The sequence below is a fragment of the Buteo buteo genome, chromosome 12 (assembly GCF_964188355.1).
Source record: "Buteo buteo chromosome 12, bButBut1.hap1.1, whole genome shotgun sequence".
NCBI lineage: Eukaryota > Metazoa > Chordata > Aves > Accipitriformes > Accipitridae > Buteo > Buteo buteo.
The window spans coordinates 16,936,301-17,008,389 of record NC_134182.1 but is presented as its reverse complement, the minus strand read 5'-3'; the positions used below and the strand labels follow the sequence as shown (position 1 = coordinate 17,008,389).

Here is a 72,089-nt window from a genome sequence, read left to right as displayed (position 1 = left end):
AGACATCTTAAGTAATCTTTATACTGGGTTGGTGTCTCTCCCATGGATATATAATGTACTATAATTATCAATGAATCTTGGATTGACTTCCCAGATTTATGACATCATCTTCTAACACAAAATAGAAGTCCATAACGTGAAAAACATGTTCGCATTGATTGCAAGAAGTTTTACACTTTGGAGATTTTTACACAGGGTCTGAAGGATCTGTGGTTATGAACAGTCATGTTTCGCTTACTTTTACTCTGCATGTAATAATATTGTATTTTCATAATTAGGCTCCTGAAAATCCCTATATGTACAAGCAGTGTGTCCTCCAACCTTTGTATTTGTATAATAACTTTTGAAGATAACTGTTCCTTTTAGAAATTCATTCTTTGGTAACTCTTGATCCCTTCTGGTTGAAGGAAATAGTTCTTCCTGCTGCAGAGAGAGACTGCATTTTTTTTACTTTCCTCTATTCACACAACCTGGTGAGTCAGACTGATGTACTGATGTTAATCCAACAATAAAGCCAATTAAAGGGTTAAGCTGTAGGTTTGTGTCACATCCAGGAGAGTCCTGTGAGATGCAATGTTGTATGAGTCACCATGCTTTCTCTGTTTAAGTTACCAGAAGTAGACTAGATTTACACTTTTTTTAAAAAGTAGATACCAGCTAGTTTTTTCAGCCTACCAACAAGTCATTGTTTCATAATAATGCAGTATATGCACTGGCAGAATCATAACAGTAGTGTCCCAGATAATGACTTTGTTGATTAGATTTCAGCTCTGTTACAGTACAGTTACATACAGTATCTTTTAAGTTCATTTTCTCCTTTATCACTTTCATAAATCATGGGTTTGGGGGGAGGGTTTATCTCATATATTTTATCACCTGTATGAATTCCCTCATTGACAAAAGGAGGTAGTTTTGCAGAAGCACCTCTGCAGAAACTTATGGATGGGCTCCTCCAAGTTGCAGGGACAGATTGGGAAAAAGCAGAGATGCTTATTCAAAATCTAAAGAACAGAAGATTGAAATTGGCATCATGGGCTGGAGGCACGAATTGACCTCTAGATATTGAATGAAGGAAGTATGGGGGGGGAGATTGTAAACAGCCCTGAAAATTATTACAGCTGGAGAAACCCAGAGAGGAATGCAAAGACAGAAACAATACAGCTAGTGAGACTCTTAAAACAGCTTCATGAAGTAAGCGTGTCTTTGGCAAAATGATAGGAAAAGACTTTACAATGTTCAAAATACAGAACCTGGGGGCGTGGAGGAGTATAGCTCTGTGGGTGCACTATATAAGGCTGTACCCCAGAGAATATCAGACCAATGCAGATATTAAAATATGCAACTATTTGCTGCCATTTTACTAGCATTTTCTCTGCTCATTTTGAGATCAGACAGTGCTGTTGTCAAGTTACTTTCTTTGCAAAATTTCCTGCTCTCTCATGTCATGTGCCATAGTGGGCACATCACTTCCTAAGAGTCCTCAGAGCACTGCTCAGCGACTGGCTACAAATCAGAGAGTGAGGGGGAGCTCTGGGGTACCACGTGGACGGTAGCCACCAAGACCTGAATACGCAATAGCTACAATGTCAATGAGTGTCTCGTTTCCAAACTGTTGCTACCCAAATAATGTGCCTCAATAGGCCAAGCAGCTGTGCTTCCCTTTGGCAGCAGGAAGCTGGCAGCTGAACCTGTTTCTGCCTCCATCTCCCACTCAGGCATATTCTTAATGCAAATTCACTTCATTCGTTTTGGGGTATATCCCACAGAACTGTAATTCCAACCTCCTTAAAATTCAGTTTAGTTCTTGTGTATGGGAACAGTGCAAATGCTATTTTGGGGAGTAGAAAGTGAATTATTTTGCAGGCCTGTCTAAGGATTCCTCCTGTATATGGTTTTCTGTGCAGTTAGATCTGCGTTCAGCAGTAATCACTCATGTAGGCTATGCTATAACTATTTTCTCCACATGTTGAATTTGAATGATGACTTATTATATTTTTATGTATATTCCTCTAGTTCCCAGAGGCCCTAGTCAGGACAAAGTTTAGCAAATGCCATACTAATGCATACAAAGGCAATCCCTTTTTCTGGGTCACAGAAGCGACCGAGAGGGGGAGAAATGAGAGACACCCAGCATAGGTAGTACCATTGCTTACAGATGTTATACACATTCTCATCTTTTCCCTGACCATGATAGATGCATGAATTTAGTGCCAACTATTCTAATCAGTCCCTTAAGACATCATTACAAGCTCCTACAGTGGCACAGTAAAGCTTTAGCTAATAGATTAATTGTCTCTGAATTGGGAAATCTGTTCCTTTCTACTATGGGAGAGGTTTGGGTTGTAGAGAGAATGAATATCTTTAAGATATCACTATGATAAAATTCACTGCTATTCCTAGAAGAAAAAAGGGAGAACTTTTGGGCACTCACTATTGCCTTCTGGTATGCATACAGCATCACAGAGCCAACAGTGCTACTCTGTCTTCTCTCGGGTTTACTTCAGGTGTGGAAAAATGATACAGAGACAAAACTTGCAGAGTGTTTTGGTTCTTTAGAAATGTATAAAAGCCATAGAAACCATCAGCACTGAAGCAGTGGGCTTGTAGTATCTGAGTAGTTGATTTCTTTCCCCCGGTAGCAAACATGCAGCTCACAAACAAGGGAACTCAGGGTGAAAGACTAAAGGAGAATTAAGTATGAGTGTCCTTCTTCGTTACCAATACAGTGCTATAATTAGCACAGAGCAATAGCACCATCAAGCTCCAGCTGAACAATTACAACCCAGGAAATTCAACCAACAAGTATCGTATTATAAACAGTCACATCTGTGTGGTAACACATAAGTATGCACCAGTGCCATCTAGCCAATCCCCAGCATATGTCACTTCTAGTGCTAGGCAAACCATGAAACCGTCATTTATCAAATAATGTGTTTTACACACTTGGACAAATTTGTAGAACCAATTATTTTAAAAATTCTATATTTATCACAAGTTTATTGTAATCAATAAACTGAGAAAAATTAGTAGTGAAATATATAAATTAAATTACATTGGCCATATAAACTGTACAAAGCTAGCTGTTTACCCAAAGGCCCTGTCATCGTCAAAGCTGTCTTGATGTGATGTCCAGAGAAAGTTAGAGAATCCAGCTCTGTGGAATAACATTCAGACACAAAAAACATAGAAACTCAAGGACTTTCCATTGAACTAAGCCAAATATTAAGTACTAAAAAAGCTATTATCCCTAACTAGGGGCACTATGCGTTATAAGAAAGCTGCAGTTTCAAAGTTACAAATATGCAGACCTCCATCCAAGCAAGAGTATTTTGTGTGTCTCAGTTTGACAGTAAAGAGAGTTCAATAAAACCAACAGGCTTCCTAGTTTAAAACTTGTGTCACGTCTAATATAATGGCCAGGGTAAAATGAACTGTAGTTAATGAGCCTTGGAGTCTCCCAAAGCAAAACCTAGGATCTGAGCAACCAGAATTTTAGGAAGATTTGCATCAGGACTTTTTGCTTCAGCCTCATTTCTGCACAGAGGGTCATACTATGGCCAGAAAGACAGCACGTAAGAATCACCGGAATTAGGAGAGTTTTTTCTTCCTTCAGCATTACTGGAAGTGGTTTGGGAGCGCTAATGACATCCTCAGCTCATTGCATATAACGGGAAGTCCCTGGGGCTTCAAAGGCACTGGGATTTCAGTGGTTGTAAATAACGAGAGATAAGGCAGGAGGAAAGGGGTAATATTTTAATTAGATCAGCTGTCCGAAGTGCAGTTCTCATTGTCACTAGATGGTGCAGCAGTGTAGCTTTACTTTGGATCAAACTAGAACTTTGGAAAATATCATGCTAAGGTGGGGTTTTTGAAGGCAAAGTCCTCCATAAAATAAGTCTTTCTCTCAACACTATTTCTGTTTGCAGTTTGAGCACTATGGTCTTCTCTAACACTATTTGAACCTGAAAAAAAAAATGAGTGCTGCCTATGAGGACTAGCCTAATATCACTTAATATGGCTAGCTATGCCATAACCAGAAGCATGTGACATCTTATTTATTTAGAGAAGCCAAGTAGTACAGCTGAGAACAAGAGCCTGAAATGTTACATTCATCAGGGGAAAGGTTGAAGAAAACTTGTGCAGATGATTTGTTGTGTTCCCCAAATGTCTCTCTTGAGCTGTATAGAGGGAAGAAAACCAAGGATGATTTTTTGTGATTCAGAATGAAAAGTTTACATGACAGTAACAAGAGATATCTTTTTCCTCCTGTTCTCTTGTTTCTTCCTTTTCTCTTCATCACCACAGGTGAAATAAAAAGCAAAGGGAGTGATGGAATCCAGTGCTGAGGTGGATCATCTAGCAGTCTTACTCAAACTGCTCCTAATTCATAATATCAAATGACAGATTTCCTTTGAAGTTCTCCCAGCAGCAGTTCAGTCCCTATCAGCAGTCTATTATCTATCTAAAATCCACAACTGACAATTTCTAGACTGTACTTCATGTACTTATTGGTATACCCCCTTCCACACAATAACAGGATATTTCTTCTGCTGCTTTATACCTAGCAATTTTACAGCTTTAGCAATAAAAGTGTCTTTCTGCTTTCAGGAAAAGGCCCATTCTAATATTAAAAGGACATTTGATGTGCTCTTGATAAGGGAGGCTCATCAAAACATTCAATATTGGAGTTCAGGTTTGAATCAAAATTATCAGATTGTCCTTATTGACTTGGACTATTGCTTGGGAACTAAATTGTCTAAGTTGGGAATACAGACAATTTGGTGATTTACAAAATATTTTATAGTTTGAGCCTATTGCAACAATAAAAAAAGCCTATGCTTTGAAAGGTTAATGGCACATGTTCATCTCAACTATGATTCTGAGAAGAATTTCAAAAGATCATTTTATTTTCACTTTCCAAATAATGAGAAATTTGCAATTTGGAGAAGAGTATAACTGTGTGGCTGTGTACTGAATTGTACTAGGCTAAGATTAAAAATGTGTACTTTAGTTTTTTCCTCTAGGAGGTTTCCTGCCAGCTCTAGGACAGGATACAATTTTGGAGAGAGAGAAAAGTCAGATTCTCCTGCAGTCCATGCAGACATTATTTAAAACCCTTGAGACCAAATAGTAAGAAGCAGAAGTAACCAAAATAAGTCTAAGTGCTAGCTCTCAAATTGCTAAGTCTTCATATGGCAGAACTGATTATATACCACATTTTTGTTACCTCAGTATATTCCGTAATTTGTTCTGTGAGTCGAGCACGTCAAAAGAAGGATATGGAAATTCACTGATGATGAGATGACTGGCAGCAAGCATGAAGTGTGACTCTCTCAAAGACTTGACGTATCAGTTGAAGGGGTGAAACTTTTGAACTGTGATGACATCAGGGACAATTTGTGTCTTACTGATTATTGACTGAAAAACAAAATAATGCCAGAAGACAATTACTCTGGAGCTCATACCTGGGTCAAATATTCTTGTGAACTGTGTGTGTGTGATTGTACAAGTGAACATTGATGCGTATTTGGGCATGTAAGAGCATATTCTTTGAGAAAAATTATATCTTGCTTAGAAAATGCAATGCAGTCAGGTATAAATGAAGATGTTAGGGTAGGAAGCAGGGTGACTACATTTTTTCTGTTTGTGTTCTAGAAGAAAAGAATTACATTTTCAGCAACTCTTTTGAGTTCTGTAAAACTACAGAAAGCCAGTTTGTGCTAATAATAAAATGAGAGAAAGATTCTCAAATTACAATTCCAAATCCATGCCACTAAATCCACACTTATGTAAGCAATTAGGTAATTTTCAAGATTTTTCTCTCTGTGTCTCTGTGTGTATATTTACTATACACACACACATATATAAATATATATATTAAAATATGTATTCCACTTTGGGGGAAAAGAGAGGAGGACATGGGCGGGCAACTGTTCCATACAACTGGGCGTACTGAGCTGAGAGCTGAGTAATGGTGTGTATTTAGTTTTTAGAGTGCAAGTGGGGAGTGAATGCATTTGGGATAGGAAATACAGTCCTGGCAAACTGAAGAGAATCTGATATATTTTTTAAGGATTTTGAAAACTTGTTTTATAGACTGTTTTGTCTTTATTTGGATCCAGTTCTGCAGTGGTGAATTGAGAAGAGGCTGAAAAGATCTGAGGATGATTGTATGTGGGTATTTTGCTCCATGTCATCCTTGTGTGTCATCTTGAAATGTGAAGAAGAGCTTTGGGAAGGCAGCATGAGGAGGAAGGGAGATGTGCACCTGGGCTAGGAAGAAGAAATAAGAGTTGTTAGCAAATGCTGTAACTGTGTGAGGATAGATGGCATTGGATGAAGATGGTGTCCTGGACATTTTGGCTGTCTTGCAGGAAGGCTAAACTGTGTGAAAGATTGTGTGCTTGATGTGACCAATTTAAATTTGTGCTTGGGGGACCATTCAGATGTCATTGTGCTCCAGATAATATTATTGAAGGTCTCAGTCATCAGAGAGCAGAGAGACAATGCATATCAAAATGGAAAATTAGTATAGGCATTCACATAATAAAATCCACTAATCCATTCATAACTGCACAACTGCTACATTCTGTTACTGTCTAGAAAACAAGACCTGTATCCCATAAGGCAGTCACAGAGGGCACTATTTTAGAATAAATTCCATCACTTTGTATGTTAGAATGCTTAATTATGAGCAACCTTATATTCTAAACGTCACATTTTCTCTCAGGAAATTGAAGGAGACATGTTTAAAAAAAGCAAAGGAAGGAAAAGTTTTTGAGCAATTAGTTCCATTTTACTTAAGATCTTTTAAAATGCAGAATCTCTGCTAATAAATATTATATGTGATCAGTTTTGAAGTGTTTCATTACATTTGTTTATCATTTAAGACACATTCCTCTGCAGTTTAGCCCCAAAGAAATTTTGTTTAGCATGGTGGAAGCTGCTAGAAATGGTACTAAACTTAATACCACATCCACTACAACATCTTGCCATTTCAGAATTGCTCTGGGTTACATGCTTTCAAATTTAAATTTCCAAAGTGAATATAATGTGCACTATTTCTATTGTGAGGCTTTTCCATAGCCTAATAAGTTATGTTAGCCACAAACAGTTTTGCTCATATTCGTCCCTTTCTTAGTGCTGTCTCACTGCTCCCAGGTCTATCCAACATTAACATCATCCTTCCCTTCTGCTTGGGTGGCTGTCCTGGTTTCAGCAGGGATAGAGTTAATTTTCTTCCTAGTAGCTGGTACAGTGTTATGTTTTGGATTTAGTGTGAGAATAAAGTTGATAACACACTGATGTTTTCAGTTGTTGCTCAGTAGTGTTTAGACTATAGTCAAGGATTTTTCGGCTTCTCCTGCCCAGCCAGCAAGAAGGCTGGAGGGGCACAAGATGTTGGGAGGGGACACAGCCAGGACAGCTGACCCAAACTGGCCAAAGGAATATTCCATACCATGTGATGTCATGCCTAGTATATATAAACTGGAGGGAAGGCTGACCGCGGGCAGCTGCTCAGGAACTGACTGGGCATTGGTCAGCAAGTGGTGAGCAATTGCATTGTGCATCACTTGTTTTGTATATTCTAATTCTATTATTGTTGTTGTTACTGTTTTCTTCTTTTTCTGTCCTATTAAACTGTCTTTATCTCAATCTGCAAGTTTTACTTTTTTCCGAATCTCTCCCCCATCCCACTGGGTGGGGTGGAGTGAGCGAGCGGCTGCATGGTGCTTAGCTGCCGGCTGAGGTTAAACCATGACAACAGCTCTTCAGAAGTGTGTTTGGATAGCCCTGGTCACTGGCCCACTTTCACTGACACCACCAAGGATGAAATCCTGTTAAATCTGTGAGTGTGTGACCTGCATAAGGAGTCGGGGAGGGCTCCTATGGGTTTGGGTGTGTTATAAAGCTTCAGGTCACATGCAGGCTCCATGAAGGGCTGCTTTCTACCCTGGGTCACGCCTATGCTCTGCAGAAGATTGCTTCCCACTTTCCCACCCCTGCCTGTTATCAACCACGACTGATCAGATGAAGGACAACATCCAGTACCTGACACACCTGAGAATAATTTTTTTGCTCCTCCTCCAGCTCTGCCCTGCACACCTCTAGCTTTCATTCACATTGGGAGGCATTGCGACAATGGCAGTCAATGGCTTCTACAACCACCTGTAACATTTGGAATATTAACAATATTCAGTATTGCAAGAGATAGTAAAGATGAAAAATTATACATGCTAGAGGTGACCATTAATAGGACTATTATTATTTTTAGGTGTGACTCTTTGGGTTAGGACATTTTATCCCAATATCAATAACTTCTCCTTCCCCAGGACAAAAACTTAATGCTTTTTCTTTCTGAACTAGTCAGTATTTATAATATGTGTACCCTTTATCACAATAATTTTTTTTTCAGCATTTTATGAAGTGTGATTATTAAATGAAATGGTAAGTCTGGCACTGGCAAGTCTCTCGTGCACTTTTTTTCACATTTCTTTTCTTCTGGCAGGTCCATGAAAAGGGAGTAAGTTTCTGTGGCCTGTACATGTTTTTCCACCCTTTTTCAGGATTTGTCACATCTCCTGGAAGGCCTTATAGCTCACAAAACATGAATTTATATCCCAGCAATTTGCCAAGTCTTGTCAAATCCTAACATTTTTGTTGGCAACTATTTGCATCTCTCGGCTGAAAGGGAGTAACTTAGATCATCCAGTCACAATGCTGTTCTTTGGATACCTTTTGATGGTCAATGTGTTAGTTTTGATACATGGTTTAATCTGTGCTTGCAATGGGCCGCCCACTATATTTCAAGTCCTCACTCAGTGAATCTTTTGTAAAGTGGACATTCTGCTTCATCAGCTGATTTTCCAGTTTTACACGTCTGCACTTGCAGTCCCACTTCTCTCTGAAGAAAAATGATCTGAGAAAAAAAAAATCTTAAAAATTAAACAGAGGTGATGCTTCTTGCTTCTTTCAGATAGAGTTCCTTTGTTAGGTACAGCTGTAGTGACCTCTACCATACTGTAAGGGAGACTATACAATGGGCCCACTATGGTTGGGGTTTTTTTTGAAAGGTGCTTTTTCATCCTCTTTATTTTTAACTCATGCATGTCACCTTAGTGGAACTGCCACAAAACTTTGGCTCTTGGGGTGTGGAATAGGAGTCATTTAAACCTTTAGGACAGGAATAAGTTTAAAGACAAGTTATTGCTCATTATAGTTTGTTCAAACAGCTCTGAGTGAGAGAATTTTTGATGGTTTAAATGCCTAAAGAATAAAACAATTCTCATCTTTTGCACTGAAAAAATTAGAGGGCACAAAACCAAGAGGATATGGGATTTCCTCAGGTAGGATCTGTGAAGACAATATTTATTGGTTTTGGTTACCAGCTCCAATAGAAGTAAGAGATTTTAATAATAAGCAGCGCAACAGATGTTAGATCGCTACTTCTAGTCCTGCCATATGCTCTTTGTTATGAGTCATTCTGGATGCCATCCATCCCTGTACCAGTGCTCGCTGGAAGCATCAATCTGTAGCAGGAAGAGTGAACCGAGGCATATGTACAGGAACAGCTGGGGGGTCTGCCTATCTCCTCAGCTAGTTCTGAAGGGGGGAATGCAAGAGCTGGGCTGCATTTATGTCCACCACCATCTATACATGACCTAGGCCATGTGGGTACACAGTAAATGAGGAATCCACTTCTGGCAGTTATTTTTAGTTGTACCTTGTGACATCTCGGGACAGCAGTAGAGTCTGACCTCCCTCTGAAATGAAGCACTCTTTGCCTTTCAGCACAGCATTGCTTAAATTCATTTTAAGCATGAATGTATTCACCGGCCTCTGTCCGTGTCATATTTTCAAGGGAAAATTAGGATGGTACACAGTCACACTTAGTCATACAAGGAACCCATGGTTAAATTTGTACCTCAGGTGGACTCTGTCGTTTTCTCTTCCTGTTTGAAAACAAACACCCTGCCTTCTCATGCACTAGTGGAGTCTTGTATATCAGTAGTGTGGGAGAGGAACAAATGCCAGAGGAGCTGGAAGAACAGAAAGGCCAGGCTGCTGCTACTTCTGACAAGAATCACCTCAGGATATCATGGGTAAGGGACAGCAAAAACAACTTTTGCAGGAAGACAGCCATGAGTTTTTCTTTCCATTTGAGGAAAACCTCACTAGCTGTTAAAGACCAAGCTATGGACTTTAAAATTGGGAGTTATTTCAGCAATCAGTCCCTGCCTGATGATAAGTGCAAACATTGAGCTGCCTCTCCTCCTCTGTCTCTGTATCTCTCTTCTTTCTTTAAGCCTCCTCCCACCCCAAGAAAAAAAAAAAAGTCCATTTTCAGCTGTGGATACATGTGTCTCTAGCTGCTCGGTGAGAATTAGTAATTGAGATATTCATCCAGTCAGAGCAAGCAAATTGGCAAATCCCCGTGCACCTTTGCCATGAGAGGGCAGAGCCAGCCAGGCACGGAGTGGGAGGCGGGCAGCCCCAGTTGTCCCCAGGGTCCCCGGAATTCCAGCAATCCCAGGTTCCCTGAGACTCCAGCATTCCTGGGCACAAGAAGAAGGAAGCTGTTGTGCAACAGAGGAGAAATGGGAAGTGATTTACTTTAAAGGATTTCATGCTTTGCTCCAGAAAACTGGCTAAAATTCTGATCTGCTTTTGAGAGAAAATTTCAAGATGTTGCCATGGTAGCAATATTTTTGATTGCTTAAACTAGCTTCCTGAGGACCCAACTGGCTTTAGTTCCTTGACATATGTCTAAACGTCAATGAAAGTAAGTCATATCTAGCTTTTTTTTGGTGGCAAATCTAATTTTTACTGCCTTGCTCCCCACTGTGCTGGTTGCACGGTGTTGCAATCCAATCCCTCAAGGTGCTGAGTGGTTCTCTCAGCACCTACACATCAGCATGGCCTCTGCGCTCAATCCTGTGCTGTACTTGACTGGATAAGGCCTCTGGTGTTTAAGTACAAAAGTAACACCATCATGTCACAGCACTGCTTACATATTGACATACAGTCCTGGTTCTGAAAGTGTTTCAGAATGATGCAAAGTACCCGTGCACCTTTGGACACCAGAAATGGCTAGGTCCAGAGAAATATTTCTAATGAATTTAATAGAATACATGCTATAAGCATGGTGATTATTTTTTTCTTTCTAACAGATTCAGTTGTACCAATTTTATATTAGGTTAGGGAATGTTACACTTTAACAATTCTGTGTGCATGTGTGTATTAGATTTGAAATGTTTATTTTGGTATATGATCCAGAGATTTCACCCTCTGCATCCCTCTCACACTGTGCTGAAGCCAAACAATGAAACTCACTCTTTTAAAGTCACAATCTCCTTAGTATTATTTGCAGCATAGATTTGTAATAGAGGGACATCGGTCTCCTAAACAGTCACCTTTTTTTTCACAGGCACCAAGTGGGGTATTTTTCAATGAGAGGTACATTTGCAAAAGACCCCTTTGCCAGAAAATGCCTGTCTGTTAAAACAAGGGGTTTTTTCCTATGAATAAGCAGTATTTGGAGGCAATGTTTACCAAGTCCAAGACACATTTTTTTTGGAGAAAGACTGTATAATAGCAAATGCATATGGTTGTATTACTGTAAATTAAACTGCCATTTGGGTGAGTTATTGCAAATATGCAATCTAAAGGTAAAAGCTCGTCTGGATGATTATGTATGTATTTATTTACACACCACACTTTTGGTTCTCATTTTGGCAACTGTAGGCTGGACAGTTAATCTGGATATTTCCCACCCTGGCACTGGGACATGTTCCCCCATTGTGGCAATAGCACATATGGAATTTTACAAGTCTGCTCTGTCTCTTCACTAATGGGCTTCACCTTTTACCTCTAAGAGCTGAGGATCTTGATTTTAAATCCAGGGTTTACAGGTTCAGACCTTGCAGGCAACCTAGCCAGAGGTGTTCTCATATGGTCCCAAAACCAGTAACGGAAAAGCCAAGTTAAGAATCATGATTTTATCCTTCCACGCTGTAATTCTTCTTCCATCTTTACTGGATATCAGTATCTCTTTCCAGTTTTTGTGATAGTTGGTGAATCAAAGTAATTCACAAAAAGAAATATGCTATTTCCAAGAGACAGTGGTGTATTTAAGTGTATTTTTATGGTAGATGAGGGTTTGGTGTGTCATCTTTGAAAATATGGGCAAATGAATTATTTCTTTGATCCAAGAAAAACAGCCACAGAAAGAAAAGGATGCAAAATTCAGGGTGTTGCAAGTTCACTCTCAGAGCTAAGCTGTGGTCTCTCTATTTTACTATTGCCAAGAATGCACGCCAAGTCATTGAGGTTGACCACATTTTATTACCTCTGTTTTTGCTATTCTACCTTATTCCTGAGACAAGTGGGAAAATTGTGTCTGAAAACTGTCTTTAAACCCTGGACTTCTAGATTGTACATCTTTAATGAATACTGGACCCATTCCACTACAGTGCGCTGCTGTCTGGGCCTTGGCTTATTAGATACTGTTTTGAAATCCATAATTATAACCAGGTTTGTGATGGGTCACATGCCTCTGTACACAAAAATTTCTGTCATCCTCATAGAGCTGCTATTTCAGAGGAAATCAATTAATTCAAAACTAGCATTAGAATACTTTTAGCTGTACTTGTTTTGGCCTTCTCTACCCAAGGTGTGAAAAATGGCAATTTCTATATTTCTGGGAAATTAATTTTCAAGATTGACTTTGGGCCAGTAACCTGAAGTGCTAACATAGTCCATATGTCTGACTAGTAGAGGTTGACTGAAAAGTATGAAAGTTCTAGCGAAAGTCCATTCTTCCTGCTCCTTTTGGTAAATTGCAGGATTCCATTATACTGACGATAATCCATGGTTATTCACGTCTGAGCACTGATCCCCAGTGAAGCTGGGGTGAAGGTAAAATGCATGGAATTTGTTCTCTATAGGTGCTGCTTTTCATGCTGAGCAAAAGCTCAGTATTTATAATTTGCTCTCCTGTAGTATTTGTCATCTTCCTGCCCCTCTCTTAAGACTATAATTCCCGGCTGATATTTTCTTTTTAAACTACCTCATTTTAAGACATGCTTTGTGTTTTCTTAAAATAAATGCTGTCATGCAGCTCTTCTACTTCCTTTATTGAGAAAACAGTAATACTCATATGATGGTGGAAAAAAATTGAGAGGGAGGGAGAGACAGAGAAAGGAAACAGAAATCATAACCAAAAAGTTCGCACTGATTATTGAAATAGTCAGTGTTCCCTTGGGCTGTGGGGAAGGGAAAGGCGCTTTTACAGTGTCTTGGAATATTTTTCTTCTGCACAATTCTGACTTTTCAGCACATATTCATGCTACAGTGAGAGAGGGGAAGAAAGGAAAAGGACTTGGAGGTTTTACAGTAAGTTTTTTCATTATCTTTCGTAGTGACACTAGCTAGTAAGAAGTCCCAGGGAATATTAATGTTAAGGTTTTTAAAACTATGATTCTTGATACTCCTGTGTAAAATTATTTTACAAGCACATTATTTCAGTACTAATGGTTTGTCCGCCTCTGCGAAAATTTTGTACCTTAAAACATGTGGTGTCACAGTGACACTTTTAATGTAGAGTCATTACAATACTTATTACCGTGTTATTACTAGTGGGAAATATTTATGTATTTGTAGAAGGCTTCAGTAAGCCTCGGGTTCAGTTTTCAGTGAGGTATTTAAAGGCAGATAAGAGACAAATAAAGACAGCGAAAGACTTCTGTGAAGAGATTCTGTATGGTCAGGAGGGACTTCATGCAAGTATGGAGCATTTCCCTGGGCTGGAAACCCAAATCATAATCAGAGAACTACAATATTTTAAGAAATTCTGCCTATCAGAGACTGCTTTATTCTTTCTGAGCTGACACAGGATCAAATTAAATTTAAATCAGTCTTAAGACTCATATTTATTTCACTGGACTTTGGATTTTCTGAAGACAAGCCACTGGCAAAAATTCTTTCAGATTTCAGAGCACATAAAGGGGTGACGCCGTGGCAGCAGCGGCTGTGGAGGTGAGCTGTGGACTATCAGCAGGACAGAATCAGGCCTGGAGGTGGAGAGGGGAAGGACGTAGCAGCTCTCTCCTCCACAGCAAAGTATTGGGTACTGTTTGAAAAATTTATCGTATTTCTCTAACACACTAAAAAATATACCATAAAAATGCTGTTCAATATTAAGGTGTTAGTAGCAGTAAATTACTGAGCTCCCTTTACCAAAAAAAATACAAAGGCTTCCCCTACAACTGTCAGATGACTACCTGAATTTGCAGCTGTAGAATATTTCTACTCTAAAATTGCTACCAATCTTCCAAACACAAGCAACAACTACATATGGACGTGTTTAGCAAATCAGAAAGAAAAGACTGATTGCTGGGAAATGTTTTGTCTCCAATTATTTTCTCCATAAATGCTAGAATTCCAGATAAACAGAGTAACAAAATCCCACTGATTTATCTGTAAGTATACACTGATTTAGAAACACTATTAAAATTGCTTATTTGAAAATCACCTAGCAGAGAAAACTGAAAACAAAAATCTTTTCTTATTGATCTGCTTTAGGGTTACATTTAAGCATTTTGGGGTGGAGTGACATTGTGAGTAAAATATTTAGTGCTGATTCCATAACAACTCCATTTTAGCTCAATTTCTTTTATTTTCTTTCCTGTTAAATGAACCCGATTTTTCATACTGACAATATAAAAAACATATTTCTTATGTCCAGTATATATGGCACTTGCTAAATCAGCTCCTGACACACCAGCTAATTATAATGGGGGAGGCTAAGAGATACACCATTACTTATTATTTCTAATGTGTTTCTTAATATGAAACTTGTCATTTTCAGCTGTGATGCTGACTCAGCAGTAGGTTTATTTCCAGAATTACTAAAACAACTTTCCTCTCAGAGTAGCAAGGGACACATGATTCACTGGTAGAGAACAGCGAAGCAGAAAGAGGCCTTTTTCCATCCTTTAATATTAAAAAATAAACTAGTAAGAGTTCATAAAACAGTCCTGGGGAACTTCTGAGACACAAAAAAGTGGCAGTAGATCTCATATTTCACAGACGGATTGAACACAACCACATTTAATTTGGGTTGCATCTTAAATATATAGCTTGCATTATTTCACACATGCTGAAAAACAAGGTTTAGAGGGATCACTTTTTATTTGCTTATACCTACTTCACATATGTCAGAATCAATCACTTTTTCACACAGATATTTTCTTATTCATATGCCACAGTAAAGTGACATTTTGGACATGTAAACTTTCTTTTGGTTCACAGCGTTTAATGACTGTTCTTTCCTATGCCCAAGTTTTTTGTAACATTCAGGTGCTAAGAACAGGATTCAGAGATTTAGAGGTGGCAGTTTTAAAAAATACCAGAACATAATTTACTTCAACAGGGGACCTTTTTACTTAGGATGTTTTTTCAGGGTTTTTTTTCTTCCTTTTCTGAAAACAAAATATCTTCCTTTCCATCATCATTAACAATATTTTAATAAAGAGTAGAGGAACTCATGCTACTCCTCAGCTAATAAATCAGCACAAGAGTTTTGCAAAGATAGGTAAATATTGATAAGCTTCTGTGCAGACTTGAAAAGCTATATGCATACATAAAAGGCCCAAATTTGTAAGCTGTCATAAGAAAGGACTTTGTGTTTTCTACTGTCGTGATTCTCAGCTAAGAGTAACCACGACACTTTTTCTGGGCACCTCAAACCCTTCCTGAACCAAGGAGAAAGCTGTAAAGAGAACCTCTCTCTTAAAGGGAATAAAATCCTGTGGAACAGCATCTCCGGCGGCAGCTTTTCATAGGCAGACACAAACTGTTATTCCTAGCCAGGGGAAGGTCATAGAAGACTGATTAATGCTTCTAGATATCACCAGCAACTCTCACAAATGATTCCCAAATTGCACTGATGGATTAGCTCCTCCTTACTCTGTCTCCATTTTAATGTTATTGGAGCTCTCTGACGTCTGTGGCATGGCACACTGAGGGGACACGCTGTCCTTGAGCTAGGGTTTGAGTGAGGGCCTCAGACTTCATGGCTTCAGCCATTCCTCTCAGATCACACACAGATCATGCCTGTGAAGACCCAGAGAGGTGGCTGCTCTCAGGGCTGCCCTGTTCAGGAGGGGCACGAAGCCCCTCAGCAACATGGAACATCAGCAAGACACATACTATCCTTGTCATGCTCTCCTCCAGCTCTCTCTCTGCTTGGAGGATGCAACTGGAGACAGAAGGAGCTGATGCTAGAGGAGAGAAAACCCACTGATGAATGCCAAGCTTCAGAACACCCTCTTACTTGCCATTCCTTCTCCCTGACTCCTTGCATCTTGTTCCTCTGCTTGTGCTCCAAGTGTTCCTGAACATCCAAATAGAGCTCATAAATGCATATCACATTTACAGTGAGCACCCTTCCTTCCTGGCAGATACAGACTTACTAACAAGAATCAAAACATTGGGTTTTTTAAACTTTTCTGTTGGCAGATATGAAAATGCTAGATTTTGGGAGACAAAAAAAAAAGCATTTTTTCCAGCATCCTCTTCATCTGTGCTATTGCCCTGTACTGCCTCTGTGCTCCCTGTTCTCTAGTGACTCCTGATGAATACCATCCCAACTGAAGGTCTGGAGTCCCATACCAAAACTGTTTCAAGCAATTTGCCCAAGCTACCCTCTGACTTTTCTTAGCCCACTTTCACCAGGGCTTTGTCATGACTTTACATAGCACCATTCAGCTGGAATATTTCCAAATTTAGTAGCTTAGGCCCTCACAATCAGAAAAGACCTTTAGACTTCTACAGACCTCTTCACATCCAGAACAAAATGCAGCACTGAATTTGGACACAGCCATCCCACAGAGACAACATGCTTCAGACTTTTCTTATCCTCAAAATTGCTTTATAGAATTAAGTCCAGCCACTAACCACTGCAGAAGAAAGAGCAAGTGTAATGCATCTTGAATATTAAGGACCTGTCAGAGAAAAGGGAGCACTTATATCTTCACAGATGTTCTTTGTAGTGTGTTTCTGCATTCCCCAGCCAAAGCAGCAGACCATCACCGGTGCATCTTCACTAGGGAAGGATATTTTCTGCACTCATATTAACAAAATGCTGTAGTCAGGATAATCTGTGTTTTGGTCTATAATTAGAGCAAACATTTCAAACCACCTTCCTTAACTGGGACTTGGCCTTGTGTTAATTGACTTAAGGTAAGTGACCAGATTGAGAAACATATGTTGCTAATGCACAGAAGACAATAGGGTTGCAGGCAGGCAGGGTGTAGTAGCTTAAGAAATTATTAACCATTGACTGATTGCTTTTATTGGCTAGACATATGGGGAAGATGGCCTTCACACTGTACACCCTTCTCTATGGCTATTTATGTCAGATATAAATTATTCAGTGCTAACGTACACTGCCCATGTCAAGAAAAGCAATAGCACAGACATGATTTTGTTCATATGACTAATTTGAATTTGTAATCGGTGCAGCTTTTTTTTTTTTTTCTAAATGGGTGATGTTAATGGCTCCTCCTCACCATGGCAGAGTAAGGGTTCCATTTTGGTTTTGTCACAAGCATATTATGTGATGTAGGCAAAACATTTAATCCTGCCATAGTTTTGTTATTATAAATAAGCTTTCATACTCCAATTTTATGTTTTATTTATTGAGCTTATAAGATTTCAGCTGCAGGACATGGTTTTACTATGCATACACATAAATGAAAGTGTTCAGAATTGCAACAGATACTACCATAATCTGAATAAAAATGCATCATTGCGCCCATTCCTTGCATGTTTATCAACGGCTTGTTTTGCACACAGAGAGTTTTATACTATACACCCACACAGTGTTCTCTGTCACCTTCCTATTTTGACAGTCAGTTGTTTATACACTTAAACTATGCATTAATAGAGGTTCAGAAAGAAAACTGTTAGATGTTCGCTGTTATCCCAGGATATTGTGTTCATTTTCTAGTAAGTGCCTCTAGTGCACTGGGGTCCCTAATCAATGTAAATATTGTTTAAGATGAACATTGCAGTGGGCATACCATGGAGCCAGACCACCAGCAGAGCATTAAACAAGGACAGATGTGAATGCCAGGATAAAAATTAAGACATTCCTGAAGTGTAAGTATGTTACTTATAATATATCTGTTTATAGGAAATGGTCATGAAAAGGAAAAAACAAAACAAAACAAAAACTTCTGGAAAATAAGAATGCCAAACAAAGTCATTATGTTGAGATACTGCAGTTGTATGTTTGCTAAAATAGCTAACTGAAAGTGCATGATATTCTGGTATCTTGAATAATTAAGATTTTATAAACTTAATCTTGTATGAATGTTGTTAATGACTTTACAAAGGTTTAATCACTTTGGTGGTTATCTGTACAGGAGCAAAACGCATGTTTGTATTTTATACACATGCTTTTCTCTGAGGTATTATCTTTTATAAGATTGGAGGATCTAATTAGGATAACAGACAAATAGATTTACACTGTCTCACAACTCATTCAAGGAGAAGCAATGAGAGAGATAAACCTCTTCTAGTTCCAATAATTTATAAAGATCATCTGATTCCTACTTCTAGCTTAGTGGATTCATGTTGATTAATTCCCTAGCTGCCAATTTCCATGAGCAACCATACAGCGTGTTTCCTACTGATATTTAAACACCAGTTTGTTCCTTGCTGGCTTTGTACTCGGGTTGCTCTCTAAGCTGTCCTGATGTGGAGATTGTTGGTGACATTTGCAAGGGATTTGGAGCCCCCATCACACTGACTAATCATAGTACTTGTACACATACTGCCCGCCCCTGTGAGGGCAGGGGAGGCGGTCGTGCCCACAGCTCTGGCACAGGCTGACCCGCGGGGGGCAAGCAGGGGCAGGGGTCCCCACTGGGGGAGGGAGGCAGGATGCGGATCTCTTCTGGGGTAGGTAGGCAGGGTTGGGGATCCCTTTGAGGTGGGTAGGCAGGGTTGGGGATCCCCTCTGGAGGAGGGCAGAGCCAGGGAGGAGAGTTCCCTAGGGGAAGTGGGGAGGGGAAGCATGTTGACTGGTGGGGTGGTTTGGAAATAGGACTGCCATTATTTCTCAGGGATGCCAGGAGGACACAGCCCTCTCCATTTTCTACGGAGAACAGGATCTCAGAGGTTCTTGTATGACTGAGATGTATTTGCAGTGCTCAGTCCTCAACAGCAGCCAGAGCTGGAAGATCTCAGCCCCTAACTGGCCACTGAGAGCTGAAACATCTACTAGGTGGGAGTTTCTTAAAAGTCCTTGGCCTGAAAGTGGTAGCTTTGACCTATATAACTGTGAATGCAACAGATTAATTTAAAGCAAGCCGCGATGTTTGATAGCTGGGTGAATGTCCAGTTGTCATTACTGTACAGTTCTTGGTAGGAGTCTGATTTAGCTTTAATATTGATTTCTCAAAGAGTGATGGCAGAGAATCTGTTGGCACTAGCATATTGGATTACTGTCTAAGCCAACAATGGTTTAGAATTGAGTTGATTAAACAGTACAGTTCGGGATAGGTCAGCAGACTTCATTGTTCATTGTTTTCCATTTTGTAGTAAAATCAACTATGATAGCAGTCTTCTAAAATGTGATTAACACAAACATTATTGTTGTTTTACATGGTGTATCAGATATAATGATTTCCATCCCAGATCTACAGCTTTGCTTTTTTACATTCTTGATTGCATAATTGAAAGCAGCAGCTTTATCTTTTTTCTACCTTTGGTGGAAGTCATTCAATAAATAGTACCAATTACATTACAGCTTAGAAACAGTCTGATGCAAAAAACAGTGCATTTCACTAGGTCAAGGCATTACATTTACTTTTAAGAAAACAACTGGAAGTATGCAGAGCATGTCTCAATATTGAAAGCACTGTGCAGGCTGCAGAAAAATCACTTAATGCCTAAGTTATCCTGTATTCTGTATCACCCTGCTGGGTGGTTATTCATGTCAAGTATAGGGTTTAATATTAAGAGCAGTCACTGCACTAAAAGGAAAAATATGTTTACTGCTTTCAGAATTTATTTTCCGTTTGCCCAAAACCTACTCCTACTAACATGGGTTGTTTTGCCAAAATTTAGGGAAAACAGGACTGAACCCCCAAAATGACTCACTGTTAGAAAAATACACCCCTTTCCTGAAAAACATATACTTATGATCGGTCATATGCATGCAAATATTTCCATGACTACAGAGGATATTGATTGACCCCTGTGGGACTACTTGTACATAAATGCTTGAAGGATCAAGTTCTAATTTTGCTCAATATCAGAGTTAATTGCTGTAGATACTATTGACAAAACCTGGAGGTTGTCTCCTAGCTGTGGTAGCTGAGGATGTTCCATGAATTTTTTTCATGAGGTGATTTATTATGCATTTACTTTTTTAAAACAGTCCAAATACAGTAAGTAACTATTTATACAATTAAATTTAACAACTATGAAATATGTGTTATGGTGCCAGTTTGAAACATATTCCTAATAGCTAGTTTTATATATATGATGGACCACCAGGAAGCTGTCATCAGAATAATACTGTGCCTTTTTATACATTCTCTACATTTCTTTTTACTTAATAGACTGTTTAATAATACTGTAGTCAAAACTGAATAATAGAGATTAATGATTTGATGCAAGAATACTTAAAGGTAAAAATTAAACATGTATAACATTCCAGCTGGTGATATACTATGGAAATCTCTCAAGTATGTAAAGAAGAGTTTAAGAACTGTTTTAGAAAACCAACACGTATAGAGAATATGTGAAGGGTGTGTGTTGTGAAGTATATCATCAGGCAGGTTTTTTCTTTTCATGGGAAAGGTACTATAGAGACCACACACACAGACACACACAAAAAAAAAAAAAAAAAAAAATCCAAACATCAGAGCTAAAAGAGAGATTAAAAAGTCACCTAACCATAAGATAATAAATGATGTGAGGGGAAGATACATTTTACTTATTTTTTTTTCCTCAGTTATTCTTATATGTGAAAGTTTCTGTGTTGCAGATACTGCATGAAACAGCAATGTCATATTTTTCCTTAATGCTCTTGATTTGCGGGGCTCATAAAATATAAAACTAGAAGCTATTCTTAATATGGATTCATTCTACCACTTACACATGCAGGCTGGTTTTTGTCTTAGTGTTAGTGCAAGAGAACCTCACTCGGTCTATTCGTAAAAGAGTAGAAATGTTGCCCATGAAAGGGAAAAGTAATTGTGTAAGTTTGCAGCATCAGTTGCTAGATTAACAGCTCTCAGCTTGCGTTTGTTGTTTCAGCGTAATCCCTTGAAAACACATTCACAAGGAAGGAACCAGAGAAACCATTTCAGAAGTGTCCCTGTGAAGGTGGGGGGACAGTTCCAGCTCCTGCACAAGTGCTGTTGCTGCTATTTTCAGCATTAGCCAAAGCTTAATTTCTCCTCCGTGGCCAACAGCTCCAGCTCAGTGGGCATCAGCGGCGTGGTTATGGCTCTGCTTCCCCGGTCTCTGCCAGCTGGGACACACCAGCCCAGCAGCCGTCGCCTGTGTCCTGCACCAGCCCTGGGCTTCCTCACCCAGCACTGCCCAAAGATGGTCCCACCACCGCCTGAGGGCACCCTGAAAAATAGCCAAGCAAAATCCTTCTCTTGAATCAACCGCAAAAAGCCACTGAGTTCCACAGAGAGGGATACGGCCTTTATTGTGGCTGTTGGCTTTGCAGCCACTTCCAGTAGGCAGCACGGGTCCTCTGGCAGCAGAAGCCAGCTGATACACTAAACTACGCTAAAGTAGTGTTTAGAGAAATAGTAATTACTAACATCCTCTCTCAGTCATGCCGACACTAACCAGGCCTACTGCTAGGTGTGTGTATATACATACTCACACTCAATAGATAAATAGATACGTGCATATACTCCAGGAAAAATATCTCTCTGTAAGGTGACAAGGTCTTTCTTTACATCAAGTACTTGACACTAATAAAAACAATGTATTCGGCCATGAGACCTCGCACACTGACTGGCTATGAGGTAAGTCAGTATTAAGCAAGCCTTTATCTTCTGCACTCTATGTTGTTTTTTTCAATATCACAAGTATTCTTTGCATCTCACCAGATGCTTGTAAACAGACCCTTAAAAATGTAAGCTTTTTATATTGTTTGCTTGAAATGAATATCATCAAAAGAAATACAGTGAAAATTTGGCAGGAATTGAATGCATTCGTGTTCTGTGGTTTTAAAATGACCTAAAATGCTGACAATTTTACTTAAAGACTATCTATCATTACTTCCTCCCTTCTCACAAGGTATTTTACTATGCAAACTGTTTTGTCTGATTTTTTTAAAAGAATTATGAGTGGGAGGTAAAATCATCAAAGGTATCCACGTGACTTGGGAGATTACCAAACTGATTAAGGTGTTGAAGTACCTTTTGCAGAGAGGCAAAGTCCCATTAACTATTTAGATGTTTTGAAAATTTTATCTAATGCTCTTACCCAATAAATTTCCCTATGATCTATGAAAGACTATCAATCAAATCAGCAGCAAATAATTCACCATCTCTTGATAGTAGACAAATGTTAATTTATAATAAACACATGTGTATAACAAAATACCATTTGATGATTTGATGAAGTGATCAAATAGTAATTAGGAAAAAAAAATCTTACTAGGCCATCTTATTGCCTACAGCTATTTGTTGTTATTCTTATTAGTAGAAAAATCAAGTACTGGGAGTTAACATAAACAGTGCGCAAACAAAAGTGTCGATAGCTATCTTAGAGATACAATCAATAGAATTATGCATCTAATGTTTGTTTCTGGCAGCATTTGTTAGAATATTGATTCTGTAGAGTAAAAACAGTGAATGATTTTACAGAGACAGAATTAATTTAAAAACCACATCTAACTGAAAATATCTTGATTTTGCTCTCACTCAATACTCAATCCTGAAAGATGCTGAACAGCCAATCTTCATTTCAGCATAATGCTTAAATGCAGATTTCACTTAAATCCTATCACTTTTACTGAAACCACACCTTTACCAATGTCAGAGAGAAACTACAGCAGAGCTACACATTAAAAATAAGAAACTCAGTATTCACTGCAATTTGCTCAGAGGAGAGTAGGAGCCCCGCTTTATAATTAGCAACTGAGTTAGATCCTATCAAAAAGAACTAGGGAGCAGTATTTTCCTCCTGTCTTTCTTTGGATGTGTCTTTGTGTTTCCAGTAACATTTTTAGGACCCATTCCTGTAAATATTTTTCTACATGAGTAATTCAATTCCTCTGATAAATACTGTTGAATTCACTAGGGCTAGATTCAAAAGTGAAGTTACTTATCTGGGCAAATGCATGCAAGATAGGGCTGTTAGGCAGCTCCCCATGACAGTAGAGAAGAGAAAAATATGCCTGTGGGACTAAGGCCTGGAGGATTGGGCCCATAGCCAGTGACATTATAATATTTTTTTTTAATAACGAGGAAAACCCACGCATGAGTGAAACCATATGGAAAACTGAGTTAAGGTGAGGAGGTTTTAAATAATGCTTATTTATCATTTTGAAAGAAAAAAAGTCCTGTTCCTGCCTATTGCATTTTATACTTTAAACGCAGGGACTGATTCTTTGGCCAAAATTCCTCTCCTTGTCAGGGGGAAAATTATCTGCTTAGACTGCTGCAGGATCAGGCCCTGAAAAGTCGTTACAGGTTTATTGGCAAAGCTTGCTCACTTCCACCTCTCTCTCATTTTCTGTTTTTTCTATCCCTGCACAGGAAGAAAATGAAAAGTTAAGCTAAAATACATTAACTAATATCAGTTTATTAATTGGAGAATTCAACTTATCCTTTTTGCCATTCATCTGAAATTAATTAAGTGTGTAGAATTACAAGGTGGGTGTACCACAGGCAGCAGTCCAGGCTCAAGTTAATCAAAAGAGCACATGTTGAATGCATACAATTTAGTTAAGGTTAATCCAGTGAAGATGATCCCTCGCTGGTCCTAATTACTCTAGGTGATAGATTGTGGAATGAGAAAATAGGAAGGAAGGGAAATTTTGTCCTGCTGGTCTACCAGGATTTTCTAATTAAATTTAGTAGGCTATGCACAGGAGCAAATAGTTTCAATTTAAAGAGAAGACCACACTCCAAGGGTGCTTGTCTGAAATGAACATAAGGAACTTTGAACTAATATAGTTAGGTATCATACCTTAAAAGTAGTAAAGTTAAAGCTGGTCATTGTGCCTTTATGAGTTTTCACACTATCAGGAGCACTGCTATCTCTGAGTGCTTCAGACTTAATGTAAATGTTTTGTTGGAATTGTGATGTTACTATTTAGCTCTTGAGAAAAGGTAATGACACATTAAAACAGGTCTAGTCTGTTACTTCATTACCTTCACCGAAGGACCAAATAGCAGTAGGACAGAGCTAATTTGCTATAGAAATATATTGGTGTTGTATTAGTTAAAGCCTTTTTCATTTAATGTTCTTTTATTATGTCAAAGAAAACAAAGCTGTTTCTAGGACCCTTTGATTTCATGTTCTATGTCCATTACCTCATTAAGTTATTTTTTCTCCATGCTTGTACTTTGTTTCAGCTTTCAAGGAATCTTATGAAAAGCTTTCATTTTCTCCAGGTATATGCATATAAAAGTTGTCAAATAATTTGCCCTATTTTTCAGGTTAGTGATATATCTCTGCTCAAGTGGAGGTATCTGTTTCTAATTTATTAACATTTGATCCTCTGGTTTCCTGCCATTGATCAAGACTAATACTCAGCTCAGCTGATGAGTTTTATATGAAATCTGATATTGCGGGAAGAGAGAAAAGTTAGTACCATTTTTAATATTTTTCTATTTCAAGTTTTCCAGGACCACAACATGCACACAAAACACCTAGCAATATTGGGCAGTATGTATTTTTATCCACGTTTCCCTGGGATAAATTTTTTGGAAGTAAAACAAGTATTTATCAATAGAACAGATGTTTGCTCGGTGTCATTCACATCCTGTAAACTGTATATACATTTACACCCTACCGCCAAAACATGGTTTCACCCTACTACTGACCGTCTGTCTGCCATTCAATCTCTAGTTAAGTCACGGTCAATAAGGTCAACTCTTTGGCAACATCTGTATTTGATCAGTTCACACAAAATAGGAGCCTTCCTAATGCCTGACTACCCTGAAGTATTTTAAGAGGCAGCATATTACAATAGTTGATTCACCGCTGCTGCAGACTCTGCACTTGGAAGATTTTGCCTCCTCTGAGGAACTGAAATGTGAAGATTAAAATCCTTCCTAGCAAAATAAATCTCTGAAATGAGCAGGTTTAGCAGTGGCGTAGTTTCTAGACTGACAAGAAGTGTTTAGCAGTTTCTCTCCCCAAGTCCCTGGTCCCTCGGTGTAGGGATTTGGGTTTGTGATATTTTATATTTTAAAACTGCTCTGCACATGGATTATGTTTAAAGCATGTTTAGGTTGTTGCATAGATGAGAAATAAAGTCAGAGGAAAAAACTACCTGCAATTTTACTTCAAAAACCAACACTGAGGTTAAATGCAGCCCATTGTTTCTTGTTGGTGTTTCCACACTCAGCACAGGCAGTATTTTCAGCAAGTCAGTGTACTTTCCTCCAGATGGGTGAATGCAAATTCTTCCCTTAAAGAAAGCAAAATGTTCTGGGTGGAATCCTGGCCCCATTGAAGGTGATGGAAAATACACTGGCAAAACTGAGAGAGACAGGATTTAACCTGATGTTACCACTGTATTATTTCAATGTTGGGAGCTATCTTAAAGGTTAGAGATTTGATTCTAAGTGCAGTCAGACTGGTGCCACTTTATTGATGTTCCTGGTTTTAGAGCAAATGAGAATAAAATCTGGCCTCTGGGAATGGGATCATGGGATGTGTTCTCCTTTGTTTTTTTTAATGTTTGCTTTAGGAACAAAACATTTGACTCTTGGGAACCTCAGAAAATCAAAACCAGTAGCCTCTGATGCCCTTATGTTTTGGCATGGTGAGATTTGGAGCTGACTACAGATGATCATACACTGATAAATAATGCCACCAATGCTCTGATTATACCACCTGTCTTCCTGGTTATGTTCAACACTGAGGAAAGCCTGAACACTGAAATGGTTTCTTTCTGCTGGGTGTTGGCAAAACTTGGGTAGGGCAGCAAGAGCATGACAACATCCCACCACCAGCCACGAGGTTTAGAAGGGAGCAGTTCTTGAAATGGGACTGGGCTGAGTAGTGTCATGGGCAAGGGGTCACCGGGAGCTTTTGGGGACTCACATAATAAGAGGATGGCTTTTTAAGAAGATTTTTATGCTGGGGTTTTGTTCACAAATGATGGTGTTGAGAAATTAAAGGCTTTGTAATACCTTTTTGTTTACTTTCTGTCATGCTAAATTTTCAATGGAAACATCTGACTGAAAAATATAGCAAGGAGGAGTTCAACTAGTTCAAATGAAAGAGATTGGGAACAGTTGGGATAAAATTTGAAAGCACCTTGAAGCAGTGAAATCAATGCATTATCTGAGTCTGTTTTCTGTGTAATTTTAGTTCTCTCAAGAGCCCTGGAAACCTCAGAGGAAGCTTGCCCTGGGTGCATGTGTTTGGTTTGGGTACTGTTCACAAAGAGCAAATTTAAAGCCATACTAATATTGGGGATGATGGAATGGCTGATGTGAGCTGCTGGCATGCAGAGCAAGCAGCAAAAATGTAGCTGAGGTCTTATCCCTCCCTTTCATACTACTTATATAACACTGGTAGAATTTTCTAATACTTATTACAGTGTGTTAAGTATACCTTAGGTTTCCCCACCCTATTGTTTTGTCCTGTAAATCTGCCTTAATAGTTCTGTTTGAAGAATACAATATTACATCTATTCTGTTTATTAGGAGTAACTGAGAAATCACCCTACCATGACCATGAGTTTCAGTAGCACAACATTTTGATCCTTTAAAAGATGAGGCAGAAGTAGCCTGAGATCCTCTTCTGATTAGTCAGAAAAAACCCAAAGGCTTACAAATATTTCAAGATTGTCTTGTCAGACTAAAGGAAAGAATACAGTTTTCTTGACTTGGACAAAGGACTGTTACTGAAATATAAACATTAAATTAAATCAAAATTGTAATGAAAACTGAGGAAGAAAGCCTAATGACAAAATAGTTGCAGTCAGGGCAACTGCCATCAAAGCCAACAGCAACCTAGACTTTTTCTTCACTAAAACCTGCGTCCAGTTCTGGTCAGGTTTGGCCCGTTGTCTCTGCAAATGATTGCTGCAACAGGTTCCAGGCCTTAGGGGGACATCACCTCTGAGTTGAGAATGTGTGGAAACCAGATGACTTAATACACAAGAGATTTCCTTCGCAAAATATCTCACAAACAGTAGTCTAAGAAAATAAGGCACTTTTCAGTATGTAAAATTCACTGAAGTATTGACATATTATCTCCTGAGGTCTCTTTCTTCAAGTACTTTCTAAATGGGCCTGACTGATTGGTTAAAAACTGACTCTAAAAGTGAGAGGTGTTAAAGAGATACAAATGGAGGCTGAGAAATGGACAAACTGAGAGTTTGTGTCACATAGAGGATATTTCCTGGCTTTTCTTGAACATTTTCAATAAAGCACAAAGGGAGAGAAAAGGTGCTGGACAACTTTAATAACACAGAAAGAAATCACAGATAGTACTACAGCCCTATTTTCAGAGTCCTTATTCCCATACATCTGAAGGAGCTGGAAGCATCAATGAAAACAGAGGTAATAAATGTGGTAGTAGAGTGATTAAAAATATAGAGCTGGAAAATAACAGTGACATTCATGGGAAAATGTAACCCAGTACACCCAGGGAAATGTAACTTGAAACACAGACATTCAAAGGGAGGGAGAATCCTAGAAAGCAGCAATGCTGAAGGAGCCCTCAGGGTCAAATTAGACATGAATTTGCAATACGATCTAACAGCATGACCAGCCAGTGCAGTTGTGCTATACAGAGTGAGGTGTATCTGGGAACATGAAGGTTGTCCTTCCTGACATGGCTCTGACTGCCCCAGCAGCTGGGTGTCTGGTCACTGGGAAGGAATTGAAAACCAGGGAGAGCTAAGGAAGGAGGAGAGAGTGGACTGATACAGACTGTTTATGGGCAGAAATGCAATAAAAACACCCACTCAGCACTTTCCTAAGGCTTCAGGTGCTGAGTAAGTACCTTTGCACTGGATCTAAAACAGTTGGGGGCAAGTGCAGTTTGCCTTCTCCCCGTGCCCAGAACTGCCTTGATGTGAGTCGTAAGGCATCTTGCTGCCTGAGACTTAGAAAGTCAACAGATCTGGGTCTTGGTGCCCTCAGCTGGCTGTGCACACTGGCTGGGAGCCTGCAGACCCCCGTGCTATGGGAAGGCTTGGCAGGGACCCACAGAAGCTGGCCCTGACAAAGCAAAGGTGCAAATCGCAGCTCGGTGGTGTTTACAGACCAGTGGGAGGAGGTGCTGCTGCTCTTCCTGCAGAGGATGCCCTCCTGTTCCCAGCAGTCACCAGGAGGATGCAGGCCATATGCTGCTTAGCCAGAAGGACATGAGTTCTCCTACCACTCAGGACCATCAGGCAGGGTTGAAGGCATGGGCCACCCTGTGCACCCCTTCTGTGCCAGCATTGCCCCCTCAAAGGCAGCAGGAGCTGGGAGCAGAGAGGGACCACGTGAGCAGGGGGCCTGTGGCTGAGCCCAGGGACCAGGGAGTCATCCCAGCTCCCAGCCCCCATGCCATGGCTGAAATGCATTTCACACTAACCATCTGATTAAAAATCATTATCATGGGGAGCAGAAACCAAAATTCAAGACTGCTCCCTTCACACTCCCCCAGGAATTCTTCCATGAAAAAATGGGGAGGCGAAGGGTTTACATTCTTGAGTGAGCATGCAAACCTGTAGCTCTCAGGACAACTGCATCTAAAATGGCTCATCAGTTTGCAACTGCTCATAAACACTTGGAGCCATATTCTCTGGTCTGAGTGGCTCTGGTGAAAGGCAGGAAAGCACTTATGAGAACTACCACCTTCACACCAACCTTACCCTGTGTCCCTCCAGTCACCACTTTGCTCTCCTAGAGGAACTTGGAGAAGTCCACTGACTGCAATTGTTCTTCCTAGATTGCTCCAGCAGTGGCAAGGTAATGCCTTGTCACATTGCCTTCCTGCAGAGGGATGGCACGCATTCCCTGGGATCCATAAAGCTGGGTCGAAAGCTCAGTGGAGAAGCAGGGCACTGGCATGAGGGCCAGGCCATGGCCCTTAGCATCCTGCACGGGGAAAAGAGCAGTTCTCAAACATGTGTGGGGTTTTTGCGTTACCGGAAGTTTTAAAATGGCTGTTTTTCAAAATCATTCTGTCAATGAACCAAAAATAGAATAAAGCCACTCAGTATTTTTAATCTGGTTTTGCTTCCTGCTTTCTGGTGCCTTTATCTCTATCAGCAGCAGACATTTGGCTATTATGCAGAAAAAAATTTTAAATTCAACAGGGAATGCTAGTTGCTAACTGAAGTCCACGTATGAAATTGCAAATGACAGTTTATAAGGTCAAAAATCCTTTTCTTCAGTATGACTGCAGAGGTCTGAAATGTAAGTTTAAACATGTACAATATAAAATTCTAATACTGTCTATCAAATATTTTCCATATAGATGAGTGGATGATGTTTGCATATATGGAAGCATAAATAATATCCATCAGAAACCACTGAGGTTAATAGAATTCCAAAAGAGACTACATATTTTAGGTCACTGAGGTCTGGTGAGAGGAATTATTGTGGGTTTACTTTCAGTTTATTGCTGTTATTAAGAAGAAAGTTAACAGTTCAAAGCCAAGCTGCAGCATGAAAAGATTTTTTATGTGTAGCCAAGTTATTAAGATGGTGAAGTAATATTTTGTCCAGTAGATGGCCAATTATCTGCTAGCACAAACTGAAAAAAAAGTTAGAAAAATCTTTTCCTTGCCTTGCCTTCCCTCCCCTCCCCTTCTCAAATAATGTTTTGTGCCAGGTCCTCCCTCCAGCAAAATGCATTCATGTACAACCCTGGGTGTGACCAACAGCATGATTTGGCAAAAGTTCTGTAAATTACAGCTATTTCTCCACTTACTCCATCTTTCTCCAAGCTTAAGAAAAAGTTAATTAGATGATTGTGCATCACAGTCAATGTTTTGAATGCTGTTTTTTCCAGTGGCAGATGATTTTTATCTAGAGAATATAATAGCTCGTAGATGGGAGATGAATGGCCAGCTATTATCAATTTCTACACAAGTGGTATATCCTATGATTGTCTGACAAATTTAATTAGGATAATTCACCAGAAGACTAATTAAAACCCCAAAATAGTTTGCATTAGGTCCACCAGTTTTAATCTCTACCTTAGAGATCACATTTCATTCTGTCAAGCAACAGTATTTAACTAAATTAAATGAAATCCCACTCCATTACTGCTGAACTGAAGAAACCTTAGCCCAGTTTATTTTTCTGCTGTGCAGGCAGAGAGCCCTAACTCGGCTGTGCAATGCCTGTTCTGGAAAGCAATGTCCAAAACCTCTCCAAATAACATTTTGCACTGAGTTTGAGCAGCTGAAGGACAATGGAGAAGCAGAAAGGAGTAAGGGGATTGCAGACACCTAGTCCTTCCCAAGGGCTATGCAAACACAAACTCATTGCTCCTCAGAAATGATGCAAAGACACAAATGAGCACTGCTGCGAGAAATAGTGTTACTGGTAGTTCTTTCTGCTTCTCCTTTAACCTAAGACCTAGATCTGCAGATTAAGTCATCTTTTTGGCTCAGTGCCCTGTCCACACAGGTCTGCAATCATGGCTCTTGCCCCACTGTGCCATGGGCAGTTGGGGTCAGCACAGGGGTGTCTGCCTCTCTTGGGGGCTCTGTGGGTTTGGGCTGGCTTGAATTAGCAATCTATGCTCTGGGTTTTGGGGGGTCCCTTGGCAAAGTGTGTCCTATTAGCCAGGGTGGCACATTGCTGGATGAGAACCAAACCTTTTCTCCCTCCGGATCTACTGAATTGCTTTTCATGGAGCTGGACTTTGGGAGGAGGTACAGTGACCCACCTGCAGTGGCCGGGGAGCCCGGTGCTGCCCGCCCTGGGGGTGGTGGGGACAGTCAGGGTGGGCTCCTGCCACTTGGCCAGCACTGGGGGCACAGCACAGCCCAGCACCCGAGCAGAGCTCCATCAGGTTCCCGGTGGTTGGTGTGGGAACAGGGCAGCTCGTTCCTCCTGCAGAAGGTGCTTCGTGAGGTAAAAATTCAATGAGCACATACCAAGTTTCTGAATCTAGTTAATTTTAGCTACTATCCTAACTGCTGAGTCTCCTGCTAATTCCTGTGGTATTCCCAATGCCATCTTCTGTAAATTACCCTGTGTGAACTTCTCTGCCTGTGCCCTTTCGACTTTAATGAGATGCTGCACAGGGAGAAAGGTCACACTTCACAGAGCCGTCACAAGCTGGGACGCGAGGGATGGATCACGAGTGTGATGGTTTTTTCCTTCTTTGGTTGCAGGGAAGGCAGGAGACTGTCACTGTGGAGGCCACGTAATGGACTGAATGTGATATATCATCATGCACCAGTGAGTGGGGGGAAAAAAGTAACTTCTCTAATGCCAGATGGAAGCATAACATTAATTAAAGACAGCATCTTTCTAGTTTGTGTTCACCCTCCATAAAATGGGAATAAGATATCCACCATATCATCGGTGATACAAAGGTTATTTCACTAATATTTGCAAAGGGTTTTCTGAGCCTCATTTAGAAAGTTTTAGAGATGTTGGGGTTGTTTTACTTCAACTCTGTGTTTGTAAGCTAGAGTACTTTTTCTTCTTTCTGATATCATCCTGGACACGATATATATTTTTATTTTGATATACAGATGCTGTCAAGTCACTCCTTCTCAGTAAACACCCTGTTGTCCTTGAAGTACAACCCATGCAGTCCACTGTGGGAGTGTGGCCACCCCACCACCTCCACATCCAGCTCCCTCCTGCCCCCTCACTGCGAGGGCTGAGAACAATCTCCTGGTCTCTGGTCTTGCTTTGGGCCCTTGGGCAGCTCTTGAGAGGAGTGTGGTACACATTCAGGCACACATCCAATGTCTTTTCTCCACCAAAGGACCAAACCTCAACTCCAAGCCCCTTTAGAAGGAGCAGCCTGTATTTTTATTTCTGGCATATTGCTGGGAAATCATCTCTGAAGTAAAGGATTTTGTGAGAAACACATGGTCAGACAAGATCAGGAGCGAAAGCCAGATACACTGTGCAGTGGGGCCAAGGGTCAGGGTTTGAAGATAGACTCTCATTAGCTCACTGGGGGATAAGATACATGCATATTTTTTAAGATCTGTCTCCAAATGCTTTACTGGTACTTCTGAACCTTTTCCATGTTCCAAGACATTTTACAATAAAGAGGAATTTGTAGCCTTGCTTCCTACCAGCCATAAGCAAAAGGGGAGTTGCCATGGTCTGCTAGAGCCCCAGTGGGGTGACTGCTGTTTAATGTGAATTACAGCATCAGATACCCACTTGCCAGAGGAAACTGTACAAGGAGAGAGCCTGTCTCCACAGCCAGCTTGGGAGTGTAAGGACTTTCAAATTTTCTGTTGTTCCTTTTGAACCTGTATTTGTTCCTCAGTATTTTGCAGTCATGTCATTTTAACTTAGGCATGGAACTGACTCCTTTTCCAAAATATCGGTGGCAAGATTAGTTGGTAGATTATGAGATTACTAGGGGTATTGTCACAGGATCAATTGCCAGATTTTATCAAACGTTAGAAAAAATTAAGTTGGGGGCAATTACGCTGCCTAGGTTGTTTTGTCTCCTCAGCAGCCTGCTCTCCTTTGATTCACTTTTCACAACGGAGTTCCTCTTTCCTGTCCAAATCCTTCATTTGAGTTGTTTAAAGCATTTTACTTATTTGTTTTTTCCCTGTACATTAGTTCAGGAAACATTGCAGTTCTTGATAGACTGTTTTTTCTGTCTCCGGAGGTTTCTTTTGAAAATCAAGAGGAAATAATCTCCTGTCTTCCTGGTATATTCTGGAAGTACTGACTTTTCAGAGATTACTTAGAATATGCTTTTTATTAATAGGATCAGGAGAGGCAGCTTCCTAATGATTAGAATTTGTCATTTTATCTGAAAGTATTGTTCTCACTAAACTCTCTCTACTAGCATGCTAAATTATAAAAACATTAATTAGACCATTAGATAAATGGACATTAATCCTCCAGCTATGTGTAATGCACCCTTTGATGTACCCTGCTTAGGAGCTTTAGGTCTGTACAGCATTTCCTTTTCCTGAGGTATATTATTTTTTCAATCATTAATGCAGGTATTTTCCTGTGTTTCTTCAGTGTTGCTGTAGAAGAATAAGGCTCTAGTTGAGTGGAAGTTGCTAAAAGAGCCAGTTTCCAGGGCATGAAACCCTTTCATTTAAAGGGGCAAAGGTCAACTGAACAAGGAGTTGAGTCATGCCAAAAGCAGGACAAGTGTGTCCCCCAGGAGAGAGCAAGCAAGAGTGAGCAGGAGAACATCGCAGAGAGGAATTCCCTACCCAGGGAAGGTATTTCAGTCTGGAGCAGGTTGTGGGTAGTGATGGATCACCAGAGCCTACTGGATTTTCTTCATCAATTCTAATCTTTGGTAACAGTGGAAATAGTCGTTAAATCATCTTATAACCATAAAGCAGTTCATATCCAGCTTCTGGACTTTCTAGTGTGTGTTCTCTAATTAAAACCAGGGAAATTTGTAATGCTAGTTACAATAACATATCATTACTGTATTTTTTCAGATGTCTCCAATCAATAAGACTATCAGAGGATCACACAGATTCCAGTGTGTGTATTTTGCAGTCTTTCATATTTTCTGTTGGTTTGTAGTATTAAAGAAAGCACATGTGCAGTGCTTAGCACAGAATTATTAGATGGTATGGAGAGAAAGGGGAAGAGTGAAATTAATAGGATTTGTTTTTATAAAAACTTTTGAGGGATTTCTGTTTGTTCACCTGGTGCTACTTTGCCTTCAACCTGTCAGCATTATCTGAAAATGCATAAGCATGCATGCATGTGTCTGTATGTATATATGTGATCAGGAGAAAAGGAACAAGAAGAGGACAGTGCTTCATCAGACTGCATCCTCCAAAGTGCATGCATTAAAAAAGAAAAATTATTTCAGAGACTTCATCCACTTTATTTCTAATGAATACAGCAACATAAGTATATTATGAATTGAAGAAGCAGAAAACTATATAGTACTATGAATTATTTTTATGACCTTTACACTGCATTTGTACTTAATATGGGTTAATTTACTTGATTATGCAAATGTGAACAATAAAAACCTCCACACAATGTAGGCTGTGGCACTATGATTTTTACAAAGGTGTTACAAAGGTTTTAAGAAGCGCTGACTGCAGATTGCAAATGTGATTGATGGTTGTGGGTGCAAGATGTGTATTCACAGATAATGTAAGTAGCTGATTGCACGTTCTCATTTCCTACTGAGTGTGGGCTGCTTCCCTGGGACATACTCCTTTGGGCTGTTTGAGAGGATTCTCTTGAGGAAAGACCTCTACAATAGCCCAGAAAACTGGATCAGAGCTTGGTGATAGGAAATGCTGATAGATAATCTTAGACCATGACCTTAAGGTTTTACAGTACCTTGAGACGTTTTATACCACAACCAAGTGTTTGCAGGTTTATTTTGTTTTCATTAATCACTCAAAAGTGTGAATGCTCATTCTGCAGTGTATGTGACCACACCTATGCTGCCTTGGTCTGGACATTGGTCCTAAAATGCCATGGAAACAGACTCATCCATGAGATTTTTTTCTCATAACCCATTCTGCTTCAAGTTTTCTCATCTCGCAATCAGCCATTAAACAGCCAGTCAGTTGTTATTAAAACAAAAAATCCTCCTGTTTGAGTCCAAACACCAACAATATTGCCTGGTAACATTCAGCAGAATTCTAGCTGTAACCTGCCAGTGCATTCCTGTTGTGTAATGCATTCACACTTTCCCAGCAGATTTGAATTTACTCTAGCAATGCCTAGACTAATTCACACACAGCACATTGTAATGCAAATGGAATGGTTAAAATAGATCACACGTCTCTCTTCCATCTCAGTTTCAGTCTAATGTATCATTGCAGCTTATTCTGTAAACTGTTGAAGCCATCTTCATTCAACAGTAAACTAAAGAGACTAGATGTCTATCAGACGAAACCAAAACAGTTCTTGATTAATCACAACCTCTTGACCTAATGAGTGATAGCTGTGTTAAAAATGTTGTCATTATCTAAATGGAGTACCCAAATGTCCTGCAGAGCCTAAGCAAATTGACTCTCTTCTATTTATAAACAGCATCCGAAGATGAACTCCTGGGTTTATACTGGAAAAGGGACATCATTCATTTTTATCCGACATACCTGCTTTTAGTGATATTACCCACACACGTGGGTTTTGGAAAATCTTGACAACTGAAGTGGTTTATATGCTTTTAAGACTAATTTTGAGGTTTATGTGTACATTCATAACACTGGAGCTGTGTGCTCAATATCTACCTAAAATGCATAGTATTAATAGTACATGTTAAAGTTCCTTCTTAGGCTTTCTGTTAGATGCTAAACATCGTTAGCACTAGATATGGAATGTTGCCTTTCCAGGGTCTGTATAAATGTTATTTGCTCTGCTGAGGACATTTTTCCAACATGTAAAATGTGCATCTCTTTGTGTGCATGACAAAATGATGAATCTTTGAAAAGCCAGTTTTATAGCCACATATTGCCATTTTTTTGATTAATAATCTGGTCACATGCAAGTAAAGATGCTGTTATAGAAAAAATCAAATTATGTACAGATTTTTTTGCCTGTTGCTTTTAAAATATTGGCTGTTTCTTCCTACATGTTGTTCCAATGAAGCCTTGAGAGAGAAGAGGCCTGGATTGCACATGTCCCTAATGATTTACAATTCTTCTTTTCCAAGAGATGCCTATTTGTTATGATATTACTTTTAATTCCTAGCAGGTATGGTAGTTCTTATTCCTATTTAAAAAAAGAAAAGAGAAAAGAAAAGAAAAAAGAAAAGAAAAGAAAAGAAAAGAAAAGAAAAGAAAAGAAAAGAAAAAAGAAAAGAAAAGAAAAGAAAAGAAAAAAGAAAAGAAAAGAAAAGAAAAGAAAAGAAAAGAAAAGAAAAGAAAAGAAAAGAAAAGAAAAGAAAAAGAAAAGAAAAGAAAAGAAAAAAGAAAAGAAGAAAAGAAAAGAAAAGAAAAGAAAAGAAAAGAAAAGAAAAGAAAAGAAAAGAAAAGAAAAGAAAAGAAAAGAAAAGAAAAGAAAAGAAATTAGTGTATAACTAGTTCTTGGGCTGAAAATAAATATGAGGTCAGTCACAAGTTTCTGTTTTGGAAAATAGTTGCAATTTAATGTAACTAAAAAATCCCTGTCAGTAAAATTAACAGCAAAATCCATTCTGCATTTGTAAATTATAGGTACTATTCACTGTGCGGTGAACAAAAAGCTTAAAATAGCAAAGGCAGGAAGACTTTCTCAGCCTGCATGGATCACGCAGGTAGATCTGCCAGTATGCACGATGTCCCAGAGCAGCACAGGTAGGTGTGTTGTGCTGCCCTGGTGGCTGCCATAGCTTGCTGTACCAGCCCTGGGGGCAATCCCACTGTACAGCCTGGGTTTGGGATTGTCTTTTTTCGGGCAGATGCTCTGAAGCGAACTACAGCATCCTCCATCCCACCAACATGAGCGTGCAGCCCAGAGTCAGCAGAAGCAGCAGGATTTAAAGCCTGTCTCTCACCTGGCAGTGGAATTAGAGATTAACACCTCACCAGGAGCCCATACACAGGTTGCAGAAGACTTTCCTATTTCTCCCTGATACTATTCTTTTTTATATGCCCAAGGATTACATTAGCTTTTTTTTGCCACGGCTTACCCTGAGGCTGCCTGTTGAGGCAATTATCCATGATGACCCCATAATCCTCCTTTGAGTTGTTGCTTTGGATAAAATCTCTCATTTTCTAAGAAGAGACTGTATTCCTCAGTCTCCCATTTAGTACCTGGCATTTAGATGTATGAAAACGCAGCCTGTCAAACCATGACCATTTAATCAAATGATCCACATCACCCTGCAACAGTAATTTTTCCTTCTTAGTATTTTTTGCCTCACAGATCTCTAAATCCTGTGCAGATTTTACCATCAAGGACTCTACGACACTGTTCAGACTTTTCATATAAATACTAAGTAATGCTGAACCACGAGCTGGTCCAGATAGAATCTCACTGGGAACATTGTCTGATATTTCCTTATTATCAGCCATGCTTCAGATATATCTGCATTCCTGTTTTTAATTAATATAACCTGTGCTTTTTTTCCTTATTATCAGCCATGCTTCAGATATATCTGCATTCCTGTTTTTAATTAATATAACCTGTGCTTTTTAATCCTAATGTCATGCAACGCTAAATCAAATGTCTTGGAGAAGTCAAAGTATATTATAACTGCAGTTGTCTTTTGTAAGTAGAAGTGGTTTTATGAAGAAAGGAAAAAGAAATAACTTCATCTCATGGGGAGAAATTTCCATGAGACCATAACAAGTAATGTTAGTTTTATTTTTGTCATTAATTCTTTATTGAACCACAGTGGACCATTCCACTCTTTCATTAGTGATGACTCATCTAAAATTCCTCAGGCCTAAAAGCATCTGTCTGTAGTTGCTCTAATATTTAAATTGTTCTAATATTGAATATTTCCAGTCTTCTAGACTCCTGAAATACTTGCCGCATCCAAGTTCTTTAGGTGGTTATACGGAATTTAGTTAGTGCTTCCTGGCTAGTGGTATACCATGAAGTTCAAATGAATGATCTGAAAGTCCCGTCCGACCATAATTTCTATGAACTCTTTGAAGCTGACTTTGTCAATATTACAAAGGAAATCCGTGAGGAATGATGAACCATTCTTGACCAAGACTTTTCACTGTGGTTGTGCATGCAGCATGAGGAAGCAAAACTTTGTTCCTTAGGAGTTTTATCTTCACCATAGACGTTTCTTGTGGCCAAATCTATTCTTTATAACCTTCCACAGCATCACTAGAATTACCAGGCAAGAGTAGATTTTTTGTGATTTGTTATACTAGCCTTCACAGACAAAATTAAGTTTCATAGAAAATAAGTTTCCTGAGGTATGTTGTTTTATGCTATCAGCATAATAACATGCTTGCACTGCTCAAACTCTAATGGTGTTAGTTTTGTATTACAGTACTGTTCCTTCATGTTTACCATTGCAACATACTAATTATCAACAAAAAAAGTTAACTGTTTGTTCAGAAATGAAATTAATTGCTCCTACTTTTTTGTTATTTATATCATAATTTATAGACTATCAACATAATATTATATATGTTATACGTAACAGTGTATGTCATATATGCAAATATATAGAACATAAATGTTACGCACATATAACACATAATATATTAGGTCTATTAGCTCCTCTGAGGCTATATTGATGTCGCTGTATATAATGTGTCTGAAGCTTGAAGAAATTTTCCTTACCAAGCTTTGACCAGGTAGGGCAGGCAAGGGCAGAAGCTTCTGCATGGACTTTGCAAGACTATTGAGTTCTCTGCAGAACTGTTCAGCTATTGATGTACATACTGGTATGAATTCAGTAGTGCTTAGCTTATATGGGACAAGCTGTTGCAGTATAGAAGTGTGAGGCTGTTTCGTCAGGGTCCATTGTCAGGGGCAGGGGCTGCTTATCTGCACTGGCTTAACCAACCCTTATGGCCTGATGCTTTCATGAGCTGTGCTTGTCCCCAAGAAAGGTCCTCCTGAAACTCAGCTCAAGTTCTAACATTTCAGGCTAATAGATGGGCTGACATCTGGTCCCAATTTTTACATTCTGCTATTAACCAAGCCAACAAAAAGCTCCCTGGATCAGTGAATTTCATGTTGAATCAGTAGTAGATAATTTCTGGAGGTACCATGGGCATGTTTAGATGATCACACCTCACATGGCGTAATGTGTCTAGTATGGATTATACCTATCACAATGCACTGAAAACTATGTTGCTTTGCATTGTTTTGCTGAATCCACATGTACACTAAGTTAACTAGTCCAAGATGAAGAAGTACTAATATTCAGCTTGTGTTGCAGAAAAAGAAAAATTCCCCAGATATAACATAAAAACTTGACACACTGGGAGCACACAGAGTATATTGCCAAGAGAGCTGTTAAGCAATGTTGTTGCTGAGTCCCAAAGCACCATCTCTTCAACAAGCTGCTCAGGTTCTGCCTCTGGCACAAGTGGGACAGCAGCTCAAAGTAGGCTCCAAGGAGCTGAGTCACTCATTGCTAAGTAATAACCCACAGTCACCCTAAATCTCTGCAGAGCCCAGTGCTGAGACACCCCGACACTTTGTGTCTCCTACAGGTGAGATAAATGAAAGTGGCCGTGGCCTGGTTGCTCACTGTCCTTGGAAGGAAGCAGCCTGGGCTGGCTTGAACCCATTCTACTGAACTTCCCTCCTCCCTGCCACACAAGGCATGTTTCCGCAGAGGGGCCTCATCACCAGAAAACACTGCTCACCCAAACACTCCCCTGTACCAATCCTGGGCATTGCCTGGACGCTGGCCCAAAATGCCTGACCCAATCCTGTGCTATAGAGCATGCTAATCATTAAACACATGGATGATGTCAGGAAAGTGGTTGAGCCCTAAGTCTCATAGATGAGATGTAAGATCTAACCAGGCCTATCAGCCCTGTCTCCCAGTTGGCCATATTGGGCTTGTGTTGATGCTAAAGTTAATCTGGTTTCTGCACAGTGCTCCTTGGATCTCCAGACTGAAGGAGCCCTGGTTATCTCAGGTGTTGTAACCAGACCTAAGTTAGCTCTTTGGGAAGCCCATTCAGGATAAGAAATGCTTGGAAATGTCTGAGTCAATGGTTTTTCAGGAGCTATTTTTGATCCAGCAGGGCCAGTGATGAGTTAAATTAACATGGGCACATGCTGAATATATTTGGAAATGTAGAAAGCACAGTGTTCTCCAGGACCTCTGAGATCCAGCAGTGTTGTGTGGAAGACTTGATAGCTTCTGCACAAAGTTGCCTTGAGACTCCAGGATTTAACAGTTCAATCTTCAGTCTACGTGAAAGAGGCTGTATTGCTGGGGCATCTGTGCTGGCCTGTGTCCCAGTGGACAGCTTTCCCTCAGATGAGTTAGATCCATGCAGAACCATCTCTAGAGCCTCTCCACACACGATGCAGTTAACCTGCAGGCTAGATAAGTCTCTGAAAAATAATCAAGAGTTGATTGTACTCTGATTCTTTGTAACTAAGATTTAATTGGTGCAAGAATATAAGACAATATCACTCCCGCTTGTCCATGTATAAATCTGGAGGAAATCCACTTCTTTAAGTGGAGTTAGAAGGCAGCTTACAGTCTATTCACAGAAGCAGAGTTGGGAGAGTAGATCCTCTAGACATTTAGCTCCACTTTAGCTCCATGATTTGTCTGATGGAAATAACAGTTCAGGTGCAGACAGTGGGGGTGGGTGGAGGGAAATCATGTTCTCTATTACCTACACATCTCTAATTTCAAGCTCCAATTTTTGGAAGTAAAATAATTTGCCCCCCACATGGTATCTGTTTCTGGAACTTATTATCTGCTTTGTTAAGTTCAGATGGCATTCAGATAAGGATAATTTAATTAGATGTCTTAGTAATCATACATGCATACTTACTGCCACAGCAGGGGGTGGCTTCTTGAAAACAAAACCCTTCACATATTACTTAGGACAGCATGTTTTCCCTGAAAGATTTCACATTGTGTCCATGTATGTGTATATTGCCTCCTTTTTCTCAAGAGTTCATAATCACTTGGTGTTTCCCCTTTGAAGATTTTCATGTTGTTTGGGAATCACCCTACCTAGAAAAACTTCCTGTGCTTAGGATGTGTTCCTTTGAGAATATGTTCATTTTACACTGATGCTCCACTTTCAAGATATTGATAACATTGGGGGGGTTGCCTCTGAACCAGGAATTTTCTCAAGCCTGGGAGGACATTTCCCTGAGATTGCAGGGCATACATGCAGATGATATTTCTTTGGGAATCTGCCCATTGCAGAGGTGTCCTCACTCACTTCATGCTGTTTTGCAGTTTACAATGTCATCATATTTTCCATCTGAAAATCCAGGGAGAAGTGTGTTTACAGTAGTTCCATTAGGAATAGCTTGAGAAAGGGTTTAGTGGGAGAGGTTCAAAAGTAAGTGGGAAATGGGTTTATGGCTTGTGCTGCTGCTTAGTATTTTGCCTGTTCTCATATTTGTAGATCTGCTCCAAACTCTGTCTGGCAATTAGAATCAAGCCGATGCCCAATAAATGAACTAATTAAAACAAATGAAAATTTGTATGACTTGGTTCTGCTGAACTTTGGGGAGATTAAAAAAAATGAATTTAAACTGCAATCCAGCTTCTGCAAATAGCCCATACTTTGGAAAACAGCCAAAATAAAACCTTTCTGTAAACTTTCCTAACAAATGTGTGTTCAAAATCTGTATTTGAATTTGAGGCTGCAGTCAATATCTGGGTGAAAGAGCAAACGTGTTGCACCGTAAACTTCATAAAAGTGATTGTATAAACTTGAAACAACTTATTCAAGACAATATGGCTTGCAAAAGAAGCACAAGTGAAAATATTTAGGTTTGGCTGGAGTAGCTATAAGCTTGATCATTATACGTATACCATGCAAGTAAATAGCTTGTGGGTGGGTCTAAAGCCAATGTGAACCTTTATGTGGAAAATACTGCTTATGTGGGTATGGAAAATAGCCCACTTAAACTATAATTATACTGAATATGTGCAAATAAAACCTGAATAAAACACCCAAGTAGAAAGCATATTTCTTTTATATTTCTCTGGGTATGTTCTATGTTATTCTCATGGTCTCAGGACAGACAGGATTATACTGTATTTGTATTAATAGCTTGGAAGTAAACAGCATACAAAGAAGTAAAATCTCTTAAAACACACATACAAAATAACAGCAGAAGGAAAAAAGATGTGCAACTGAAGTTAGATTGGATCTAACAAACAGTTACAACTTGTTGATTCACTTCGCTGAGTAGGAGGCTTGGCTGGAATTACTGACTCCTTTTTTAAACAAGTCAGCAAGATATTATTTGAAAGACAGACACTGGTGGGTTGGAAAATCTATTCATTTCACTTACAGTTGTTTTGGGGATGGCATTAAACCTGTTGATTAAGTTTCTCTGCAGTAGCCAGTTGGTGTAATGGGGCTGAACTCAAGAAATACTGGAATTGGGGACGTTTCATTTTCGATTCTTCTTTCTCACATCCCTTCTGCTCCCAGCACTCTCATGGCAGGATGAGAAGAGACCTGGTGGAGTACTCTCTGTACTAGTTCTGCTTTGGTTCAACATCTCTTGTGCTGCGGTAATCCACATCTGTGATTGTACAGCAACTTCTGGCTGTGACACACAGTGGCTCGACTAGACTGTGCAAACTTGTTCTGTTAGCTTTGGTAGCGCAGGATCAGGCCCCTACCTATGAGTCAAGACTGACTGACTTGTGCTAGGATTTGCATGAGCTTTACAGAGAACAGAAAAATCATGTAATGAATTTGGTGCAACCCTGTTTGGTTATAGGTCAGACCTCTCAGCTGTACTGCTGACTGCGCTTCTCCAAGTGATGCAAGTCTCGCATGTAACATGAACAGTGTTAACTAGCTGCCACTACACAGCAAGCGTGGAAACCAAGGATGGGAAACCTCCCTAAGGTAACTAGCTTTACAGCACTGCTTCTATTCTACCACCACTACCTCTTTCTGTGGCACTACCTTCTGAAGGTAAAGCTATTAAATATGCAGGAGCAGAAGTTAGTACTTGCAGGATGCAGCCTGTACAATTTTAAAGAAATAATAATCTCATGTCCACCGCAGCACAATGCTGTCAGTCTTGAGTTTCATCCTCGTTCTGCAACAAAGCAAAGGTGTTATCCTCCATGTGAATGATAAAAAAGGATACAAAATGCATCAGAGCAATTCTAATAATGTCAAATGCTGACATGAGCAAGCAGCAGGTAAGCTGTGGATGAATAATATCTTACAAAATGCGCTACTTGGTTGACTAATAAAGAGACGCTAGAGCTGTTAGCATCCAAAATGGCATTGTGTTATGGTACTAAAGCCATGACAGAAATAGTCCTGTATATATCTATTCCTTTTTCAGCAAACTACTGTAGTTCATTCAATAATTTGCTCCCCTTTTCAGTCAGTGGAATATTCCTTCTCACCTTTCTCAGATTTTGTGGAGGATGCTGACAACTCATGCATGGAGTTCTTAAATCATTGCCTGTTCTCTGCTGGGTGCAAGGACATCTTCTCTGGAACCGTGTTTTGCTTTTATTGCTTCCAGAATTTTTATTTCTTATCTTCATCTGCAACTTTTAAAAACACTTAGCACCACATGGTACCTGGGGACTGATAGTACAGACATTTCACACTAATATCCATTTGCTGCATTTACTTTTTGCTCCAGTCCTGAGAAGTTCTGTCTCACAGATTCAAGAGGATTTAGGATATTCTCTACTGCCTGATGCAATAACCACACTTGTTTATGGGACATGCTAAACTTTTGTGCAGACATTGCAGATACTGTGGCTCCCATGTGTTTGGGAGGTGTACATGCCATGCTAAGGAAATGATAGATCATGGTGAGAGCACCACTGGGCAGATTTAGAGAATGTTTGCATCAGGGCTCATGCCACTCACACTATGTCACTCCATAAAGTTAAATATCTTCCTTTTTGAAAAAGATGCTATGTGTCATCCTTGTTTATGAAAAAAAACTTGAATAGTTTACCTAAAGTGAATTCTACTTTGGCATCTTTAAAGTCTACGTATCTTCCTCAGACATGCAGATGGACAATAACTTTTGACTGAACTGACAAAATGATGACCACTTGGACAAATATTCTGGCCTGTCCTATTCAGGAGGCAAAGCTAAGTCATACTAATGCTCATTTCTGACTTTAAAGTTTGCTAACATGCTTGTATTTATCACAAAGCGATATGTGGGATCAGTCAGAAGCTAAAGGGGAAGAATTTAAAGGTGAATTCAGGAAAGTGATAGCTCATAGGAAGAATAAAAAAATCTTGGACTGAGGATGACTGGCAAAATAGAAACCAGTTAGATGTGTGTAGGAAATGTGATGCAGACAGCTTTTATATTAGGTTTGTAAGTGGAGGGTGGAAATGCTAGTCTCGCAGAGGAGACAAAATTTTCCTTTTTCCCTTTACAGCCCATTCTTCCCTCAAAACACGGGAAGAAAGTGCTTAGGAGAAGGAGAAAGAACTGTGGTTGTAAAGAAAGTGATTAGGCAAGAACAGGGCACTGAATTCAGCATGGAGGACCCCACTCAACCCTTTGAAGTTACACAGATGTAGGGTAGCAGCAGTGAATCAAACCCAAGCAGAGGCAGCCTTCTCAATATTGCAGTTTAACATTCTCGTGTGGTTGCTACTGGTTCCAGATGGCAATTAGATATTGGAACAGAGTAACAGGGCTTCTGCTTGTCCAGCAGAAACCAACTGAAGGATTTTATTTGGGAACTTTATTTCTACTGAAGTAAGTATGAATTCTGGCAGTTAGAGCAACAGACTCATATTCTTTGCTGGTGTAAATTGGCAACACTCTGACAGAGCTACAGCAATTCACACCAGCTGAGATTCTGACCTATTATAGTAGATTTATACAATAACCACCTCCTTGTGCCAAAGATTTCAGTATTTCAGAGGTGGTAATATTGTTGGCCGATCCATAGACAAGAAAAATGATGAAGAGAAACTACAACTTGCAAGAAAAAATTGTCCCAAAGGTCAGTTCTTGGAAACAAAGTAAACTTGCTTTCAAAAGGAAGCCAAAGGCATGGGCCAAAAAAAGGACCTCTTCATCTGAATGTTCTGACTTGCTTTTCAACTTTTTTCAAAGGCAAAAAAAGTTAATGTAAAAGCTGGTATCTTCTTTTCTGGTTTGTTCTGGCTCTTGTGCCACACCCTTCATTAGCAGGATCAGATTGCTATCCAGTAGCACATTAAAGCAATGTATCACACGTGGTTCTTGCCCTCTTTCTCTCCCTAGGAAGACGTTGTGCACAAATTTGCATAAAAAAAACTTTTTGATGTTTTATTATGTGTTTAGTAGAGAAGTAATGTTGAGGGAGTTTCTTTTGCACTTGGAAGAGAAGTTGAAGAGGTATGTGGGATTTTCCAGTATAACAAGCATTCCTTCCAGTCTTAGACTGGTTTCCAAAAGATCTGTCACACACCAATATGTTAATTCTTCTCTAGTTTGTTTTTGATACTGTCGAAAACCTAAAAAAAAAAAAAGAAAATCCAAATACAGACTAAGTTATTCAAGACCCATGAGCTCAGAAGAAAGTCATCAGGAAAATGGTCAGCTTTACAACAAGTGCCCTAAAAGCTGGGTCCTGCCAGTTTCATTTGCAGAAAGGTAATGGTCCCGCAGGGAGTATCTTCACTGAAACTTGTGGCAGCAGTTAGGTAGGTAATAAATCCATGAAACAACCTGTGGATCTTCTTGCCACTGTTGGTACATAAGTCCTCAACACCCATGAATCTGCAGATGGCTATATTTCCAGAATGAACATTCCCCTAACACAGAAAGGCTAACCCAGAAGGATGCAAGTCATGACGGCACTAAGCAGTCTGACGCCCATCTCACCTTTAAGCCTCATCGGTATTTACAGTAGGTCGCTATTCTCACCTAAAGAATACTTTCAAATAGGCATCTGAATATATTCATACTGAACTATATAATCATTTCAGTGATGAAATGGCAGATTTAGAATTCAAATTCTTTCTCAGGTGCTTGAACCCATAAGTTGCAGAGAGCAAGAAGGCGTTCTCGGATTCAAGGTCTCTTTCCACTGACTTTTTCACTTTGCCACCATAAACATTAATTAATCCATACATAGAGACAGTGAAAAGGTACCTGTCACTTACTGAATGGGATACTCTTCAATGTGGGAAGGGTATCTTAACTAGAGCAGCAGCTGTGATCCAGGTCTCCTCACCTACCTTAAGGATTGACTCAGACACCAGACTATAGATAGAGTCACGTCCTCTTTCTTTCTCAGTCATTGATATTTAATATTTTAAACAAATTGGAGCAGCCTTCTCCAGAAGAAATGGCAGTATCCTACCTATATATATATATATATATACCTGTGAACTATACATATACCTGTGACCTTACAGATCACACCAAGGGCTGTCTACTGGGAGCGAGAATCATTTTAGGCAGAGAGGTAATAATCTATATCTCCTGTACTTCAGGGAATTGCTTCAACTTCCTTGTGGGAAGGAAATAGAGGCTCTGTTGCTATCCCTTCATCCAGCCACATTCAGAGAGTAAAGGCCACTATGGTCACCTCCCACAAGGGGAGGTTGAGGACTGAGCATCCTCACCTGACTTGTAAGCCTGCATCCCACACATGTCCTTGGCAGGGGTTTCAGCTGGCCACCAGGCTGTTTCCTACTCAAGGGGGTAGCTTTTGTGAAACCTGGTGATAAGCACCTGACTCTACCCAGGTATCATTGAGGAGTTTCAGCCCTTAATAACAGACAATGTATTTTCCTAGATAGCAAGATGCCTAAATACATTATCATATCAAGCTGGGAAAAAAGTTGCAAGAGGTTGCTTTTTCCTGGAAAAAATAGACTTAATTGCACAAACTATAAAAGCTCTTTTTAAACAAGCAAAAACTAGCTTATATCACTGAGATGCACTCCCACTTTCAGTTTTTAGGCATCCTGTGGCAACAAGTTCCACTGGTTAACACTTTGTTGTGCTTTTTTTTTTTAAAAAAATATAGTGGAAACATTTCTGGTTTCCAAGTTCTTATCTTTCCAGGGTGGGAAGAAGGACCTTGAATAGAATGCTTACAGACGCAGGTCTTCCCACCCCAGCAACACATAGTATTCAGGATTCAAGGTTTAGGCTTTTTTAAGAATTTGTATACAGCATTTTCTACTTCGTTTTCTATTCCTGTCTCAATAATTTCTAACATTCTACTTGTTTCTCTACAGCTGCTAACCACTGAGCTGACATTTTCATTGAACTACCCACAAGAACTACCAGATCTCTTTTTGAGTGGCAATAGCTAATCTAGAGCTCATAACTGAGTGTGTGCAATTAGGGTTCCTCGTCCCATGCATATTACTTTGTATTTGTCTTTCATAAGCACTGCTATTACACCACAATCATCTATCAACCCTACAAATTCTCTGGCAGAATTTCTGCATCTAACGCTAACATGTTTGGAAAAAAAAGATTTTATTACTACTTTTTTATGCCTTTAGTGTGTTGTTCCTTACAATCTTTTTGGCCAGCTTTATTATGAGTTACCATTTGAGTTGCTGAAGTTTATGTTCTTTTCTATTTTCCTCATTGCTCCACGTGAACTCCACTGTTTGAAGTATTTCTTTTTACCCCAATTAGCTGCCCTTACTATATTATACAGTCATGCTGCCTTTTTTGTGTGGTCCTTTAAGGTTTGGTTTCTGAGGGGTTTTTTGGATATGTAATGTACAATTACTCTGAGACGTTAATAGTGTGTATAAACATGGGATCTGCAAAATTTTATTCTTTTGGTTGCTCCTTTTAAATTCCATTTTAACAAGATTTCTCATTTTTATGTACTTCCCCCTCTGAAATTACAATTTTGGCTCTTCGCTTCTGTAGGAAAGTTGATTTCAAGTGCATTATGGTCATTCTGAAAGAGTGATCCTTCATTTTGGAGCAGACTCCATGTATTGTTTAGGCCTAAATAAAAAAAAATTGCTTCTCCCCCCATGGATTAGCCTGCTAGTTGCTGCAGGAAACAGTCATTTATGGTAACTAAAACTTTAGTCTTCTGCCACAGACCTAGCTGAATATTTATCCTATAAGAATGCCTGAAGTGTTTCTTAGGAAATGGTGCACACCAAGGCCCTCTGAAGCCATGAGGACAGTCCTGCATGATATATAAGGCTTTCCTTTGTGCATTTCCTGCTCACTCACAAGGCTGATGCAGTGGCAAACATCCCTTCCCTATGGTATGGGTTGTCACCTCCCCTCTCACTTGATTTCACTAAAATCGACGATGGTGGAATTAACAACACTTAGTTTTATGAGTCTCTGAAAGCAGAGGAAAGCCCAAGGGCTTTGGTTTCAAGTTGTCTGGTTACTGTTGTCTAACTCTCTAGTCCTGCATTGGGATTTTCAGCTTCAGTGGATGGACGGACAGACAGATGGATGGATGGATGTACAACACGCAGTGTGTTTCACCATAAGTGAGTAGTTTCTACACCCCACTGAATCCTACCTATGAATTAATCCAGACTATTCTCAAATCTCCAGGACTTCAGAGGAGAGCCTGTGAAGTGTTTGAAGTAAAGAACAGTGTTTCTTTACTAACTTAAATAGATTGACTTTTTCCTGAAAAACATTTTAATCAAAATCAAAAGAATAGTGGGTTGTTTTTTCTCTTATACCATTTTCATCCCAAATTTATGACTGTTATATCAGGATGGGGAGGGGCAGAAGAAGGTTTGTATTGCATGATGTAGAGCAGACATTGCACAAATTAGTCTAAACAAAAGCACAGTGATGTCATATTACTTCTTTTACTTATTTGTGCTAACAGCAGTTATTAATTTTAGACCTAAGCAGACAGTATGCATATTCTTGGAGTCTGCTTTACTGCAGGCATTTTATTTGATACACATAACTATTAAATTTGCAAATTGCTTAGAAACTACTGTCAAATAACAATCAAGCAGTTGAAAGAACATGGCATATACAATTGGGTATCTGCAACAAAAAGGATGAATGTTTTCTCTGTTTGGATATATGCTTGAACTGTGAGGATACCAGCTCTGTGCAAACTCTCCTGTACCCTGTTTGCAAAAGGGCTTGGAAAATGAGTCTTGAAGTTTGGTGTCCAGGGGCTGTAAAAAGTCAGCCTGGTTGATCCGATGGCTCTCCGTACCAGCATTTGATATTTCAATATGTAAACTTTGCTACTGCTGCCCTGCAGAGTCCTGTGGAACTGTTCCTTATAGCATAAGAATTATTGAGGGAAAGGGACGAGGAAGAAGGAGGGAAAGGGCAGTTCCTCTGAAGAGGTGGGTGCTACCACCTCCATATGGTTACAGTGGCAGAAGAATGCCATCCACCTTCTCTCGACCAGCAGAGCAAGGAGGCATGGACTGAACTCCCAGTGTGAGTACTTGTCCCCAAATCACAGTGATTTCTGAAAAGCAAGAACATACTTAACATCCTTGGTAGGACTGCAGAAGATGTGCGCTTCCTCTGCCAGTTGTCACTAACCCATTACAAGTGCTGGCTGAAGCCTGGGAAAATTAGCTGGACACAAGCTGTGGTAATGAAATATTGAAGCTGATTTATGTGTCTTGATGTCTTGTATTTTGCACAGTTCTCTGGTACTGTCCTCTAGATTTAAAGATTGTCACTGGGCTATTATTTTTCACTCTGCTAACAATAATTTCAAACCTCTGACAACTTTCAGACATAAAATAGGTCAGTGTGATATAGCAGGACACAGGCCTGTTTCTGGCTTGGTGTAGGCAGACTCTTCCAGGCTGGTCATGGAGCTTTTTGGCTTTCTGTCTAAATTAACATGCAGTATCAGTTCTCCTCAGTTTATTCTGCTGGTGCAATCTCAGTGACAGGAATGACTGTAAGGGGTGACACACTGCCCAGACAGGGCTTTACTTCAACTTAAATCCTTGTGAGAGGAGGGGGCTGGATTGAAAGTGGAAAGGAAAAGGTGTTGATGAAGACCAGGAGTCTGACGTCCTTTACTGTACCCCTATATAACCAGCGGTTTAGAACTGTGAGCGCATGGTTGGAGATTATTAGTAGTATGGATTATTGGTAATAAATCCTGGCTCTTGGGCTGAAACGGTTATCCTGCCTTGAAGCTGGCTGTGCAGATATTTCTTTTAAAAATTTGAGTTTATCGACAGTACCACAAATGCCAAGAGGCCCTAAAGGACTGTGGCTTCCAGCACAGGCATCATTTGGAAACTGCTAGATGGGCTGATTTTGGATTCATGGACTCATTTCTCTTGATCAGCCTATACTTGTACACCAAAATGTCTAGAGAAGTTTAGAGACTTAAACTGTTCCAAAGGTAGAAAACTATCTGAAACTTATCAAAAATTCACATAAAATAAATAGAGAAATGTTTTCTACAACACCATGTTCTCTAGAACTAACCATGATAATAAAATATAAAACATTTTTTAGCTTGCAGTTTTAAACTTATTTATTATTTGGTATTAATGCTATCCTGTCCTATTAAATGGCTAGATCAAGACACATGCGTGGTTAGAATTAATCACAACTGGATTGAATTTAACAACTGAATGAGTCAAAACGATCAAATTTTGTTATTTTGTCATTTTAAAACACAAATCAGGCTTATTATAATTAAAATGCTAATAATTTTCCATAGGTATGTGCTAAAGTATGGATATTAGTTAAATCTTAATGGTTTCCTTCTGAGTTAGGTTTTTATTAAGGGTGATACTTAGGTTTGATGCCTGCACTAATTTCTCAGTCATAGTGTTCAGAATTCAGAAGGAAACCAGCACAGATAGAAAAACTGAATAGTGAAGCAACTTGCCTGTGACTTTACTGCAGGTCCATGCTGACTCTCAGGTTGGCATCCAGCTCTCAGATCCTCCTTGCTGCTTTTGTGCATGGTTTAAGAGGAAACTAATCATTGGACTCAGAGGTTCAGTTTCATGGGTCCAGGTGGGGAGATCTGAACAATAAAGGAGGTTTTGTTACTCAGGAAGCCAGTGGCAACAGTCAGAAGACAGCCTGAGCACCCTAAAATGCCAAGCCCATACTGGGTATGAGCAGAGCACCAGCACAGTCATATGACTAAAGCTTTTGCATTTTCTTTATAAAAATAGAGCATACTTTCCAGTGACTTTTACACATCCCTCAGTGGGACATTCAAGGACTCTGACGACTAAATGACTTCAGCAGCCACAGTGGAGAGACCCACTAATGTGGGCAGAACAGGCCTGGGACCATATAATTGTCATCCTCTGCATCAACTTAAGATCTGTGGCACCTTGAGCCCAGTGCGGGGGTGCAGCAGTTAAAGCCTTTGCTGAGCCAAGAGTTGTGTGGGTTGCACCAGAAGATGAAACTGTGGTCTGCCAGTGGCACAGTATCTCTGGCTTAGACCCTCTCAGTTGCAAAAATTAGTAACATTAACACTATTTTACTTTGGAATAGTATTAATGAAGAAAGAGATGCCAATAATGGCCTGCAGCTGTCGAGAGAAGAGGTGGGAGAATCAAGATTTAGGTCAGTAAAATAAACACTGTTACCATGACAGACTAATCTCATCCAAGTAACTCTTTGCTCGTCTTTTTCCTGGCTTTTTGTAACCATGAGGAAAAATGCCAACAGTTCTGTCTCATAGAGTTTGCAAACCACCTCCCTTCTGAACTCCCTCAACAAGGGAAAGAGAGGACATTCCCTCATCTCATTTGAGTAACAGGGTTTTTTCTGACAATAATCTTCTTTTCTTCAGTGGAAACGAATATGGGTTCAGGCACCTCCCTGAAGGCAGGGTATTGCTCCCCGTGAAGCTCCCAGTGAGCCAGGAACAAGGAGCAGTCACAATGGCACGGAGAGCCTGAGCATCAGAAGAGCAGGAGCTGGGTCATTGGAGATCTATGTAGAAATCTGTAGCCCCTAAGGAGAGCTAGGCATCTTCAGCTTCTGATTCACCCTTTGCAGGATTAGTCTTATAATATTTTTAATGGGTATCCATTCTATTGCAATGTATAGGAGTGCAGTGACCCTTAAATGTCAGCATCTAACATTACATTAATTCACTCCTAATGAAACTAAAGAGGGCTCAGAGAGTTTTGTGACCAAAGGCTGTTCTCTAGAACTGCACCTTTCATTAACTGACTTTGGAGAGATGAAATAAAATGAACTTTTTGAAATATTTTGATATTGGATACGCTGATTTTGGGAGCAGCAAATCTCTCTGGTTCAGACCCCAAATAAAGGCTTCTGATGATTAGGATATAAAATGAACTGTGAAATCCTATATGCCTAATATCCCTTCCTAATGCAAATCAAATTTGCTGCCCTGCCAAGTAGTTTGATCCTACACAGCACAGAAGCAAGGTAGTCTGCAAGCAAAAGCTCACATTTAAAAGATGAAATATCAGTAGTTATACAGAATGGCCCTTCAATGCTGGACAGTCATGTGTAAAGGTGAATAGATACAAAATTAAAATTTACAGTTGTCTCATCATTTTCAATGGATGAAAGAAAAATAAGTCAGTGACCAGAATGTGCCAGAAAATAGGACTGACATACACCTTTCCTTCTTGGACTGAATTTTAGATACAAGCCCTGGCTAAATGGGATTTGAAAGTCCAAATCTTGGGACCTATCATGAAAATCTACCACCACGGTGTGCCAGGTGGTCTGTAACCTGAATGGGCTCTTGGAGTTTAAAATATCTCTTTGTTTTTAGAGATATTCAAGTGCTGCCTGTGGCATTACAACACTTAAGGTCATCGGGCAGTAACTTACACCATATGTACATTCAGGAAGGGGAGCCATCATCCTGCAGTTCTGCTTTACTCCTCAGTTGCCTGCAGGGAAAAAAAAACCCACAGTATGATATGAAACCTCCACTGAGTGTGCTTGTTAGCATGTAAAAAATACCTAATTAAAATAAAACCCCTCTTGACCACTTTCTAGGACATGAACATAAACCATTACAAAGCTCATGATATGTTAAATCCATAACCACAATACCTTTGCTGGTGATCTGATAGAATCATCATCATTTGCATCTAATATTAAAGGAGAGACTGATCATGTTCATGAACTGGAGAAACTGTACAGGAACAGTTTATCCATGTAAAAATATAGCTTGCAGATCACTTCCAAGGACAGCAAGACCTATTTTGATCTGGTGCGTAAGTCCTGGTAACATACGCAAAGAGTAGCTTGGGGAAGCTATAAGTTACATATCCAATTTTTCATAATTAAAAACTGCCTGAAGCATAACTTAGCCATGTAAACATTGTTTTAGTGACCAGTTGTGATAACCAGACAGGGAATGCTAAGGAAATGGGCCAAGAAAAGAACAAACACTAGCAAGAAATACAATTTTAAAATACTTACAAAATCAAATGTGCCTTAACAGGAATTAATTATTGTAAAATTATTCAAGGTATGAGGAAAAATTTCACCATGTGGCAATAGCTTTTCTCAATGGCCTCACTTGCTTGATACAGCATGGATGGGGTTTCAGCAGGGCACAGGCATTCCCCTTTCCACTGTACTCCTTTGTGGGCAAATGTTCTCTTTCTTCAGATATTCAGACAAACAGCCCCAGAACAAGTGCTTGCCGTCAGTAAGAAGCTGCCTCTTGTCCTTGTTTCCCGATTGCTCAGTTACCTTAACAGGAGAAAAAGAATATACAAAATGCCTTCTTGCCACTACTATTTCTGTGTAAGCATTTGAGGTAGACGCCCTGAGAATGGCCTCATGAGTGGGCATTCAGTTGTTACTTTACAAGCAGAAAGGAAGTTTTTTGAGTGACTCCTTGCTTTACCTCTCTGCTTAACTGTAAATTGGATTTCCCTATGTTGATTTTCCTTTTCTTTGTTGGTTTGGTCGGGGAGGGGGGGGGTGTAAAGGGGAAGTATGAGAGACAACGTATGCATGGACTGCATGTCTCAACCTACATATGCCTACATAGCTCCATTGCTGTGAGCTGTGCTGGTGCTTTGGCACAAAGGGCGTAACCTCACGGACTCCACTTTTGCCTCTTCAGAGCAGCACCAGTTGACTCCTGGTTTCCCTGATCACTTTCCTGTTTGAAAGCAAAGAAAAAAAAAGAAAACAGGGAGGTGTAGGACATGACAAGGGATTCCATGTACCTTCACTGTGCTCAGTGCACTCATCTGACCTCTCTCTCACATCAGGAGAAATAACCATGCAAGGTGTTCACTGAATTTACTGAAAATGGGTTGGTTGTATTTTGATGAATAAATTATTGTCTTTTTCCTAAGTCAGTGATATTTAGAACAAAAAGCCATGGAACTGAGGCTGTAACATGTACCCCACTTTACTCTTGCTGAGCAGAAGAAATAAGAAAATAGTTGTCTGCAAATACATTTCTCCTCCTTTTTGTTTTGTGAGTTGTTTATAAACCTGCCATACTTTCTTAAGTACTCCTGTGAAATTATCAGGTAAATAATTTTTAGTCTGCAGGTTGTCAGTAAACAGTAATCAAAATTTGAAATTGACTGGATAAGCATGATTCTTAAAATCATCTTTCTGGTAAAAATGCTTAAAATTAAGAATTCAGGAATTAATCTCTGGTAATATCTTTTAAAATTTGCTTAACATCATAAGTAGTTTCTTGAGCTTTCTTGTCTGAGAACAAATGATTTGAAGAGAATCATAGCAGATGTGTTTAAAAATGTGAACAAATATTCATAGAATTTTATTTTTTTTTCTGGAGCAGTTGCCCTATCCTGCTTTCCTAGGTGGTAGTTAACTCTCCTTCTTCACAGAGAAACAGCACTGGGAACCTGCTGCTTCTCTTTTCACAGTGCTTGGATATGTAATTTCACACATAGAGAAGAAAAATTGTGTGAAATGTTGTAACTGACATTGTCAGTCAGCAGGAAACCTGAAAAGAGATATTGAGATGGAGCTGTGAAAAGTGACAATCGTGAAGCAGTACATTTTTATGTGATAGATAGAGCTGTAGGGTGCAGGTCATTGCAGCTTGCAAGGGGCAATCTTTGTGTTACTGATATCCTCAGGGCTGCAAAATCTGAGTGCCACGCTTGGAGAACCAATGGACAATTTGCTAATGCAGCAATCTGAAAACAAGAAGAGGCAGCATAAATGTGAGGGCCAAAAAGCAACACCCAGTATATGTATTATACAGCTATATTGTCCCTCTCATTGTTTGTTCTAGTAGCTTAGAGTGGATATTTCTAAAAATCAGGAGTTTTTTCTACACAAATGTAAAAAGACATAATGAGATTTTAAATGAGGAAGTTTTACTACTGAAAACTAACACTGTCATATGTAAAATTACTCTTGTTTGATCAATAGCACCACACAAATTTTAAATCCGCATGCTTTCTCAGGTATTTTACATGCACTAGAAATTGTTAAAAACTGAAAGAGGTAAACAGTACCTTCTCCAAAAGTACCTTCTAATTTCAAAAGCAGCCCTCGGAGACCTTCCTTTGTTTCCCTTGCTGTACTATAACTTTACAAGTCTCAAAATGGGAGGCACCTTTCCTATATCTTCCCTGCTGAACATGTGCATCACAAAGTTTGCTGAAAAAATAAAATAAAATAAAATAAAATAAAATAAAATAAAATAAAATAAATCATACACTTTATTTAAAAATAAAGTTCTACTGGAAGTTAAAATTATTTTACAATATCATGCTTTTGATTAATTTTTAAATCTTCTTTTCAAGTTTGAGGATATTGTTGATATATTCCATTTTGTCACCTTTAGGATAAAGTGCTTTGACTTTTTCTTTCCAAATCACTTTTCATTTTAATTATAGCATGAAGTAGAAAATAATTACATTTTAAATACATTATGTCAAACTGAAAAAAATTAGTTAATGTGCCACTTTCTTAGCATTTTCCTTTACAGAGAATTTAGACATTTTCTGATTTGACATGAAGTTAAATTTGGAAACCTCAGAAACATTTGGGGAATGAAATCAATTATCCTCCAGCCAGTTTTACTGTCCAGGCTAGACTGGACCGTCTCCACAAGTTCTCTGGCCTCTTGCTCTGAAAGTATTGTTTCTATATTGCACTTCAGCCTGTAACCTATGTTGCCCCTGGCATTGCCCACTTCAATTTCTTCTGTACTCAATCACTATATTAGTATAGAATTAAGATAATAAGAATAATTGCTCCTTTTTTAATAACACTTCATGTGTTTATGAACAATCATACACATAAGGGTTATTTTCCAAATAATTTCTCATTTTTGTTGTTCTTTTCTGAGTTCTCCAATTAGTATGTATTTCTTTTTTTAATGTGGTGTTCACAACAGCATGCAGTGCTCCAACTGAGGCTTATCAAGTGAAGTAGAGCAGAATAATTACCTCATTTCTTTTACGCATGACATTCTTAATAATGTGACTCAATGCAGAACATTTGCCTTGTTTTGCCACAGTGTTGCATTGTTGATTCATATTCAAATAACTAGTCAAAGCCACATACTGTAAGTCCATGTGCTAGCATGGGCTGACCCTCAGCTGCCAATGGAAACAGGTAGAAGCTGCAACCAGGGTGCTGGGCACTGCACAGAAAAGAGGTATGCAAATGCCTCTTCCTAACCAGACTGCCAGCTTCTGTAATCATATATGATTACTGGTTTCTTGGAAGATTTACTGTATTTTAAGTATATCCCAGCTGCAAGTGATTTCAAACTGATGTCTCATCACTTGTCATGTCTCTCTTCCAAAACTGAAGATTCACCCTTCCTTTCCGCATACGTAGTCTCCAGAAGATGTAGGAAGAAGCACTAGAAACAGTCCTTGTCCGAAGACAAATATTACTGGAGCCATTGTGACAATAATCATTAAAAAAATATTTATTTCTACTTTTGTTCCATTAGTGTCCCAGAACCCTAATCAAGGCCATGAACTGTGCCAATGCAAAAACCACAAATGCAAGGACTGTGGTAATACTGGTTATTTAAGAGATGTCTCAAGAGAGTTCTCTCTCATGAAGACTCTTGGGGTCATCGGCATCATCACTATAGCTCTGTTTGGACCTCATTCTTCATGCCTGCATTCTGGCACTCTCTCCCTGAACTGGAAACAGGTATTTTTTCTGTTCCTAAGTGGGTCACACAACATGATTTCTTCAACCACAGGTACATAAGTCTGCTATAAGTCTCCTAGAAAAGTCTTTAAATGGTAGCCAGGAGCTCATGGCTTTCACCATGTTGTGAAGCATTCCTCAGGAGAGAGAGCATCCTCCTGCCTGAGAGGCTGGAAGGCTTTGCTTCCTGAGAATGCGTCACATGTAAGAAGAATAGTCCCACAGATACATTGATCAATGCACAGTTTTCTTCCAAAATGAGCCTGGCTCTCAAGTTCAGAGAATGAAAAGTTTGTGTCTGTGTGGCTTTTGACGGGTGGCATGAAATCCACCTGGCTGCCCTGGCAGGATCCTTGGCAAGGTGACTGCCACTCACCCATATAAACATGTTTTTCATTTTTGCCCTAAAGGCTCATGTTTAATTTCATTGCTTGAAAAGGACGTATACACATAGAAATTAGGATTGTGCTTTGTTGACCCTCCCAGGAAGGGTGCTGCTTCCCTGGAGGTGGTGGTTGTAGAGGGATGCTAACATCTGTCATGCGGGCTCACCTCCAAAAATGAGATGAGCTGAAATAATTGGTCTCCATGTTGCCCAGCTTCTCACCTCCTGCCTGGGTGGCTTTATCCACAAAAGAAAGAGGGGCTGTGGTCACTCTGGTCACTGTACCTTCACCTGAAAATGGCTGATCTGCAGATGTGGATTGCAGAAATTTGGCCCTTATGGTTTGAAGTAATGACTTGAACTTGGGTCTCCTGCATGCCAGGTGAGTGCCCTGAAAAGAAGGCTGTTATTGTCCCTCTCCCACTGGTCTGATAAATAATTATTTCTATAAAAGTTAATCAGCTCCAACAAAATAAACTGAACCTACAGGCCTAGGATGTGGAAACCCAGAAAGGGAGCCTTCTCCCAAACAGGCATCACAGGAACATGGTCTCACACACCTCCAAGGAGAGCTGTATAGCCAGTGAGACATTTTTATTCTGTTTGAACTCCTTTTCTCCCTGGTTCTTATGCAGAAATACACAAAACCTTTTTTTTTTTCCAAGGAAAATTATTTAATTTTCCAATAATTCTTCTAAGAACCTTAGTGAGACATACTTATAGAGTTGGTATTGCTAATCAAAGGTATTCAAAACTAGTTCAAACTCTTCCCTCAAATAAGGGATTGCCTTAAAAATGGAATCTGAGTACAGCATATTAGATTTTGTTGTTTAGGAAATCCTAAAGGATTTCCGTTTCTCTCTGCCTTTTCTTATAAAATGAAAGTTGAAGTACTTACGCTATTGTGTGATCCCAGGGAGCAAGGCTTGGGAAAAATGCAAACCATTGTGCCATAATATCTTCATTTGGCAATAACATAAACTAGGATTTTCAAACAGAGTTGAAGAAATACAGGGGACAATGTCTATCGAGTCACATTCAAAATACTAAGTACTTCAGATTCCTTTCAAAATCCTGGACATGAGGTATTTTACACCTGCAAAGTTCACTGATTTACTAGGCAATATAATATCAGTTATACTATCTGCTAAGTCTGGATTCTTAAAACTCTCTGAATGCAGGGTGCAATATTAAGAAAAATGCCCCAGTTCTGTATCAAAAGAATTTGAGTTGTTATGAATTTAGGTCAGTAGCCACAATGTGGTTTATGATAGGAAAGAAAAATGGCAGACACTGGTTAAATACATTAGAAAGTGGGTTTAGACTCCTCTGATTTCGTAAATCCCAATGGGAGCACTGTTGATCTGAAGATCACAAAGAGATAGGACCAGGTCACGTGCTGATGCAAATGAGCATAGTTTTCTTGACATCGGTGGACCTGCAGTGATTGATTCCAGATGAAGTGATGAGATGATTCGGGTGTGCTGTGCCCTCCTGAAAAGCTGTTGAGAGATACAGAGAGTGCAGTATGAGGATAGCCTCACCAGAGGCAAATACGCGGCACAATACTGTTCCCTTTAGACAGACTTGGAAAGAAAAAAAGCAGCAGCATCTCTCCATGTGCTGGTGGAGAGACAGGCTTTGGTGAAAGGACAAAAAACCATGGTGTGCTCAGTGGTCAGGAGTTTGGAAGGGAGCCCATATAGACAATGTTAAGTGATGGAGGCAGAAAGAGCACCAGCAAACTATCCTAAAACTTATAGGGCTCCACTGCTTTCACCGTCTTCAGAAAACCCTGGTGTATACTTGCTTTTACCATCTTTAGATGGTCATTGAGGTTTGACACTACAAGGGCTCAAACATGTTTGCCTGGGAACAGGAAGGAGCAAAGATGAGGCTTAGTCTAAAGGCAGTCTAGCTACAGCAGTAGCACAGCCAAGTCAACTCTAGTAACTAGCTAAAGCCCGCACTGCCTACAGTTTAGCAACGGTCTCTTGGCATCCAGCATCAGCTGCAACACTGGATCTAGACACTGAGTAAAAATTCAGGCAGCTGGTTTGAGCTGGGCTTCATGGTGTTGTGGCTGGTGAGGTAGCTAAGCTAATTTACTGATGCGCTCTCAAGTGTTTTTTACCTTAGCGCTATAGATAGACCTAAGCATGACTGCAGATACTCATCAGTGGTTCAGGGACTGTCTAAAATATTTAGAAGTTTGGTAACGTGCTCCCTCTGGAAATAGAATTAAAAGGCATTTATTGGCTTTGAAAGCCTCAAAACACTGTAGTGAATTAAATCACTCCTTATTTGAAATGACACTATCAAAATGCAAAGATACAAGAATCCTAAAGTCTTCTTCATGGACTCAATAAAACCTGAACATAGATTTTTTTTCCCCAAGGTGTGGGTTTTTTTTTCTTAGAGCATTATTTACAGTATTTAAAGGCATTGCAGAGCTTTCACAGTTGAATTAACTCCTTTATACAGAGCTGCAAACCCTCTGTAACTACTGCTATGGCATTATCCCACATTTGCCCATGAAAAGAAAACATAGAAAGCTGTTTTCAGAGTAATGTATTTTGCTAATATTGAAACAATTGACTAGTAAACTACCCAATTAAAGCTATATTAACTAGGATATTTTATCTCACTCTTATTTTCAAGAGTCAACAACCCAAGTACAAGGAGACTAATTACTTAAAATTCAGCCTTCTCTGTACAACTGATGGAGTTTTGTTCCTGGGCTACCTCCTCCTCGATTCATTCAGCGTGAATGGCAGATTCCTACATCGTGTCAAGTTTCAGATCACCATAGAAACAAACTAGGAGGCAGTTTCATTAATCATTTAGAGCACAAGAAGTCTAGGTCAGTCTGATTGCAGCATATAGAGTATCATCCTAGCGCCACATGGGACTCAGTTGATTTGAATTAAAAAAGATTAAGCTGCCCCTAGGACGCTCAGCATCATCAGTTTAAGTTCTCATGTAACAGTGGTCTCTGGAGCCACATGGATTAGGAGACTGAAGCTATGCATTTATTTTTCAGGGCTCAGTGAAACATTAGATGAGTGCAGGTGTCTGAGGGGAAAAAAGGACAAAGATCACATATAGTTTTTTAGACTTGTTGCTGTTCTTTTGAAAGTGGAAACAATAACTCAGTTTTATTTCTCCAGTGACAGTTACCACTCTTTTTTGGCCATGCAATGGTACATCTGTTACTCAATGTTTGCAATCTAGATTTATAAAAATTTCATACTATGAACCATAATTTTAGCACAGAGCTGTAAGTTGGGCATAGACCAGTTTACATGAATGCTGACTGTTTTTTTCCTGATGGGGTAAAAAATGTATGAAATAAATACTGGTGACATTTTAGTTTTGCTTGAATGAAGATTTATTGCTCCCAGGAAACTGACTTACAGGCAGCTACAAATCAACTTGACTATGAAATAGTTGTATATGTACACCACAAAACGAGCCCCCCCTTCCAAAGTACTCACCTTATTTATGGGTCTTCCAGTACTTCAAAGACCTTCAGTAACTTAGTCCAGACTGGTTTATTGCTTCGTAAACCTAAGACTTTTCAAGGGGAAAGTTGTAGGTTACAGTATATTAGGACTCTTTCTCTTGGGCGGCTGAGAATCCCATGATGCTATATGAACTGTTGATCTAAAGCTTATTATAGCATGACTTCCTACAGTATAATTCTTAAATCTCTTAATTTATACAGTACTGTCTTTAATCCCAAGCGCTAAACCTTAAAGCAGAACTAGCTTTCCAAAATTCAGAATACCATCTGTAAGTAGATGTAATTATACTTTGTTAAAATACAGTTCACTTATTTGCACCAATTTCAAATTAGTTGCTTAAATTTTCAACAAATGTTTTACAGAGAAAAATCAGGGGGCAAAATTCCATGTCACAATATTCTCCATGGAGAGAAAAGAAGTCCTGTGGACTGAGGTACTCCACTTTACTCAAGAACCAAAAAAACCCCACCCTGTGTATTTTACCCATTTGCCCTTGCCATGCCAGTTACCTTGGCTGTGAGAGTATCATCAACAGTGAGGCCTCCTCTTACAGCACATCTAGGGGGGCGCAGACTAAGTCAATACTTTTTTGCTGATGTGCTGTCATTTTTAAATGTATCATTCTGGGGATTTCCAGGGAAGAAATGTTATTAAGCTCAAAAAGTGTTTTTAGATTTTCCTAGTGCAATGCAAACAGACCGATTATGGGAAGGGGAAAGTATTATCCCCACTTTACACAAGTGGAAGTTGATATGGAGTCACACTGAGCGAGTTGCCTCAGGCCACGACAGAGAGCATGGACCAGTGTTGTGGAGCTCCTGCTCTCCTGCCCAGCGCTGAGCCCAGGCCCTCCTATTTGCTTCCTGTCAAATGCCCTTAAGAATATGGAGAATGCAGGAATTAAAGCATACACAAAGAGCCGTGATGGGAGACACAAAACAGTTCATGTTAGTTAATATTTATTGAGTGCCGGCAATGTGTTGGTTGCTATCCAAACAGAAAAGAAAACATGGTCCCTACGCCACAACATTTATATGGTCTACTTTAAGGGTTGCCACCCAGCTGTTTCCAGCCAGGCTGGAGAGATTTGCTGTCCCCTGGTTGCCTGTGTGACAGTTGGATTTGCCAGTGCTAGGAGGGGTAGCTGTGGCACCCCACCAGCAGCAGCAATGGTGGCCAGGCTGTCTGTTTGCTCAGCAGACCCCCCCAGGTAAGTGGTGGTCACCATACCCACACGTCACTGCTCCACTGCTCTGGACCCACCAGATGTCTTCAACCAGCCTGGACATCTGCCTCCAGCCACAGGCAAAGCCTGGCAGCAACAGTCCGTGTTCTTGTGCCCCTTGTTCAAAGCCACTGAGCCTGAAGGAGCACAAGCAGCCCATCCACGATGTAAAGCAACACTGACGAGCAGTGTAGAGCTGGCCACTGCCTCCTCCACCTCACCAGGCATTGCTGTATTTTGGCTGCTCTACTGATTTAATATTACTTCTTCTTAATTGCTCTATCTCTAACTCCAGTGCAAGCATCTCTCCCTGTAGTCACTCTGTCAGCTCCTGATGCCCCACAGTTAGGGGATGGAGCAGGAGTTCTCCTTCCTGCAGCTTTCATGAAGGGCCCCCAGCCCCTGCAGCGGCCACACATACCCCTCTGTGCCCAGAAATGGGGGGCTAGCTCAGTCACATCAGGGGCTATCTCTAAAAGGAACCAAGCTGTGGCTGCGGATTGTTATGAGTCGTGTCTTGGAGGTGCAATTTTATAGATACCTTTTTTTTTTTGCTCTTCATCTTTGTGGTCAACGGTGATTTTAAGGCCAAAACCTACCTGCTCAGCTCTATAAACAGTTTATTAAAAGTGCCATGGAGCTGAAAAGGAGAGAATTTCCTTTTTCTGCCAAACGCACATCCTCCTGCAGGGCCTGGGCAGACCTGGGAAGCTGCTGTTTTGCTCCTGGGCTCCTGTTGGCTGGAGGGGGATATGACAAGTTTGTTGTGACACAAAAGCCCATGTGGTGTCCCTGATTTCTGTTGCTGCCCAAAGCCACCAGAGAGAAGACTGCTTCTGCGTAGCCTTTTCTAGCCAGGTAGTTGCAGTAGTATTGTTTTTTAATAACCATGTAGCAAAATCAATTGCCTTGGCATGTATTGCCTATGCTTAGTCTCCAAAACACTTTTTGGCACAAAACACCAGAAGAAAGTTTCACATTCACTCTGCTATGTAAAGTAAATTTAAAACATTTCTGACTCATTACATTGGCTGACTTTTGTCTTACTTTCCTGCTTTAACTTCAGTGGTAAAAATAGTTATGTTCCTTTTTCATTGCACATGTTGTGGAGCAAAGCTACCAGAAAGTTATCTGAATTGCTGCACATGGATCATTGTCTGAACCATGTGCTTGTTCCTAGCCTTTCACTGTCAGGCATAACTGGTGCCTGACGTAAGCAATAATCCGAAGATGCTGAAGTGTCAAGAAGGATCTGAATCATTCTGTGAATCCTTTTCTCATTCAGCTCTTGACCCACAGCTCTGGCAGAATTTGGGAAGCCTGTCAGAATGAAAGGCATCATTCTTCTTGTAAGCCACACATATTTGACTGAGAAAAAGTGAGCTGATAAAAATGGAGAGGCAATTTTTAATGTCACTTTTTAGAGTGCAGTAATTTGTCTAATTGTTTTGCCTTAGAATATGATTACACACAATACATTCACATTACACAGGAGGGAATACATTTGGGAGAGAAATGATACATTTCTCTTCCATGCTCAACATATGAAAACATGTATAAAATAGGAAGGTCTAAATTCTACCAGTGTTCACAATCTCTTGTCAGTGGAGGAATACTGGAATTGTTTGGAAATTTCTGTTGACAAATATACTAATTTGGACTTAGGTGAATACAGTTCACCCAATTTAATAATTTTGGGTTACAGAAAACATGGGTATAAAAAAAATATCTCTGTCTGTGTACTAATGAGTGCAAAATTCTTGGCCACTTTTCCATAACCCTCTGGTAGTTGCTGGTAGCAAGCAGAGATTTACTGGAGGAATTAAAGAAACTTCATTCCTCCCACTACCAGCAGCTGTTTGGCCCTGCAGTCTTCCTGGGTAGGGCAGAGCTGCATCGATCTGTGGTATGCATGACTCATAGGAAAGTAATAAAAACCTGGGGCTAGAAGAGACCTCAGGAAGGCAACCAGCTGATAGTGGAAGAGCTAGAGCAGTCCATGTAAGATAAAAACATAAGTAGTTGGAAGAAACATGCAGGGCAAGCGGCTGGGGGAGCTTTCTTGCATACTGTAAGTGCTGGGACGCCTGCCTACGCAGCTATCTCCACTCGCAGTCTGGAGTGCTGTGTAATGCCTATGACCAGAGCTCTTTCCAAACGGAGTTGTGCAGGTGATGCATAAAAGCCATACACAAGAAGTGCCCACCTAACTACAAGCAGTTTGAGCTGTTCAGGAAACCTATAGGCTCCACAGATTTTCCAGGGACTGACTGTCGTTACTATTTCCCAACAGCTAAGGTCCAGAACCAAAATACAGAAGTCCTCTTTCACTCTGAATATTTTACAAATCTAAATTCATCCATTCTGGGATTAGGTCCATGCCTCAGTTCCAAATTTTAGGTATTGTATGTGCATTTCTGTTTCATTAAGGCAAAGCGTATTTGGGTAGCTGTCATGTAGTGCCTGGAATGTGATGAAGACAAGAAGTCCTGGCTGCCTGCTGCTGAGGAACTCCCAAGGCACTTCTCACAGGAGCAGGGGTGTTAACCCTGATATCCTGGTCAAATTCCAACATGGCTAATTATATCCCACTTACCTAAAACTCTGCCATACTTTCTTAGCTTGCTGCAAGGACTTGCTTCATGCAGCAGGCTCTCTTCTGGTCCTCTTAAAGGTTATTGCCTTCCACATCAGAGGTAGTTGTATTTAGGGAATAACTACAGTCATTATCAGTTTGTAAAATTACCTGACCAGCACAGGACTGTTGAATGAAAACTGCAGTTATTACTACATAGGATTGCAGGGGAAAGAGGCCAAAAATGCCTGCAAAAGGAAGAGTAAATATACCATGAGGCTGCAAATACAGTTATGGGCAGTCACTCGTGAGCAATGACAATGACCAACCACAGTAACAGTATCCATCATGCTCCCTTATCTGGCCTTTTGCCTGAAGGATATTAAGAGAAGGATAAATGTGGGTGGGGGGGAAGAGCGGCACAGGTGAATATCCCCTGGAGATAACGCCAAGAAGCCCAAGGAAGAGAGGGAGAGGACTATGCTTTCTGAGTCCAAGACAGGATAACTCCATACGGACTACCATCTGCTGGCATTGCTTGTGACAATATAGTAATTTAAGACTTCATAGTAAGTAAATCTTCCTGAGGCTCTCAGGCCTATTTCTTTCGTATACTTATTAAATGATATTAAGAGATTATTGTAGCTATGTAAAGCTACAGTGAGACTGAACAGTGGAAAAAAACACATTTAAAATTTTGACTAAGGAATAAAATATCAAGGATAACTTTAAAGTTGCAATATTGCATCTTACTGTTTGTTTGGAAAGACAGTGTATGTGTGGCACATAATACTATAGAAATGGCCGCATGATAATCCCAGTGAGGCTTTTTGCATCTTGTTTAGAAATAAATATTTCCAGAAGGAAAGCAAATCATGTAAATGCATCTGTGCCACTTTTTCTACCAGATCCTCATCTATCTCGTGATCTTTTCAGTATTGGCAGCCACCAAAATATCATTGAAATGAACAGGTATGAAAGGATCACCAAGAAGTGCCCAGAGCAAACAGGAGAGTGGATTTCCATACTGTGGAAACTATTCTTAGCATTTACTTGCTCTGTTTCCATGAAAGTCGAAGTTGTTTGTATGTCTGCAAAGTATCCCACTATTTTGAGAGTCCACTGAGCAACCTGCTTACAGCTCATATTGTATGTCAGAGTCTTACATTCAAGGTTCTCTTCTCTCTGATACATATATATATATATACACACACATATGCACGTATGTTTGTACACACACACACTGGTTAGATCACCACACACTGGTTAGATCACTGGCAGCATAGTGGTTCTGTTACCCGGCAGAATGATTTGAGTTTGCCTGTAATATTGAACTGAGGAGATGGCAGTAGGATGTGCATTTGATAAATTAAACTCATGGGTGTGCACTCAATTGTATACACATGAAGAGCTATTCTCATTCCTGTTTTTAGAAGACAGGTGTTTCTATGACAGCTAGCAACCTTCAAAAATGAGAATAAGGGCACAGAGTTTTAAATGCCCCTTCCTGTCTCCTTTGCCTCCCCAAACAGGATGAGGCCATGTTAATGGAGTAGCGTGAAGTGAACAAGATGACCTAGCAGATGTTACCAGGATATACTGTACTTCTCCTAAGATAAATAAAGCCTGTCATCTTCAGCAGGATCAACAAACCCCACATATTCTTAAAGCATAATAAGATACAGTGTTATAGCATTCCAAATTGCTATGTAATTCCATATTCTCTCCCATGCCATTAGCTCCTCTTATTCTGTTTAATGTACGTAAATATTAATTATGTGAATATGGGATAAAATACCCATTTATGCAGCTGCTTTTCATTGTCATAAATAGGAGGTTTTTAGCACTTCACATTTCAGACTTTTAAACTGCTTTTATCCAGCAGCAGAATTTTACTGAATCACTCAGAGTTCCCATAAAAAGCAACAGCAACAACAAAACATTCCTTTTCTGCAAGGACTCTTGGCTTTCTCATCACAGAACTGTAAGAGAACTGGGAAAAGGGGACTCCCCCTTCATTGAAGGGGGGAGTATGACTGTAGTATTTCTTTTTTATTGTAAATGTACTTATACATCACATAAATGAATCCTGCAGTTTCTCTGAGAAAAGAAAGACCTCCCTCAGGTTAACAAGTGCAGATGTCATCTTCAGTTTGCTCACATACCTGCAGCACACAAATTTAGGGCCAAATCTGTGATTTTGTCTTGTCCCAGCAGAGCTAGTTTAAAGCTTCTCGGCCCTGTCAGCAAAGCAGAATTTCACGAGTCCCAGAGGGAAATTCCGTTTTGAACATAATGGTTTCTGTAACGTAAGATCACTTTGCAGAGAGCAAGCCTGAAGAGGCTGGCTCCCCCAGCCCAACCTAGCTTCTTTTGTCCTTGAAATCTTGTCCTTTGCCCAGAATTGTAGAGTTAGCTGGGCAAGCTAACAGCTAATCTTGTCCTCCCCAGGCACAGGTGAATAGGTGATTTGATGCTTCTTGTTACAGGCTGTTGCATTCAGCATGGCTAATTTTTGTTCATGACCTGGTGTGGTGCTGCCTCAACTACCTTGGTTTTCAGGGTGACCAGATGTTGTAAGCCCAAGAAACACACATAATGAATAGTTATAGAAAAATCATTCCAGATAGGAGGTTCTTCCCAGACCAAAGTCTTAGCCCTGTAGTGTGTCCTGCATGGCGTGAGCCAACCAGTGATACTTGGAGCACCAATAAACCACTGAGCCTAAGAGGGACTGCAGGCCAAAACAGTTTGTGGGTGTATACGTGACTGCTTCTCTATCTATTTTCTCTTCTGATCTGCCATAATTGTGTTATTATCCTTATACATTTCTAATCCTTTTTGAATCCTGCTATGCTCTTGATCATTCCTGAACTCGCCTGGAAAATCGGTAATTGTCGCAGTTTGACTTACTAGCAAGACATTTATCTAGGTTTTTCCAATTATCACCTGATATTTCCCTTGTGTAATGGAAAACATGAATGCATCTGATATCATGATGCTGGCTCACATGAAAATTGTCATAAATATTATTAGTGGCAAAGTCAAGATGCATAGAAATCATACTGTACGATATATTGTTGAGAGTTTAAAACAGTGATTCTGAAGAAACCTTCTACACCCCAAAATCTGGATCAGAGATGTGTATGTGTCATTTTAAGCAAGAACTTCCACTGTGCATTACAATTCTTCCAACCTGAGGCAAAATATTTCCAGTCTTTTATATAAGCTGAAAATCAGAATGGAACTACAGAGGTGTGAAAGCAGACATCTAAATGGCATTAGAAGAATGCAACATGGAAGATGGATTAGGTTTTTGTTTTATTATGTTTCTCCTATACACTTCACAAGTTATTTCGATAACCAGAAATGTATTACCTCAAGAGATTGCTTAAAAATTTATGCATGTGACATAATGCTACCATGAACTTTAAGAGGTCAGTTTTGAAGAAGGAAAGATGGAAAGCTTGGACTTTGTATTTAAAATAATTTCATTGCAATAAGCTCTGCTGGTCTCTGGAGTCTTGTACCAAGTGGAACTGGTGAGATACATCCTAGACAGGACAGAGTAAGACTGCTCAGAACACTTGAAAATATCTCCTGCTTATGTCTTGTTTATAGATACTGACGGAGTGACAGTCTGCCTTCCATCATAATGGTCACATTTACTATTCTTAGTTGGCAAAATGTCCTTTCTTGAAGCAGTACCAGTTGGTGTCTCAATTTAGCTCAAGAAGACATGGTGAATTTTAAATCAGTGTTCAGCTTTTGCTTCCTTGCATTTAAGACATCATCGTCATCAGACACTGGGATGCTATGTGTCTTCTTTTCCACAAAGTCGATGTTTGATGTGCAAAATAGTTTAATGCAGCACATAACACCTATTACATCACATCGAGACCCTGCCAGCACTTTAACAAGATTCCCTTTTTTGTATGCAGCTCCAGGACAGGACTTTCACTGAGTTGTGTTGCTTTAAGATGCAGAACATTGCTTCAGCCCTTCACAAGAAGCCAGCAGCAAAGTTAGCAAATTCCCCAAAACCTTGAATTGGATGTAGGATTTTTGATTGGCTCAGTATTATTTACAGTGTTTTGCTGTTTGTGATTAGGTTTACAGGGAGGCTGGCTGCAAAGTTCTGATCTGGATTTCTCCAAAGTGTTTGGTTCAGTTCTGTGTTGGAGCACACTGTAGTCAGCAGTTGTTCCTATCAACATCTGTAACACATTTGGCATTACTTGAAAATATTAGTCATGACTGTAAAACTAATAAAAGCCCTTCTTTCGTATTTTAACTATAAGGTGGTCATGTATGCTGGGCACTCATCATTGATTTAGATGTTATCTCTCTGTTAGTAATATTTTTGCTGTGCTGGCTCTGAATCCTGGATTTTTGATCTGGGAGCAATTCTCAGCTGAGAAAATTAGTCTAACTGAAGAGTTGTGCCAGAACTCAGAGGACTTGTAGTTGATTTACATCCAGCTGCTCTGTACCAATTTGTACCAATTCTTGAGCCTCTCAGATAAACTCTGTGGTAGATTTCCAGTGCATCATAATTAGCAGAACTTTCCTATGCAAAAGGAAGCTTCTCAATCAATAGCTGAGTCTATAATAAAGATGAGGACTTTGTAGAAGTATCTTAAATGCTCTAACTGAAAAATATCAGCAAAGTGTCAGGAAATAAGGGCTTTCCAATATGAGTTATTTACCTATGAAAGATAGTCTTATTGAAAGAAATGGACTAAATTGTGATGTGCTTTCCTCTGCAGCTATATGCATGAAGTGGTGTCAAAATGCAATACTGGCTGAGTGAAGTCCTGATTGCCATGTGGCAAAATGTGCTTTTCATGTGGTGTAAGGACTCCAGCCCATGCACTTGGAATTAAGATCTATTTCAAAAGGTATTTTGATGAGATCATATAGATGTTTGTCAAATATACATCAAATATACACTGCTTAAGAGGCTTTCTGGGTCAGAAAAGCTTCAGTAATTGTGTGTGCGCCACCTTTCACTATGGACTAGATTAAGAAAAAACACCTTAGAAAAGCTTCAGTAATTATGTCTCTGTGTGTCATCTTTACTGACTAAATTAGGACAAAGCACCTCTTACTTTCTGTGGCTTGAAATAGAGACTCATCTATTATGATTCAGTGACTTGTTAATATGAAACAACTCAGCCATATGGCTGAGCTCTGAGGATGGGTATCTCCTGAGCAGAGCTCTACATAAACTGTCTAGTTATAAGGACACCTCAACTGCTTCAGGCTTAAAAATCCACTTCTTAATTTATATATGGCAGCGTATTCTTGCATGAAATTGCTGTACTTTCCAGAACATCTCAGCTTCTCTGTTGCAGGATTTGTCCCATCGGCCGTTTTCACTGGGTAAAGCCAGAACGACTCTTTGAGTGTGTCTGAAGTCTTCTAAGTATTGATTGGCATTGGTCTATTTCTACTCCAGCAGAAGTCGGTCAACAGGAAGTGCACCGAGGAACCAGAGCTAATCTAGTGCTGAATGTCCTTGAAAATTCACCCTTTATGGCCATTAGCAATAGTGTATGACTGTGCTGAGAGCTTCGGTAACATACCTTTTTCCCGTGTATGGGTATGATGTCTTAGCTTATAGCATACTTTTCTAAACAAGGTCCAACATCCTGCCTACAAAATTAGTAATCACGTTTTTTGCAAGTATTAGGTCATACTATCTGCAGATTGGTCATAGCTGGTTTAGGCCTAAATGAAATTTGCTCTTTGTTCTGGAGATTATTTTTCAATTCTGCTTGGGCAGAGCTTCAGCTTACACATTTATCTGCCAAATGTCACTGCATTGAGTCTATCCTCCCACCTACAAGAGGAAGCTCCTTCAAAGTTTCCTTTGTTGGTCTTAGTAAAATAACATTTAAAGCTGTCTTAGATAATAAGCATGAAGGATACTTCCAAGATAGCAGGCATATTATTAGCATCAACTTCAGCAATCTCTTTTGCTATTGTTGTATCCTGAAGAGCCATTAATGCCTCAGGGAAGATTGTAGACACACCTTTTCTGCTGGTGGCTTTTGGTGTCTCATCTGACATTAGTAGACACTCTGTCAGGCTACATTGGGTTTGTTTGGGGCTCTTTATTCCATCTGACTTTTGCTGATTATTCCCATTCATCCACAGACATGTACAAACAGAACCCCGGCTGGTTACCACTGGCTCCCCTTCTGCATGCCGAGGAGAAAAGGCAAAAGTGGGGGAAGCATGGTGAGAGGGCGATGCTTCCCTGTCTTCCTGCTCATGGGGGTGGAAGAGTGAAACAGGGATGGGGACCAGTTGGCACATGTTAATTATGATGGTAGTTTGAACATCAAAGGATGGAGATACAAGAAGCAAAGATGTGAGCAGAGAGAAAAAGAGAAGGAGGAGAGAATAGGTGTGATGTTACAAGAGGAGGTGTTTGCTAGATCTAAGGGTTTAAATTCCATGAGGTAATTATAGAAGTATAAACAATAAATCAGTCTTTATCTGGCAAACCTTTGACCATAAGAAAAAGGAAGATACATCAATGGGATTATAGGATCTAGCTCTGTAGGGTATAGAGTATAACTGTAACAGTTTTGGGCCCTAAGTTTCTCTTTGAACAGCTTGATAGCAAGGCATGCATCAAAACTATTACTGAGAACGTGCTGTGGGTTTCTTGCATCTTCCACTGAAGGGGAAAGCTGTTACTGATTACTGGCTACGTTGGTTGTATTTCAAGGCTGGGCTCATGTGGCGGTTTTCTTTTTAGCTCTGAAGCCAACTAACTGTGTGATAACCTCATTCCTTCCCTCCAGGGAAGACCTCCAAGTGTCCACTCCTACAACTGGTTTATGCAGAGAGAGTGCTGAATTGGGGAGGAAGGCTCTTCTTCTGCCCTTTTCCCCATCCCAATCCCCTTTTCCTCCACTTCTGCAGCAGCAGAATGAAAGCCAGGGTCCCTCTCGCCCTTATGCTTACAGTGATCTTTGTATCACCATTGTCTGATTTACAAAATGATTTGTAAAGACTTTGTTTTACCTTTGATCTTGCAAAACAAGGGTAGCTTTAAACAAAGCCAGATACTTTAAAGATCACCACATGGTTTTAATAGTATTTTCTACTTTGTGTCATAACTTGAATGAACAAGATATGAACAGTATTCGTATTGTCACCACATTTCACTGTGTTATCGCATTTGCTAATATTTCCTAGTTAAAAAAATATTGGCAACTATCATGAAGCTGATGTTGTAACTAAGTATCTTCTGCTAGCTCCATCATTACAGACTGTTGCAAAGCCTACTGAAGCT

General features: G+C 39.8%; 2 long non-coding RNA genes across 2 annotated transcripts; one reads left to right on the top strand and one right to left on the bottom strand.

Moving 5' to 3' along the window:
- The first annotated feature begins 13,269 nt into the window (after window positions 1-13,269).
- On the top strand, window positions 13,270-34,409 carry LOC142037586 (uncharacterized). The gene is made up of 4 exons (XR_012652413.1): window positions 13,270-13,395; window positions 18,065-18,165; window positions 31,583-31,649; window positions 33,863-34,409. It is a non-coding gene; the product is annotated as an uncharacterized LOC142037586 (long non-coding RNA).
- Window positions 34,410-52,783: 18,374 nt separating this feature from the next.
- On the bottom strand, window positions 52,784-57,829 carry LOC142037584 (uncharacterized). Its single transcript, XR_012652412.1, has 3 exons — window positions 57,618-57,829; window positions 55,418-55,547; window positions 52,784-52,825 (listed from the first exon to the last, which is right to left on the bottom strand). It is a non-coding gene; the product is annotated as an uncharacterized LOC142037584 (long non-coding RNA).
- Window positions 57,830-72,089: the final 14,260 nt, after the last annotated feature.